This window comes from Homalodisca vitripennis, chromosome 2 (assembly GCF_021130785.1).
Source record: "Homalodisca vitripennis isolate AUS2020 chromosome 2, UT_GWSS_2.1, whole genome shotgun sequence".
NCBI classification, from domain to species: domain Eukaryota; kingdom Metazoa; phylum Arthropoda; class Insecta; order Hemiptera; family Cicadellidae; genus Homalodisca; species Homalodisca vitripennis.
The window spans coordinates 93,127,613-93,199,701 of NC_060208.1; the positions used below are offsets into that span (position 1 = coordinate 93,127,613).

Below are 72,089 nucleotides of genomic sequence, written 5' to 3' on the forward strand. Positions count from 1 at the left end.
ACAAACTGAACACCAAATCACTATCAATTGGAACAAGTAAATCTAAATTTGACAATAATGATCCAAAGTTTTTAACAAAATACCACCCAGGACTTTATAAAATTAACAATATACTTCGAGTAGCATACAGTTTATTGGACAGCTCTGCTTCAACTAAAAACATATTCAAATACATTCCAAAAATAAGATTTAGAAAACCACCAGTTTTGAAAGATATTTTAGTCCATCCAAAATTACCTAAGCACAAAGACCAAGAAAACATGACAGTTGGGTCACATCCTTGCAATAAACCCAGGTGTTTAGTTTGCAACATGTGCTCTACTTCAAAAACATTTACAAGTAGTTCTACACAAAAATCATACAGTATATTTGAAGACTTAACATGTGAATCAAAAAATATTGTTTACCAAATTCAGTGCAAGTTATGCCCTAAAGATTATATTGGTTCAACGATAAATTCTCTTAGAACAAGGATGACTGGGCACAGGTATGCATATAAACATAAAAAAACAGAGCAACCTGTAGTGGCACATGGCTTAATACATAATTTAAATTTTGAAGAAACATTTTCAGTAAAACCAATTAGAAAAATATCACAACATTTAAGTACACACAGTCTGAGAACCATGGAACAAGCCCATCAACTCGTCACAAAATCAAAATTTCCAAGTGGATTAAATTTAAGGTGACTTAGTCAACAAAGTGAATTTATAAAATTAAATCATATGTTCACCATTGTACATAATTCATTCTTATTTTTCATTTTCTGTGTTGATGTTTTATGTTTATTCTGTTCTTATAGCCCTATTTATATAATTTTTGTAATTTCCTGAAGACGGCTTAAGCCGAAATATAGAAAATGTTTATTACAATAATTGAAGAATTCTTATTGAAGATTAATATACATATATATATATATATATATATATTATATATATATATATATATATATATATGTTAATGCAAGTTAGTAAAATTATACATTAGTAATTTATTATTCATTAAAAAACACTGGATACATGGTACTAACAATTATTTTTATGCAGGTTAGGAGTTTATGTAGAATTCACATTGGAGATTACATTCTTAATCCCATACGCCCGAAGAGTGGGGTTGATTTCTTTCTTAAACTTTCTGAACTTTTCCGTTACTTTACCTAAACTACTTTTTCGCTTTCTGGAATTATTTATTCAAATGGAACTAGTAGTTGAACTGGCTAACAGCAATACCCCTAACCACGGCTTAGATCGAAATAAATCCCTTGGGTTAGTACCGATCAGTAAAACATAAATTCCAAAATGCCGATCAATAATGTTTGAGAGCTAAAAATATTTAAAAACTAACCTAACTATGTTCTTCTAAGTAGGATGGCAATGGCCGACAAATCACAGCTACTGTAGAAGTACATAAATAAAATGTAAATTCCCTTAAGATAAGATTGGTGTAACCGCTGAGCACATCAACCGTTATTCTATGTAAGCGATAAGATATAGAATACGGGAATTCCATATATAAATGAAATGAGAATGGGCAAAGAAACATTTATTGAACAGCTTTATAAGCGATTGCACATTTTTTGAGAGGTTTGAATGTTGAATGTAGCTCTAAGTCACATTCGTTTCATTACGGCGTCTTGGATCTGACGCTTTCACAGACTTCTTGGAAACTGTAGTCATTCTCGTCTGAAGATGTTTAAACATAGTCGACGACGACGAAGCTCAAAACGAACCATTATATCGTTTCCACATTAGAGACATTTGGTGTCTCATTAGAAGCACAATTGTGTGTACTACACTTTTGACACGATCTGTAAGGACGGTGGAGCAACGTAGTTTTCGAAATATAACATAAGTATGGGTGGTTGAATTTGAATGTACCATTCATTTTTTATGTATCCAACACAGAACATACAGTCAGTCATTGTAACACTTTACATTACACACTTAACGAACAAGCACGATAATGCACAAGCTAGTCGCACTTGATTACAATGACTATAACACTACGATTCGTAGACAGAGTGGAAAGGACAAACATTCTGTTCTTTCTAATATTAGACGTCTTTACTATTATATCTTAGACATATTGTAGCAGTAAGGTTCTTACCATTAGTCCACGGGTTATTTTCCCAAAGAGGTTACAAAATTTTGAAAATGGGCTTGGCATATTACCATAAAGTAATAAATTACACATTTTGACATTCTCTTTTTAGCTGATTTTAATTAGTTGTTATTCTATGGAGTTCAAATCTTAAACACTGTAACGTTTATTTTTACATTCATGGTTTTATTTACTTTTTAACAGCCTATGTAACTTGTGTTGCCACTCTTTAAAATTGTTTTCGGTGATTTCCTTCCACGAATCATGTTTATTGATGAATATAGAAATTTTTGGTACCGTAATCGCAAATATTGGCTAACATTCAAAATCCATGTATGAAAATGCAAAATGGATTTTTGTTTCAAAATGATACCTGGTACATGGTTTCTTTTTTTCTTGTACTCGTATATCGTATTTATTTTCGAGTGAAAATTTCAAAGAGCAGACCATCCATCCGTTTATCCCTCAGTACGAATACTCTTAGTAGAAAGTTCGAAAGACATTTTTTTCTCGGTGTAAGAAAAAAGGTATTGTTAAGTACATTATAAGTCAAAGAGAAATCCGTATACCTTTCTGTCTGAGTAAAGTATAAGCGAAAAATGTACTCAAATCCAACTCTAATCATTAATTCGGTTCGTTAATTGAATTTTAATGATGCAACGTTCTGATACGCTCAGACAATGGCATTACATGGCATACAAGTAAACGTACCTTGTAATATTGGTTTGCGAAACTAGTGTAGAGGCATACTTAAGAAAATGCTCATTATGAGGGTAGAGACTTGCAGATCTGGTAAGTTGTGCTTAAATAAAAATTAATGTTAGTCGCGAAATAATTAATTACTATTTGTAACATTTATTAATATATGTGATAGCGTGCCGTTGTTTATTAGTACTAAGTTCATTTAGTAGTATTTGTATTTACTTAAACATTAGGTTTTAACACTGAGTGAACGAAAGAGATCAGCTGTTGTACCTCAGATAATTATGCTAAATTTATCATGGTCGAACCACCCCTGTGCTTACTTACGCTGCTCAGCTTGGCCTGTGGAGTTGCATCTCTAGTACTAGAATCGTCGTTATCACTGATGAAACGATCAATATTTTATCAATGTCAGACCTGTCTTTGTGCCTTCTGCACAAATTCAATTATTATATAACTATCCTATCTAATTCTATATATTCTAACATTCTCCTTTTTTATTTTACCTATATTGTTACGCTTTGATTTGTCTCATGCGTGGTGAAGTAAATTATCTCCTACAAACCCATGCTCTCTTGAAACTCTCTCTGATCTCACGTAACCTGGTCCAAAGACTTCTATTTTAGTTATGCTCATAATAGAGAACTTATATTCGTGAGTGACTTTTGGCACATTCCATGGAAATTCTCTTATCTTTATATTGCTTTTAATTTTTCTATATTTTGAGACCCTGACTGGTTCTCCAACATTTAATAAAAAATCATTTTTAAACAACAAAATGGTGTTTTTGTTTTTAATTCTCCTGCTTACATGAGAGCTGTTATAATGTTATTCTGTATTGGAAGACAGGAGTTATTTACTTCACTAACAATTCCTAGGTATGGAGAAGCGGAAATGTGACTTAATTGTCCAAGCATTCAAGTCAAAAAATAAAATGCTAAATATGTAAAAGTAAATAAAATGGTGTTGTTTCTGATATCCCTTTCTAAATCCATAATCAAAGCTATTACATCTTAACCAACAATTGAGTTTTGAATAAATCTACTTATATGTTTTGAGTTTCAACAAGCAACGTCTGTGACAACGGTTTGTTTCAAAAAGCTTAGGATTTAAACATATGAGACAGTCACATGATTTACTTTATCGTAAACTCTTTCAGGCCCAAAACATTGTCTCCACATTTTAGTCATGTATAAGAATAGATTAAGAAGGGAACCTTACAGATCTGATAACATTTATTATTAGATTTGTGATTGTACTAGAAGCTCAATTCACCAGCTCTTAGGAAAGTATTTTAACAGTTGTGTCATAGAACAAATAGACAAGTCAGTGCATTTTTCAGTCAGTATTTTAAACTTATATCCTACTAAGGATATAAATGACATTATTCTTGGACATCATGCAATTTGACATCTGCAAGTCCGAGGCATTTTGTATGAGCTTCACTTTTGCCAGATCCAAAGATCATAGGTCATTTCATGATTATTGATCTTCTGTAAATTAAAAGGTTGAAGCTCCCGTGCATCTTTCTTCATAATTAAACCAAATTTTTAAATTAAGATAAACAATGCTAGGCACAATTTTAAATTAAATCAACTCGCCTGTCGTCAAAAGTAAGATATGATTATTAATTCTCAAACCTGATAATATCGAAGTGTAACTTTGACAGTCAACTTTACGTGCAAGGGAGTGCGGTGCAAGATTTCCTTAATGAGCCACATAAGTACATACAAATAATTACACTATCACTACTCTCTCTTTGAAATATTTAGCATATCTTACTCTGATATGGTAACAGTCACTGAAAAATCCCGATATGGAAAATACAGAAGAGAGATTATCGGGTTACAAGCAGATGTGCTATCTGCAAGCAATATTTCGAGATATGCCTGATGCAGGTATAATGTTCGTAAATTCGAGCCACTATCGTGCTAGTAATTGTATAGTTGCATATAAAATTTGAAACCTTGGGGATTTTTCTAGGTCTTATATGATTTGTTTACTTCTTAATTAACTCATGCTTTTGTCATTAAGGAAGGAATGAACACCTAAAAATATCATATTATGGTCCCTTTTTGCCATGCATGTATCGGGAAAAAATAAGAATTTTAAATGCATTTGTCTCTTTTTACACGCATAATACGAAATATAAAATTTGATTTATTTACGAAAAATCTTCCATTTCATTAAGCAATCTATAGTATAAAGAAATCGTGCCAGATACGTAATAATATCCAATATAGCGTGTCATACTTCGCAACAACCTTCAATATAAAAATGTTGGATATACTTCTTTAATTCAAATAAGAACTCTTATATGTGTACTTCCGTACTAAATAGAATCTAAAGTCTGTAAACATTAAAAAGGTTATCTTGATGTTATAAAACAAAAAACTCGTAAATAAGTATCTATATATTGTCTGGAGTGCCGTTAATAACAAATGTATGGAAACCTTATTTATAACATGTGTTATGAGTATGATTACAACAAACTGGTATATATAAAAATTACCTAATAATGGTTTACGATATATAGATTACTATTTCCAAGCGTGTTTATGATTTATTTAACGCTGCTATAGTACACTGTAACGTACTACAATATCATATGTATGATGTACACTGGAAAAAATATAAATTTAAAGCTTTAAAAATATAACATCATATGTTTGTTTCAATCCATTTACGATGATCAATCAATGGGAGATATAATTTATTTCATATTTTTATATCTCCCATCACCAACATATAATCAATCACGTTTAATAGGCGGAGCTTGTACACAAATAAAAACTCAGCTCATTTTATTAAAGAGTAATTGTAAGTTATCAGCATTACTGAAACTATTTCCCTTTATCTGAATTTCTTTTTGTAGCCAAAGTCGTACAAAAAAGGGCTAAACGCAACAGAATTAATGCAGTAAATGACCACTTTACTTAGTCTAAAATAAGTGTGTTGATTCCAGATAGGTAAAATGCATAGGTTACATTTACATACATCTTGGAAATATAGATTACTGGGATAGGTCCGTTTTCTTCTACAGGTAGGCCTAATTGCCTAACACGTCATTAATTTTAGTATGAAATAACAAAAGAAATAACCACAAAAAGCGCAAAATGTATTACTTTTGAATATATTATTTAAAACATTAATGATTCAGATTGACGTTTAGTTATTGTTTTATGACATAAACGTAAAGTCATGTGAGTATAGAATGGGTACCTTATGAGCTCTTTATAATTTTTGTTCTGGTTATAGTTCATTGGAAAAGTTAGAAAGTAATGTAGTTACCTGATCAGCTGAAGGAAGTATTGAAACTGACTCCATTTAAACCAAGTCATGACGAAATTTTTGATAAAGACACACAAATAATGACCATTGGATCTATGCTCACTATCATGTTTCCCAGAACCAAAAACAGCGATATCATTAATTGGTGAATAAGTTAAATAAGGCCAGTCTTAGATAGGTGACGGAAGTAAATTCTTTTGCTGATTTCTATTTTCAGAATGAAGTCATAAAACGATTTATGAATGAATTAAAGCTTGCACAACAGATAACAGCAGTCTGATAACTAATCTGATTCTAATATAAAGAGGTGAGTATTGATTGCTGCACGAGAGTTGTTTTCCGTAAGGTTATATTGACTGATTGCCCTGAACCTTTGATCCCTGTTTGTTTGATAAGTTATCCCTACGTTCTAAAAGTACAAAACTAGTATCACAGTAGCGGTCGACAACAACTTAACTCCCTATTCTACTCTTCTCTGATTCGTAAGTAATTTGCGTACTCCTCTGTATTCATGCATTAGTTCTTTTAACAAGTTGTTTAGAATTGCACAGTAAAAATATTATATACGTCCATATAATCTAAATTGAAAACGAAATAGATTGGTATAATCAATCAAACCACAGAAAATAGTTCACAGAACAGTACAAAGGTTTAAATATTATATGTTCCACCTCAAAACAAATTAGGGGTTCAATTATATTCTTCATTATAAACACTAAAACAATATTAAAAAAAAAATCTCATTTTACTCGTCAATTTCGACAAAGGGAGTTTTACCTTAAAAACGACAAAAGTTTAAACTTTAAACACAGATTTATTGTTAAATAACTTTTTTAACATTAAATTAAATTAAAATAAAATAATTAATTTCATGTTACAAGTCTATCATATAACGAATAATCAATCAATCAATAGTATCTTTATTTAGAATAAAATTAATATAATATAAGGTTACGTTGATAAGTTTAAAATCATAAAAATGTAAAGGAGGAAATCTGTTGAAATTAAAATTAACAGTCATTTTGTTACATAGATATTGCAGTGTACAATAATGAAAACATTAAAATGAAGTCTTATGAACAGTTAAAATAGTGGTTATATATAGTTAATATAATATGCATGAAATAATCCAATGGAATTGCCAGTTGTGACTAGAATTATGTCATCGGCAAACATTATTGGGAAGCTAATATTATTCGGGAATTTAAGTGGGTCAGCAGTAAACAATACAAACAGAACTATAACCGTAACAAACGCATGACATTTAAATTTTGTGACTTCTTTTTGCTTTACTGTTTATGAAGAGGGTAAACTTCAGATGTTTTTAGTTTGCTAGGGAAAATTCCCTGAGACAAAGGTATATATTACATGCAGGAGGGGCTGATATATTTTATCCATTCAAAACCTTGGCACTAAAATCATAAATCCTATAATTATGAAGAAGTTGAGTTTAGTAAAGTAATTGTACTAAAAATTTCATTGTATGAAGTGGGGTGCGTTCCATAAAAATCAAAGTTGTAAAACATTTAGGATTTTGACGAGTAGTTTTGAAGCGGAGTTTGCTCGGCTATATTCGTAAAGAAGACGTTTAAATTCTCAAAAAGCCTATCCGACTGTTCATGTATCATTAGCAATATTATTTATCTGCAATGCTGATTCTGAACTTTCTTGTTTTTAAAATATCTTACTGTTGTTCAATATTATTGGTTGATTTGTGTTTTGCTCATTTAACTTGAAAATGTTTTGGTTAAAGTAAGTCTCATAATTATAATGATCCTCATAAAATTTTTAAATTTTGTGTCCAGTTTGAATTGTTTTTCTTTTTGATTTTTCTGCTCCATTTGTTATTGAGAATATTTATAAGAAATGAATTAGAATTTCATTATATAAATTGCAATTATTAGTGCAAACATTACGAACTGCAGCCTGTTGACTAATTATTCGAGAAATTCTGAACTATGTTTTATTACAACTTGATTCATATAAACTTCTAAGAAACTAATCATGTGTAATTTTGGTCACTATCATTTCAATCAATGAATCTTTAGTTAATTTGAAATTTAAACAAAATGAAACACACACACACACACACACACACACACACACACACACATGTATATATATATATATATATTGTTACCCATTTTCGGCTTATAAAACGTTCTGTGTAGAAATTTATTAACATATAAATGTAAATAGATTTCGGTTTATTATATTTAAAGTGGTCTCTGAAAAATTGCCAAACCGTAGAAATAAGTTACATAATAACATGAATTAACTAACAAGTAACATAAATACATGACAAATAATAGTCAAAATGGGTATATCATAGTCTAACCCCAGCGACTGATTTTTATTCAGGGAAACAAACTATAAGCCGTATCACTGACAGACCTTAGGGATGATCCCTCAAAACTACGTATAATATTAAATGTGTAATGACGAATCACTTTCTCTTTCTAATCTTCTTCAGAAATTAAACACGTAAAATAAATGTTTTTACGTATTTATTTTTTGTCAATGTTCATAAGTAAATTTAATTGATTTATTGAGGGTTTGCAATCATATTTCATGCAGACTCAATTTATTCTGGCTATTTATGCTAATTATACAACAAATTAATTTAATTGCACCACTTTATAAGATGGTGCACTTTATGGTACAATATTTCTCTCTCAAATATTGATTAGGATATATTTGGTAACTGAGATAGTTCAATATCAGTTTCGTAGTAAATTGTTTTTTAAGTTTTAGTAAGTGGGATATGGGCATTATTATATACGTAAAGGAGATTGTGAAACATATTTAGGCCTAGGTTTTTGGATAATGTCTTGCATTAGGCTCATCAAGCTAACATAAAAGCTATGTTAGGATACGATGGAGCTAATAAGAAGCCACACGAAAGTAATGGGTTCTTGATAAGGAACATTTTACTCGTACTGCCGTAAAAGTAGGCGTATCATGCTCCATTTATGGAGGCTACGGTTAGGCTAATTAGTACAGACCTTGTCGGTTATCATATCGTAACATTGTAGCAGTAAAAATGACGTTGGCCGTTCTCATGGTTCAATTGTTATCCAATAAGGTAGCCCATAATGGATATTTCTTAATCAAGGTATGTTACTTTAATATAGTATTTGCTGAACTGTTTGACTGACTGTATCACTCTCTCACTAGATATTCAAAATTTAGCATTTTATTTGAATAACAAGACAGGTTATTTTCCTTCGTTTTATCCGAGATAATATATAAAGAACATAACAATTTTGAAATATTTTTATTCGTACAAACACATGTATTTATAACTCTTGAAATAGAGTCATGTGTTAGGAATAATAAGGAACTAAAACGGGAAAGCCTGATTGCTTAAAATATTGATTTTAAAGTAGATTTAAATATGGATTACTAGATTTAAGCATGGATTACAACAACTCGTTAGTTGATAAATAAATGTAGACACGGTGTATTTTTTAAAACAAAACGTATTTATTTTGTTTCTTCCATCAGACTAGTAATTTTTTTTAGTAAATAAATATCTATAAACATTTGAGTAGGACTCTGACTTTTGAACACTTTATTAAAATTAATTATTATCAAGACATATTTCTAACACGTAGCTCTATTTTAAGAGTTATAAATACATAAGAGGTCGTCTAAAAATCTTCAATTCGGATGCAATAAAATTTATTTAGTACTACAATAAGAGATGAGTTTAAGAAACTAATATACGTGTTGTGTTTCTAAAAAAATACCAAGGCAAAGTTCAGCATGACACACAGACACACAAACACACGCGCGCGCGCGCGCACGGACACACACACACACACACACATATATATATATATATATATATATATATATATATATATATATGTGTATGTATTATATTATGTATCATGCTGAACTATACATCAATCAATTAAGTTCTTGATTGCTAATCTACATTATGCAACTCGTGTAATGCATGGTACCATCAAATTAAGTATGGTAATTTAGTCGTTCATTCAGAATATCATACTCAAATATACAATTAAACGACCATTCATTCATAATCCATTTAATCCCCACTCCATTCATCATGCTGTTTACAATTTAGCGGTCTTTTAATCAAATGCCAAAAAATAGTCAGAAGTGTAAAATGTTAATAATGCTAGGACACTTTTCAGCCGAGTGTTGTAAGGTTTTTTATATGTATTGCCTATGCATTAAATAAGTTTTCTGATGGAACACAAATGTTATGTAGATCACAAACGTCTTGAATACCCATGAATTATCGGATGGTATAGATATGGTATTATCTACCGGGATATGGTATTAAATGCCACATATGTAGCGGCCGGTTGAGTAATTCCTTTTCTTGATGGAAGTTTTCTCATGAGTTTCGATTGATTTAAACGTCTTTACAGATTTTACTATCGCGATAAAGGTGGAAGATATGCAGTCTATGTTATCTCCATTTTTAAATATCAATTCATGTAATTAGATGTATGTTATCAGAAACGTCGTTATCAGTTTCAACTTGATTAATGAGAACGTACTGAATGTGAAAGTGTTATGATATTTTTTCATAACTGTGTTATTTATCTCCATCAAAAGGCTTAATATGATATTTTTCAAAAGGTTTTCAATTATATATTAAACATTTTATTCAATTAAAATCCTCTTGTTTCATTCCTCAATGAGTTATGATTAAAACTGCTTTTCTGTTTGACTTCCCAATCATTATTGAACATAACTGGTTACTTAGAAACTCTAAAGGTATTGCCCTTAAACATAGAAAAAATGTATATAATTTAGTTAAAAAATATTATTTATTTTAAAATATGCATACTACAATAAGTGCAATAACTTTCTTGGTATACTGCACATACGGTTTCATAAATGGATACGCTTTTTTTTACAGACACCTTTAAAAACAACAATTTATATACGAGTATATCAACTTAGTATGTATATAACTTATCAAAATAAGTATGAAAAGTTACATACAAATATTTAAAATATATATCTTTAGTGTAGAAAACACTTGACCAAGGCTATTTTATATTTTAATTTGTATTACTATCGTGAACAATAGAAATTACACTTTATTAAAGATCACTTACTCAACTACCATATTTGTTTGTATTTGTCTAGTCTGTATATTTATTCAGTTTGTAGATTATTTGTTGAATAATTTTATTTGAATACAAAGTATGTAATATTCATGATGTTTTCAGGAAAATAGGTCTACATATTCTACGTGGAATCAGTCGTTATATACAGATTCCCAACGTGCATATATTGGTTCAGAACCAAGTTTGAGATGTATGGAATATTATCTGCGTATCTCTTGATCACTACTATATCAAGGGTTAGCAGCATCAGTGACTTGCCCCACATCATCATTATCTTAGCAGACGATCTGGTAATTTGACATAACATTACTAATTACATAAACTCCTTTACTAAACACTGTGATTTTGATAGGTATTGTGTGTTATATGTGTGAATTGTGTATAATAATTACTGATATTATTGTTACCTATTGGTTGAAGTTACCTGTTTAAATCTAGGGGTGGAATGACGTGAGTTTCCATGGCTCTAATCAATTTTTAACACCCAACATTGATGCTCTGGCATACTCTGGATTGATACTGAAAGACTACTACACACAACCGATTTGCACACCTTCCAGGGCCGCTTTACTCTCTGGCAAACATCCAATACATAATGGTAAAGTTTGAAATCTATATATTTACTTCCTTTCTTAATCTCTAACATTAATAACTATGTGTAGAAGGTAATGTATTAAATTGGTTGTCTTAACAGATAGTGACGGGCCTTTTAAAAGTATGTATAAATCTTAATTAATAATTGATACTGCAATTACAAAAAAATGTCTTACAGTATTTTATATTAAGTTAATCTAAGAAGTAATAATGAAACATTACAAAAAACCTCTTCGGAAACATATATACTCATATTTTAAAATAATGAATATATGTATACGAGATTAAATTGCAATTTATAATCTTTTATCAGTTATCTATCCTCCTTCTTATACAAATTTATCCTATAATCTTCTTCGCTCATTTATTCAGAAATTTATTTTCCATATAAATGCAAAGAAAAATTATAGAAATGAATCTAACAAAGAAATAAATTTTTAGCAGAAATTATTTCGTTTGTATTTCAATAATCAGAACAATTAGGGAAGTTTTTATTTTACTATTCACCTATTTCGTTTATTATGTTTACGATTTTAAAGATTATTACGGAAGACAAATAGATAATCCTAGCTTAAAAATACTTATTTACAAATACCGATTTTGACCAAATTAAACATATATCAAATACCTAACTCTTTGGACTTAACTTATCCTCTAGTGTGAGATAAAATCATATATTGAAAAATAAAAAAATAAAAAACATTTGTTGGAAAAATCTAAAACAATAAACAAGAGTTTTGATTAAAATTTCTTTAAAATAAGAACATTTCAAATCAACCCCAATCATACCTTAGCTTAGCCGTTATATCTCCAGAATTATTACAGCTTTTTTGATTAAATTTAGTATGTAAAATAAGTAATTATTCAAGAAATTTTAAAATTATCACTGCAGTTCAATGAATTTGAAATAGTGTCATTTTAATAAATCCGTATTTAGATATATTTTTGAAATAACAATTAATACTTCTATCAGTGCCTGGAACATTTAAACAAAATACTTAAAAAAAATGAACAAACCTTTTTAAAACTTTACTGAATTTCCTTAGTATTATTCTTCATTACATAATGTGCTAATCACCTCTAACATTCTTGTTGTCATTTATGACATTCTCTTTAACACGTTTTACGTTTATTGTCGCTTTTACGTTCTGTTGTTACGTTTTAATTTTATCGTGTCCAACTGGAAAAAATTAGATCCTCTTATAAACATTTAGATATAAAAATATTTCGATCGATACCATAGGAATTAAAATAGTAACAAATCCAGAAAGATTGAACAAAAAAATGAACAAACATTTTTAAAACTTTACTGAATTTCCTTAGTATTATTCTTCATTACATAATGTGCTAATCACCTCTAACATTCTTGTTGTCATTTATGACATTCTCTTTAACACGTTTTACGTTTATTGTCGCTTTTACGTTCTGTTGTTACGTTTTAATTTTATCGTGTCCAACTGGAAAAAATTAGATCCTCTTATAAACATTTAGATATAAAAATATTTCGATCGATACCATAGGAATTAAAATAGTAACAAATCCAGAAAGATAAAGAATGTTATGGCAATAATGAAACGAATGCAGCAATCATGACCACAAACTCATATAATGTTTATTTTTCGAATAAAAAACGGGTAGGGTACGATAAGCGGACCCAGTTTTTTATATCGAAGAATGTAGTCTTCGATACCTAATATTCGCATCTCAAATCCTAGACTATCAATTGATATAAAAGTATCTATAGTCCTCAATAACAATTATATGTTTTAAATTAAAATATGAATTTAATATTTACAGTGATTAAACAAGTTATTATAACAAATACTAGGAAAACTGAAGACTACCATATTTGCTCCTCTCACAGTTACAGTTGTTTCTTTTCCACAAATTTCACATAATGGAGTTTTCGGTACAAGTCCAACATGTTGAAGCCACAAAAACAATATATTTTATTTATGTTTTATCATCTTTCAAAACAATGTCGTGTAGTTTTCTAAAGTTGACTGCCATTTTTAATAATTAAAATTACTGATGTAAAATTGAAGTATTGTTTTAGTGTTTACAGCTGTTGATATAGACTATTTAAGTTAATAACTCAAAATAATTAATCAGTATCGATTGATTATATCGATGGTTATGATGAAGTAATATCGTTTGCCAATTTCGATATAAAAAACCGGGTCCGCTTATCGTACCCTACCCTAAAAAACGATAAATCTGTAAAAAGATATAGAGAATCAGGAAAATTAGAATTTTAAATTGACCTCTATCTAAGATGTAACATTTGTTTAATTTTTACCCTTCTAAAAGTTTTTTTTAATAAATGGAAAACGTAATGAACCTATTATAAAGCCAAAAATTATATATTAAATGAATACAAAAATCTTAGAATTAATCAGAAAGGCAAAGGAAAAATTAAAAAATTTAAGAATTCTTATACAATCTCTTATATGATAAATATAAGTCTGAACGTGTAGAAATATATTTTAAAAAGATTTTACGCTCTGTAAATATTTCAAAGTTTCACATTCATTTACATTAGACATAGAGAATGAAGAAAATATGCTAGATATTGTAAAAAGTATTGTAAAACAGAACAATTAATTGATGTGGATTATAATCGGATAAAAAATATTTATGAAAAAAAATTTATAGATGTATATTTACTAGCTTAAAACATGGCTATGGACTAAGAAAAAGTTTTATTTAAAATTTTACTATAAAAAAAGTATTTCTATTAACGAATGTATATCATATTTTCTAATCTAAAAAAAACATATATAAATCGATTGAAACTCGTGAATATCGTCAATTTTGATTTACTAAACAGGGTTTTCTAAGAGGGTCAGTATAGAAATATTAAAAATATACTGTATTAATCAGAAATCTGGTTTCTATTCTCCAATTCTTAAATAATAAAAACTGATTATGCAGGCGATAAATTTAAGTTTCTAATAAAATAAATTGTAGGTTATTAAAGTGTACCACAACAGGTTTTCAAGTAAACACTATTTTAATAAATAAATCATTGATTCGAAGTAGATTTGATAAACTTTTTCAAAAGAATTTACATTGTTTCGAAGTAGATTTGAAACCATTTCCAATACATCTCACATTGATTCCACGCACATTTTACAACCTTGGATTTAATATTCATTCCAAGTAGATATATCAACATCCCAATAGTTTTTACATCGATTCCAAGCAGATTTTACATTCATTCCAAACAGATTGTTCAAGTTTTTCCTACGATTTGCTTAAGGTTTTTCAATGAAACTGCTCAGAAGCACACAGCAAAAGAGTTTTAGATTTACTGTCTATATCTGTAGATTTATGGTACTTTGGACAGAAGTTTATATTGGTAGACTGATGTCCCCAAAAGTGGTCCAGAGACCTCATATTTATATGTACTATCTACTCAAAAGCTTTACCTGTAATATGTTCCACTTAAGGAGGATTGTCATTAGTCGTGCCTCATTGGAAATGGAAATCATCTCAAGAAAGCTTTGAAACTATGATTTGCTAACAATCATGCCATTAAGCAATGTTAGCATCAGTGGAATATTATGCCATCAAAAGCGACATATACAATCTAGCTTAATTGTCAATTATGAAGTCTCGACAAGGCATTACGGCTATGCCATCTTAAGTCTTGTAGCTTTGTACTTTGAAAATAATGTTATATGTATACTCTTATAGTATTATTTGATCTTTTATTCAAATTTATTTCAAAATTATATATTTTATTACCTGAACGACAATAGTCATGTTGATATATTTCTGTGTATGTACCAGTTTGTTAATATTTGTGAAAATTACTTTTTATGTTTAGTTTTTAAAAGTTACATTTAAAGAAGAAAAGTTACATTACAAGAACTAGTTTTTAAAAGTACTTTTTTAAAGTATTCACATATTATTTACAAGTGTATCAATGATTCAATACTAAAAGTGTTATTAATGGAATTTCATAACTCCAAGTTAACACTATTTTTAAGTATTTAAGTTATAAGGTTAACATTTTAGAGATTCTATGTGGATGGAATAAAATTCTATATGGATTCTATAAACATGGAAATAATAGAGTACTCAATAATCTAGAAAAGAACAATAAGTGATGAAAAGAAAAGGTTGTTAGATCATTTAACAAGATTAGCCTACTTGCTAAATTGGATTTGATAAAAACATACGAGGTCACTTTAGAAATATATAAAAAAACGATACATTTAACCGTAGTTGTTAAATTAATTATAACTAATACAACGTACATAAATGGTGAGTTTAATACAATCCCATATCATAAAGAAAACGTCGCATGGAATATCAAATCTTCGGGTTTTTGTTGTCAGTTTATATGGTATAAAGCGTCGGACACAATAGATCTCCGGAGAATCCTATTTAATAAATTGGGGGGGAAATCTACAATAAATCCAGTTCCTTTCAAATTCATGTACTGTATTGTCGACTTATGAAATAAACCCAGTACATACAAGAAATTCATTGCAGACATAAGCAAATATAAACTATGAGTTACAAAAGAATCAGCAAATAAGTTTAATTCTAAAAATGCTTTTTTTACCCAGGAATGCAGCATGACGTCATATATGCACCGGAACCATGGGGTCTGCCGCTGACCGAGAAGTTGATGCCGGAATTCTTACAGGACTTAGGGTACACAACAAGAGCTGTGGGCAAATGGCATCTGGGGTTCTTTAAGGCAGACTACACTCCCTCCAGGAGAGGATTCGACTCGCACTACGGTGCCTGGCTAGGCCATCAGGACCACTACACTCACATGGCATTCGAGGTAAACACGTTCAGTTGGCAATCCAGACCATTCATATTGTTTAGAACATGTAAAGGATATGTTTCGTGTAAAGCGGGAAATTAAAACAAATCGTTTAATTTAACAAAGATTAGTACAATTACTTTTGGAGGGCCAGTCGAGGTCTTTATCTTCCCATAAATGTGAGGAGATAATTTAAGGATAGTGAATTTCATGGAATGGACCAAAGAAGTCGCTCATCAATAGAAGTTTTCTTTCCCGAACACAACCCTCGGTGCATGAGACCAAGAGAGTTTCGGAGGGGAGGGGGAAGCGTTCCAGCTTAAACACTGGCGGATTAGTCCACGTTCATGGAAGAGCATTCACTTTAGCACGCTTAAAGCGACACATAAAAGGGTGTACAAAGGAAAACAAAATAGGTAAAATAGTAAGAAGAATGGTGAGATAGAGTGGGTAAGATTGGATAGTTATTGCAGAAGGTAATGTGTGCAGAAGGCACAAAGTCACAGCGTAATGTAGGAGAAAAGTAAATAGTGTCGATGACCATGCCGATACGAGAGATGCAGCCATACTAGCCGAGTAGCGCAAAGCAGAGGGGTAAAAAAAATTAAAACTGTTATTTGAGCAGATAATCACTATCAATTGCTCATTGAATAAACTTAATATGTTTATTTAAATAAGAATACTACTAAATGTACTTAAAAGCAAACAGTATTAGTCAATAGTAAAATTGTAAACATTAAATGTTTATTCTATGTGCAGAAACATCCGGGTTTTGACTTCCACAGAGAATTGAATGTCTCTTGGGAAGCAAAAGGTAAGTATGCTGCTGATATCTTCACTGAAGAGGCGGAACACATAATCCAAGAACATGACGTCGAGTCACCGCTGTTCTTGTACCTCGCACACATCTCGCCTCACGCACCTCTCGAGGCACCACAAGATCTGATCAACCAGTTTAGATACATACCAGACAGGAAAAGACGCACATTTGCAGGTAAATTTGTATGTGATCCGAGGCAGCCACTTAATACATTTTATAATATTTACACAAATTCTCTATAACAAAATTAAAATTTAGCTAGTGAAAGTCTTGATCATCAACACTGACCTCAGCTTCTGTTTTTACTTGAAATCGAACACCTTCGATATGGTCCAGTGAGTGTACAACAATGGAACCCTGAATTAGATTAGTTATTATGCACACATATCGTCAATGCTGTTTACCGAAGGTTTTTGCCGACTGTCTCTATTAACAACATTTTATATTAAATCATATGTTTAGATACCACATGTTAAGCAAATTATATGTTTAGTTTGTATGCTTTCAGTTGTGCTTGATGCAATAAAAATACAGTATTCAAGTTTTGGTTCTGAAGACTGTGTATTTATAGCAGAGTAAATAGCGATGACTATGATCAAATCATTTAATTTAACCCAAATAATTAATCAAAGGAGATAATATCTGGAAATTAGACTAACTTCAAAAACTTCAAAACACTTTAAAGGAAGAAATTGCAATATACAATGTTGAGTGAGAAATAATAGAGACATAATTCAATACGGTGCCAATAATTATTTACATTTACATTACAACATAATAATGTTTTTACTGCAAAACAATGTTATAGATGCGGTGACGAATCACGTATAGCAAAAAATGCTTCTAGGTTCAGAGATATCAACTTGTGCAAGAGTAGAGGACATTTACCTCATATTTTCCTCTAAGGAGTAAAGATTGTAATACATACAATCCAAGCACAGAACGGAATAATGAATAAGATAATTGTAGGTTTTACTAAAGCTCGCCAAAAAGTGTCAGTCCTGTCTAACATTAAAGGATGTCCAATGTGTTATTTTATTAGAATTATATTAACATTTTAGTATAATACATTGTCTATTCAAATTCAAATTGTGAAAATTACAGCAATTATAGTTTTATAAGTCAGTAATGTTCCATTTAATGAATATATACCTCATTTTATGGGATATTATTTGTCAAATGTATAAATAATAATAATAAATTAAATATATATTAGTGAAATTATTAAAACAAATTTTATTTATTAATAGTATCAAATTAGAATTACTGGAGAGTGTATATAAGTTTCTTAGCGCATACATCTGTCACTGTCGTTATTTACAAGTCAGTTTAAATGTGCTTACAGCTATGGTGACAAAACTGGACGAATCCGTGGGCCGAGTGACCCAAGCTCTCAGGGACAAGAACATGTTAAACAACTCCATCATTCTGTTTTTATCCGACAATGGAGGAGCCACAAACGGTTTTAATGGCAATGTTGCTTCAAACTGGCCTCTTAGAGGGGTATGTATCTGAACGTTTTAGTAATAACTGGAAAACAATTAGATCGTATGTTGTAGTGTATACATGTTAAAAATCATCCTATCTAGTAGGGAGACTAAAAATTTGTATGTATCTATGTGTGTGTGTATGCCTGCACGATGTCAATTTGTCATTTAACCTATAAACTTGAAAGTATTCATGCTTCATTTCAGTATGAGGAAGACTGAGTTCCATAACGTTATATGTAACTGGATGAGCGTTAGTAAATATGATGATACTGGTCTTGCAGGTAACCATCATTGCAAAAAAAATAGCTGAATAAATAAATTAGTAAAAAACTCAGTTCACTCACAATAATTTTGAAAATTTAGTATATTAACACATTTGCTGTTACCGTGGCTTTGACGCGATTATCAAAATAGATGAATGTATCCATCTTAGGGAAGCATCTATAATGCATGTGATGGAGCACTTTGTATTTTTCAAACAATATATATATATTATATATATATATTATATATATATATATATATATTATTATATATAATAATAATTAATTAATATATATATATTAATATTATATATATAATGCTTTATATTTAAGCAAGCACTATATATTTAATGCTTTTTAAACTTTAATTTTAAACTAATGTTTCTACCTCTTAAGCGAATATCAACTTAAAGTATCACCATCTATATACTGTCAGTTAACTTTGGATTATGTTTCGTAAAAATATTAAAATTTAAACATTAATATCTCTATACCTTGTTTACTTTCATAACCAATTCAAAAAAGACAATTCAATGGGTTAATTGTAAACAGATTTCTGCTCTGACGAAAACGCAAAATATACTTTATTAACAGTACGATTCAGATGTGCTACTTCGTCATACAATTGTTATGGATGAAAGTTTTTTAAATGTGAGATTAGTTCAGATTCGTTGTTCCACTCGAAGAACAACTTCATCGTGTAGAATGAGTGGTAATTTAGCCGAAATTCATATACATAGATCATACATGGTTCTAAAACTCACCAATTATGTACACCGTATCTGACAAAAGCATACTTTTCTTTAAGTTGAGATTCAATTTGCACAAAGTCTTTCGATATCAATATATTCAGTACTTAAGAAATTAAAAAATCGTTAGCCAAGCTGGTTTACCGAGAACGGTATTGGCAGGGTTATTCTTTAACATCGAACGATAAATGTTTCTTTTTTCATAGTTTCCAGTTTTCCACACATAAGAATAAGCTTCAGACATTTTAGGTAATTTGTGCCAACTCCATGAAGATTGTGCATTTCACTATACTTTCTTTTAGTTCTTTTAATCTCTTTATTTCTTTAACCAATGATGAATGAATTTTTTCACGTGTCTCATTTTAGCCCTTTCAACACAATTAAATTTCCACTAAAACCATCGCGGTTGTCAATTGGTTTTAAGGACGATGTTTTTCAACAAAAACAGGTTGTGTGTTTAAACGATACAAACTGGCTCTGTTACTAGACTCGTGTAGCATATTTAAATGGATATGTTTAAATTAAAAAACGTACTAAAATTATTAATTGGAATATAAACTTTGAAACCCTCATATTTTTTATAGTAGTTTCGTTTGACAGCTTCCCAAGTTATAATGCACAATATGGTTGTATAACTTATCTCCTTCAACAAGATAATACCGTGCCAGTAATAGTAGTTATCTACTAATCGTTTCAAGAATAGATAACAGTAATAATCTCTTCTCTGAAAAGTTGTAAACTGTTTCCTTGTTTTCTAAACAACTAATTATAAGTATATTTTTAAGTAAATATTTTACTCGTATCTAATTACATGAATGTAGTTATCGGTTTGTTCGGCGAATTGAAGTATTAAGTGACTAGCCCATGAGGAAGGACAAAACCGTTAAATTTAGTTATAAGTTTTACTTAATTAATTATAGAAACATTTAAATACTGTGAATAGGCTAAACCTCATTTACATCAATCCTTGACACTACAGGGTAAGTGACTGTGTGAAGTTTTCTAGCTCGTTATTAAGAACCACAGTTTCTGCGTATTTTATGTAAAGGTAACGTACAATAACCTAGGGATTCCATCAATTATCCAAAAACAAATAATAAGTTAAAATTTTATTAGATAAAGCATAATTTTTATTTATATGAAACAAAATAAAAACAGTGATTTGAAAACCAAACAGAAAATATCATATTTAAAATATTTTTTTAATTAAACGAAATGAAATATATGTCATACCGTAGTTACAATTACCCTTTTATGCGGTATGTACCGGACAAGACGCTTTGATGAATTCAGTACTTAATGAAAAAAATACTCCATATTTTAGTCGAGTAAAAATTAGATGAATTCCTCTAAAAAACTATAATGGGTCAAATATGAAATAGCGTGCCAATGAGTGTTAGAGGGTCACAAAGTATTCCGAAAAGTTTAGTAAGCTATATTTACTCATGTAATGTAACGGTACTATATAGTCGTACAATAATCATTAACATTATATTTATTAAAAAGTTAAAAATGTTCACATAGTCACGTAGTGTGAAAATCCGTAGTTATGGAGCACATTAAAATTAATAGTGCTAAAAATATTGGCCCAAACTTTAAAGAAATAAGTTCAATTCATCGGTTTGTTTAGGATATAAGAACCAGAATTTTGAGTTACGTGCTGCTGGAAAACAATTATTAATTTAAGTATTTAGTTTTGTTATTAATACTCTAGCAATTGATAAAACAAAATATCTTGTTTATTTAATTCGCTAAACTATGAATAAATTTGGTCAAATATAGCAAGTTACAATTAACTTGAATTTTAGGAAATGTGGCTAAATTTAAACTTTAAAAAAATAAAGTTTATACAGTGTAACATATGCACATTCTTTGAAGCATTGGTTGTACTGGCATGACTATAGTTATGCCTATAGACCTATAGACTATAGGTTTATCTTATTATTTAATAATTTGAACAAACATATTTAAGGCATAAAAATTTTTTGGACAAAATAAATAAACTTTGTAAATTAAATGGCATTCAGTATTCATAATTGCTTGTAATTCACAAAAACGTGACTGGTCTGTCACTGTAACAGGGCAAAGACACGTTGTGGGAGGGAGGGGTGCGAGTAGTAGGAGCGGTGTGGAGTCCCTTGCTGTCAGGAACACCTAGGGTCCATCGAGGACTAATCAACTCCGAGGACTGGCTACCCACACTCCTCTCAGCTGCCGAAGGATTAAAGGACGAAGGTACTCATCAGCTATTTCATATTCAATGCCTAGTTTTTTTACATTGCCTTGTGAATAACCATTTACATAAAAGACGTAAATAGCATAACAATTAGTAGAAATATGGTATTAACTTAAGCATATAAATTAATATAGTTACATTAAAGTATACATATTTTCGAACGTAGAAAGGGGAAAAGAAACATATCGATTACTTTAGAAGTTAATAATTCGTTAACAGATGTTCAATATATAAGATACGTCATCGTCTTCAGTTTACACACACCCACACCCACAAACACACACACACACACACACACACACACACACACACACACACACACACACACACACACACTCACTCACTGATTTAAACAGTGACAACTTTAGACACTCAAATATTACTAGTTTTATTTACACTAATATATTTACGATTATAATATTATTCAGTAACGAGTAAATTTGACAACATTTACAGTTTTCTTTTTGTGTAAACACATTTCAATCAGTATTTTAGAAGCACGGTTACTTTTCAAGTAAAATTAAGGTTTTCTGAGAAATAAGACACCCTTATAATTAATTCGATTTTTAATTACTTTCATATTCACAAATAATATTGATTTCCTGTTAACGAAATATTTCCTTTCATCGATTTTGTGTAGGAAATTTCGGTTTTGTTACCTACATTTTTAGCGCAACTGACAACTAAGAAATCGTCAAACAAATTCAACTATACACTGAAACCAAGTGATCTCCAAGTGTATGTCTTAAAATTGTAAAAATGTATTATTTTGTAATTAATAAATCATTTAAATATGACTTTTATTGATTAATATATTATGTACAAAATTTTCAATACTATCCTATGTAAAAAATTTAAATCTCTGTGTATACAATCAATTGAGAACATTCAGTGTTATTTGCATATCTATATTATTTTAAATTTCATTATACTATCCATTATAGAACCAAAATAGACAATTAAAACAAAGAATGCTACACCCAAATGACTGGGTTCTCTTTGAAAATTTTATTTTATCATCATTTTATTTGTATGATAATCATTAATGATAGTTAAGAATTTATTAAAAATTCAACTGTATTATATTGTTTTGTAGCTTAGGGCGCGATATTGGTATTTTTTGGTTTTTATTATTATCAAAGCATTAAATACATCGTGTTATCAAATTTTATGTGTATAGTTTGTAACTAAAAGTAGATTTCAACGCAAACGGATGCAATTATCTTACTGAATAATGTAAAACGTCATATTATATCATAAATTATCCTACTAATATCTTTAATTTATTATTTACAATGTGGTTGATTAACTAATCTCCTTTGACACTATTACGTGGTACAGATATGTCATTATGAATTCTAAGATTGGTAATATTTGTATTCTGTTATCTGAAGTGTCCAAATGTGTTACAATGTTATACAGTTAAATACAATGATATCTTTATTAAATAAATATTCACTCAAATCTAATTATACGTGGTTTATCTAAGTTTGATTAGTCGACAATTCTGCAAGTTAAAAATAAAAATATATTTAGTATTTCCTTGAAAAGAATTTAGTTGACTGAGTTTTAACGAAACTTAACACCCGAGGGGCTGAAAATTTCAGTTTTACCTGTCAGCTCTTACGATATCTTGTAAACGATCTGGCCTATTGTAGCATTAGCAAAGCCTATCACTCAAAAGCCTTGAAAGATTTCATTGCTGTCTGTCTGCCTGTCCGGCCGAGATCTCGTACACAAAACTACCCACTGACTAGAAATTTTACATGAAGCTTCATTTCTATACGTGCAGCAATGAGTTAAATGATGGTACAAATCACTCTCTAGGAGTTGGCAGAGCATTAGCGGATATATTTACATGGGTCTTATTGATAACCACGATGGCAAAGAAAAAATATCAGAATAAATAAATTTGTAAGGAAACATATACAATCTTAAGAATTTTAAACATGTGAAATCTTTTTTCATATAACCAAACGAACAAATAAAAAAAATTGGGTAAGCTGTGTTAAAAATTGGTGTTAAAATCTTATTTCAGCGCACTCTTGCGTTGTAGTATACCCTCTCTAGTTCACCGGAACTTTTAATATTTGAACAATCATCTGAAACCTAACTTAATGTACAATCATTTGAATGTGATATGTTATGGAAAGAAATCACAAAAAATATTTCATACGAATAGATAGACTTTAGTTTTTCATGAACGTTAGTTTATACATAAACAAGAAAGTGTTATATGATGATCCAACTATGAAACATGGCTGACCGTAATTCTTTTGTAAATGTTATTTCTTTATTATTTTCTAGCTGCTTATCTGCCCGTCAGACATCTCGAGATATATGTGAGTTACATATTACAAATATTTAACCTGAACGAGGCCCGTTACGCGACACGTGGTTTGGGGTATTCAGACCTTTTTAATAACAACATTGGGATTTATTATAGGACGTGTGACAACATGGGATTTGGCTGGTCATTCACAAACATTTTCGAGTAGGTCTTTTGGGCAACAAGAACATCGTAGAATAAACAAATTCGTAAAATAGTTTGGTCAGTACTATACAGGGAAACCAGTACGTATTGAAAATTCAGAACATAATAGCTATAACACTCAAGCTCATTGTTGTCTTCGGTAGAACAATACTTAGAAAAAATGCAATAAATATAGAATTAATTTATGAATTTTCGGTAGTTTTTGTTTGCCATTCATAAGACAAAAGTTATTAATGAATAGATCTAAATAATATAATTTCTTTTTACAATTAGAATATTCCTAAGGACTGTAACGTCATCACAAAAAATACATGAAAGGAAATCAAATGGAATGCTGAAAACACATTTCAGCAACCTGAGTTTTTAATTTTGTCGAGCCTAACTGTGTGTAATAATATCACATATGCCCCATATGATTTCAAAGTAGTATACTGACCGATACGGGACGAAGAATTACAGGTACACAGAAATACAGGAACACATCAATTACACAGGTATGTTGTACGAGGTGTTCGAATTGTTATTATTTTATTTTGTCAATTACAAATGTGTAACAAGTAAACAGGAAATTTACCGTTTAAGCAATGATGCTTATGACCGATAGAGACTAAAATTTCAATATCTGTAAACATAATACTTGAATTATAGGTACATGTGCATCCATTGTGTTTTCTCTTTTGTTTTAGATAAGTATATTAAGTCAATATATTATTCAAAAACATTAGTAGTTAATAATTTAAGAGATAAAAATAGTAGAGAATTTTACAAAAATTGATCACTTTATTTAGGAAAATAACTCAAAAAATGTCGTTTAGAAAAAAAAAAATCTCCATGGTCCACCTGAAACAAGCAGCTTGAAGTGGTAGCTTAGTATGTATATTTAAATAAAGTCCTTAAACATATTTAAATATGTTTTTTACGCCAAGGATAGCTGTTAAAACATAAACCAATTCAAGGGAGTTACGGAGGACCTAACACAAGGAAACGAAATTCTTACTACACAATCTAAATTACGTCATAACATGTGTTGGTAGTTATATGATTCTACTCAGTTAGTGTATAATTCGTTTATTCTGCAATGTTTCCGTTATCATCATAGTTATCTATTAGACCAAAGAAAAAGGTTATTACAATTTTGTTGTTACCTTTAATGTCGGCTTTATACTTTGGCCAAACACATATTCTAAACAAAGAGAACTAATATACTGAGTTTCGAGTCTCTAAGACCTATGTATCAAGAGTTATTGCACAGACAGAATGATAATGACATGAACATTATCGGGTTCTGAGATTAGGAAACATAAAAAACGACAAGACATTGTGGTTTAGATAAAAAAAAATAAATGTCTGTAGTATGTACTACACACACTTATAAGCAAACTTGCAATCTATCTTAATATTCAATAAAAATATAAGTTTGGAATATACTGTACTAGCCGTTATTTTCCGTATAAAATTCTGTTTAATCTTATTAATCCAATAAGGTAGTATGATTTTAAAAACCTTTTTATGGATGATATATTAAAACCTCAGGAAACATCGTAAAAATACAAATAATTAAATCTATCATGATTTTAAAACACCTGTGTTCAATTTCACTAAATAAACTTTTGTAGCTATAATACATTTCCTTCCAATACTTCAATCTAGGAATGAAAGATTTTGGAAAAACTAGTCAAAATAACACCTGTTATAATCCACTTTTATGAAAGGGATTGCGTATATATGTGAACAGTTTGCCATCACGGTACATTTTCATGAACAACCCTTTGATATCGTATACTTTTAAAACCCTTGAGACTTAGGGCTGACAGTTCAAAACCTCAATAGACAGTAGTCAGACCGAATAATAACTAGAATAACGGTAGTATTAAGTAGTATTTAGTATTAAGCAAGTTTTCTGGAATATTAAAACAAATAAGACATATAAAACACCCTTATGAAACATTTTAATTTCTCTGTACAGCTTTGTATCTAAAAAACTATTCCCTTTCATAACATAAAAAAATGCATCTTGAATAACATATTAGAAAAATTCTGTTTTAATCAAGAGTGAATGCGAGAATCTCGTCAGCTTTATGCAGTGGTTTTGAATAATAACCACTTATGGTACTTATGGTAGGAGAACTCCTTAAAGACTAGTGAATTATAAAAATCTCTTAAATTTTGTTTTACCTAGCAGATGGAATACTTGCTATACAACCATTATGTATTTTTACGTTAACAAAGCCGCCATTTTGTTTGGCTCTCTAAAATATTTTAGAGAATTCAGAATAAATATTGTTTCAAATTAATCTTACGTAACATGCTTGGACTACACATTTGCGAACATCCAACACCTTCAAACCTCATAATGAAAGAGGCGATCAGTCAACGTATCTCAGACCTAAAACCAATTACGAATATTTATTGACCTCCCATGGAATCGAGCACTTGATCTCCCGCAGCATCGCCCCTACGCTACGGCGAAGATTCTTTTCACAGGGAACGAGAAAGGTGAGATCGATCTCTAAATGTTGCTGGTCTCCACTATCCGGAAGATGGTTCCTGATCTCCAGGCTTAGATTATGTCTGTGCATATGTAGGCTATAAATAATAGTGAGAACCAAGAAAGAAGACGCAAAGCAATGCGACGTCTTTGTTGCCCAACCTAATATATCAAATCGCATTAGTAAGACCTCTTGAGATAACACTGAATGCGGTTAGACAAAGAGCGTTGACAAGCCTATTGAGTATTTCAATAGATAACACTTTACAGCTCTCCACTATAATGGGTAGCGGTGAATTGTCAGTTTTCCTCATTGATACAAATACTCATATTGCTACTGTTACAGTACAAATAAATATGTGAAAATAAAACAAATATCTGAGATTAATATATTTTCAACTCTAAGAAAAGAACAGACTATATTATTCTTAAATTAATGAAATATTACTTAACCAGAATATTGTATGTTATTTAAAAAAAACGTAATTTAACTGTGTGGTATTATATAATGATTTACTAAGCATATTGATAAGAAGTTTAGATTATAATGTGGATAAAAACAGTACTAGTATAGGTATTGTGAATATACTACATGTTATTAACCCACAAGGAAAGGTACAATTTTAAGTAGCAATTTGGTCATAAATTAAGATTAATTACAGGCACAAAACGAATCAGAATAAAAGTATTTAAAAAAAAGTATTTGATTTGATATAAAGAGTATTTGATAGTGAAATGAATCTACATAGACATTCCATACCTGTTACTACAACTACTTAAAATTTTAATTAGAAATATTAAATATAACTATTTTATAAACACTATGTTCCTTCCTAAAAATACTAGTTCTTTTTAATTTACAAAATTTATGAATAGAAAAACAGTTTACAAATGAATCGTGTAGAATATTTTACTCAAAGAAATCCTGTTTTTTCACAATAGTAAAATCTAGCACGTTTGTTGTTTATAGATGAGCTGTGTTAAACAGTTCATTTTGTTAAATTCCTTTATTTTCTCTACAAATGAGCCTACTTTTGAATGTTGGTGAATATTGTGTTCAAAATAAAATCAATAACAAATTGACAATAACAAATTGTACAATTTACTAGAAAAGTAAAGCAGTAGAATTATTGCTCTTAAAACATTAAAACTTTACATTTTACCACATATATTAGATTTTATCACTAATTATCTCAAAAGTTACGGCACTAAATAAACAATATTTATATTATAGAGCAATTAATAATATAAATTGTACAACCTTTATGGACAGTAATTTTGCCTAGAATTATATTTAATTTGTATTTAGATACACTAAAGCTAAATTTCTGTACAGTCTATGTTTTCTTGTGCATACAGTGCAAAACATCTTCATACATATGAGTATTTTATTTTTATCCTTTAACCTAGAATACCTTGTAATATATTAATTTTTCTTTTTGAAAATACCTTGTACAAATCTTGGTGTTTACATTACTCACGTTGCCTTTATATTACTAAACGTTTTTATTACATTATATAATAAACTAATCTATATTGCACTTGTGTATTTCAGATGTGAACAAGTTCGATGGTTTTAGCCAATGGGATGCTCTAAACAAGCGGGGCACCGCACCATATGACACACTATTGCACAACATCGATGACAATCGTACGATACGAGCAATCAGGAAGGGGCCTTGGAAAATAGTAATAGGTAAATACGTTTTTCTTGATAATAACTTGACCTTTAGATTTAAAATAATACATATCCTATCAGAAGAACAATGGATTAAATTTTTTAGTTACTATGTGGAAGTCGTGGTGGCTGTTCTAAATAGATTTTGTATAAAATCCTTTCTCTTGTTAAAGATATTGTTGTCATTTTCATCTCTCTGTGATATTATGCATAATCTTTGACTTTTCCATATTCCCATCAGATATGGCTTAATTGTTATTTGATTGTTGTATTATTAACACAAATACAATTTGTTTCATTTTAGAGTTACAAACATATTAGATTTAGTTAAAGTGTATTGGGTGGAAAGAAAAAAAAAACAATATAGTATGAGCTAAAATAGGGTTTATTTTTGTTAAAAAAAAAGGTAAGACATTACGAGAAATCTGAGTAGACAAAAATTAGGTCGTTTCAACCTATCTCTATTGAGCCACATTACAGCATGTAGTGCATACTGAGTAGAATAAATGTTTTACCACGTTTAGTTGTTTTTTAATTCCAGTCAAAGCACAGGAAAATATCAAATTATAATTCTATGGATAGAATTAATTACTCGTACTATCGTTTTATCAAGGCTGCCTGGTTCATGCAACGTCATCCTAAAGCTGAAATCAATGCAGTTTGTAGTGATTAAAGGATGTGATATGAAAATACTCTTGTATTACTCAAATGCAAATTGAAGAAGTTATTTTTTCCTTTAATTAGTAGCAACAATTAATTAACTACAACGCATACAAAGTCCTTGACAAATGTGATCTATAAACACTCTGGAATCTTGGTGTGTTTACGAATTCCGAGGCAAGTGTTTCACGAAGATTGGTAGTCAGATTTTGGAGGAGTTTTCAAGCTCCACTATACGTGTCAGTACTAACAATGTACCAGCAGGAGGTAATTGTTCATAGACGGCCACTTAGTGAATCCGAGCCTTCAACAAAGTAACTTAATTTAGGATTGGAGTGTAATTTTATTTCTAAATCACCTGAAGAGTATTATTTTCTATACAGGTAGGACGTACGGTGGCCAGTATGATGGCCACTATGGCAAGTTGAGTGGGAAGGTGGCCTATGACCCGGAAGTAATAAGGGACAGCATGGTTGGTAGAGCAATACAGGACACTTCCAGCCCCCTTCCCAGTTCACAAATAATGTTGGACCTGAGAGCTCAGGCTACTGTCACTTGCACGCCCTCTTCCGGTAAGTATTCAAGAACATTGCTTTATCAGCTTTGTTTTCTTTCGAGCTATTAGGTGACTGGACAATTTGTAAATATATACTATGTGTATTTGATCTAAATTAAGAATATCTATAATTCTCTTTACAGGCACATTTATTCATACTGTATTACATTTATTTTCATTTGGAAATATACTTTGAGGTAAGTTACAAAAGAATAAAGCTCTCTTTTTACATCTAGTTTAAACATATAATGCTCACTATTTATATAATCATGTGCTGTGGAGTAATAATGATAGTTAAGTGAATCTCAATTATTTGGAAACTATTAAATAATTCTATTTCAGATGTAGCTCCTCATGTCATACAAGTTCGGGAAATCAATTCCATAGAACAAGGATTTAGATCGCAAAGAAAAGGTGAATAAATATATGCAAATGTATCACAAACTCCATACAAATTATATTCATTATATAAATACTAAACATACAATTAGCAGCTAAATTCCTTAGCTTAATTATGTTTTTTTAGTTTGTATACTAACGTTTATATACAAAAACATTACTGTACGTAGAAATATCACTTTTGGCGTAGGCTATTAAAACTTTATGGAGTAGTGTAGGAATGTAAATAAAAGCTTGACATAAAAATCATCCAGAAAATAAATACTTTGCTTTAGTTTGATAGAATTAGATTTAAAATCACTTATTACATGAAAAACACACCGTCTGAAAAACACATAATGCTTGTTGTAAAAGTGTATTTTATTTTGTTACAAGAACAGTATTAACGAATTTCCTGCCATTTGGATTTTCATCCGATTATAAAAAAAGAAGCATCTAATCTTTTACCATTAACGTAAACTTTTTTACACAACTGATCTATTGTAGCATCGATGTCGGTTTAAATTAAATTTGGGATTACACATTTGAAATGGCAATTGTGATACCAGAGGTTATGAATTTCTGAAACTTTGATCATACATACTTAGACGTAAGGTAAAAAAATCTGTCAAATTTGAAACTTACATTTTGAGTTTTGGATTTTGTTTGTAGAAAAACATAACATAAGTAAGGATAATACGCAATAACATGTTTAGCATGACCTAAAAAAATCATCTGATAAATTTGGGTTAGATAAAGCCTGCAAAATCTATTTATCTTCAAGCTTTAATGCTTCCCATTGTTTGTTATCTTTAGATACCTCTGAGTGTAAACCACACATAGCTCCTTGTCTTTTCAACATAGTGGAGGATCCGTGTGAATACCATAACCTGGCAGCTGAACGACCTGATGTGGTTAATGATTTGATTGAACTGCTGAAGAGCTACCATCCCGTACCAATCAACAACAAACCTGAAGACCCTCGCAGCTTCCCGTCCAACTGGAACAACACCTGGACCACTTGGATGGACTTTGTATAGTTCAAAAACAAGTTATGCAGCTTTTATCTGTGTATATTTAGAGATTAATATCATTATGAGGAACTCACTACTTATGTAATCTCAAAAACATCATGCAATATTGTATTATTTAACAGGTGTCTGACACCTGGTGGATGAACAAATAATTTGTTATTGGTATTAACTAAGGAACAGCTCTAACGACTAACTGCACAAACTAGCACAGTATTATGACTAGCTTTAAGAATGTATTTATCTAATTAAACTTATTTATAACTGTGGTTTCATTAGTTTTATCCCTGTCGTAAATCTGTTGCTGAATAATTGGTGTGCATTCAAAATGTGTTATTAGAAATATCTATAATATTTTATAGATTATGCTACAGTAATTCTAATTTACTTGTTTACTTAAATGATAATTGATTCCATAGTTCAAAACAAGTGTATTAGTCACATCTGTTTAATGTATGTTGAATTTTTTCATATTTATTGATTATATGGTATTTTAAGAATCATATTTACCTAAAAATATTTAGATTTCCCATTATCAATCTGGTTCTGGGAAAGCTTTAACAAAAATCTTGAATTTAATTAATTATAATATGTGGAGTATAATATAGACTACAATATAGTATAATATATAATATAGATGTAGATTGGATCATTATATGGACTTTATATCCTATACATTTTCTCAAATGCCAACAAATTTGTGTTTGTGAATACTTATCTTTAAAGTCTTACATGGGAAGTGGAAATATTACTTTCAATACCAGAAGTCACCAATGGAGTTTGAGAATATGCATCGCAGTACACATTTCTGTCTTTAAAAACTCTTTAAGTAACTTTTCAAGTTCCAATTTGTTATTTAAAGAAAGATAATATATAATGATATATATTATATATGTATATAAATAAATATATATATACATATTTTTTATTTATTCATGTATGTATATTTAAAATATTTCTATATATATTTTATATATATATATAATATATATTCATAAACAATTTTTAAATGCCACTATTACAGTCGTTGAAATGTCGCATAATGCATAAGCACTGACAGTTATTTCTTTGTTGTTTAGTGCTGACAATGCAAGAACCATGTGCCTAAGGACTACCTCTAAAGTTTGAGAAATTAAAAGTTCCATTAATTTTAAATGGTATGGTCAACTAAGGTAAATGAGAACACTATTACAAGTAAAAAGAAAATACTTTAAATAATTTCATACAAACATGACATAAAACCCACTATATTTACTAATTAAAGTACTGTAGATATTGAACACGGCATTATTTGGCCAACTGCCCGAAGAATTATTCAGTTATAACAGCAAAGATCCCTTTAGAAATTAGTCTCATCATACATTGTTTATAATGGATCGAGGATAAAAGATGTTGCGAAGGAGGGGAAGGATGATAAAAGGAGAAGAGAAAGACTCAGGTGGCTGAACACTGAGGATGGTAATAACGTTGGGATTATGCAGGGAAATTACTTCAGTTACTTGTTCATCCTGTGTTTATGTTCATTTTATACAACAAGCATTGTAGAGCAGCACATAACTGGCTTTATTGTTTCTGATTATAAGATTTATATATTAAATTCTAAGATTACAGTTAAAAAAAAATATATTTTTATACTATAAACTACCCGTATCTTCAGTTGAGTTCGAAGTGTCTTATAAGTCGAAATGGTAGCATTGGAACTCGTTATTTCCCAACAATAGTGAAATTAAATAAATAAATGACACAAATGTACTAACACATTTACGATTAAAATATTATTTAAGTTTCATTAGATTTTAGAAATAAAATTTATGAGGAAAAAATAACGAAGCTAACGTACTGAATAGTAAGAATCGATATTTTTAATGTACTTCATATTACTGTACTAATAGTAGCTTTTAATTTTATATATTATATTGAAATTAATATTCATACATAGTTTCGTCGGTTAATTTATATCGTTGAACTGAAGATTGAGTAATGGCTGGCATGTTAATATTTTATTTTCAGTTTTTTATTGGTATCTTCCCATGTCTATAGCATTTTATGTCCACCATTTTGAAAACATAAGTTACATATAGATATGAGTAAACGTGTGTTCTAAAATATATAGGTTAAGTTTAGCTGTTGAGTTTAAACAATGGTTAATATTCAGTATATACATATCTCAATATAAAAAACTACAATTACATCATCTGCAGTACAGTGTTCCTGCGGCTTACGGATGAGCAGAAGGTAATCAAGGAGATGTTCTCACAGTTAATTTATCATCCTGACTAAGCTCATGTCACATGGGAATTTTGACGTAGCTCTTCCAACAAACTCTATGACGGTTTATAAATATATATATACACTAAAACCTGATATGTTTTTGAAATTAGTTTTTTGAATCGATAAAACAATGTTTATCATCATTCTCATTATTAAGAGATAAAAAACTACATTTTGGAAGGAGATATATTATATTTATTCAAGTGAATAAAGTTTGTAACAATAGTGATTTGTATAGGTCAAATAGAAAATTTTCTTAGAGCATTATTGGCTGTTATGCGTACCTTCATCTACATATCAACAAAATATAATAAGGAGTTGAAGTAAGCTCTTCTTTCACGAAACAGAACTAAGCCATATTACTTGCTTGCAAACATTTGGATTTATAGGTATTTCCGCTCTCTAGATGTCCTGCACATAGATAGAAAGAAATCACACAAAATAGAAGTTGGAAAGAAAATTTAATTTCGTTCAGAATATTGTTGTATAAATAATTTAATAATTATAAGTCCATAATTAATTCGTCCTCACGTGTTTTGCCACATATCGGTATTTAAATGAAACAATTTAAAATATAATTTCTTTTTTACGAGAGTATTTAGTTCCTTTATAAATATATTTATTCTGCTATTTCCTCGTCGCTATCATTTTCACCCATTAGACTGATGTAAAAATATTCGGTAACGCTGAGGAAAATCTCATAGTGTACCAATGTACCGACATTGAACTCAGTGTTTCTCGTGTAGACATGAAGCTTCATGCCTTCATATTGTCACAGCCACGCGATGCTAGCTCGTTGAAGCTCAGGGAATTACACTTCAAGCACTTTGAGATAATAATCATTAGCCAGATATTTCTAAAATTATCTGGCGTTTAGAGTTAGTATATACTTCATATTTTAGACTTACGCAATTAATTCTTGCACTTAATAATAGCATGGATTGCACCAATTTTCCTGTACAGCGCTTTTATCATGCTAAATTTTGTTGGAACTCTGATTGATTGTTCAATATATAAGAAGAAGAAAATAACAAACTCTAAAAATTATTTAGACCATCGGATAAAAAGTTTTTGCTGACATTTATTTTTATGAGTGTTTTTGAAGTAGATGGAATGGAAAAGTCACTCTTTTACTTCCCATTTGTTCTTTTACTAGGGTAGCGCGTATTTATGGCCTCAAAATAGTGCATATATAAAATAACTCTCCCAAACAGTTGTTAGAAGGCAATAAACGGCAGATGGGCAACATTTTTGTCAAGGAAAAAAGACTTGATTGTAATGTTGCGTCAACCTCAAGAAAGTTTTGTGAAGCATATCGTCTCAGAGAGAAGGATAGATCATAAGTGTTTGGGAAAATTGTGAACGTATTACTGTCCCGCCGAAGTGAGCACTTTGCCAGTACTTTCTCACACACATTTTACAAACTTGTTAAAATTACAGTCATGGAGGCTACACTAACATATGGATCAAGTAGACCAAACAAGTTCAGAGTTATTGTTATAATTCAATTTTAAATCATTTTAAATAAATAAAAATATTTGTATTAATATTTCCTTAAAAATTCGAAATAAAGTTAAAAACACTTTAAGCGACATATTATAAATACAAAAGAAATGTACATCATGCAATATTTTTATACTTGAAAATTTCTTTACACATTTGTATTTCCTACAAAAGGGGCAGAAAACATTTAATTATATGTTTAATATATTGAAACATAGTAATTACAAATAGTTATATTTTAAGAATGTAGTAAAATTGAAGCACCACTATAAAACTCAGACGATAAATGATTTGATGAAAATGAAAACAAAACAGTTGCATATATTATAAATAAATTTTAAATAAATTGAAAACTTATCATATAATTTTTCAAAAAGTTTATACTTACATTTATTGTAAACAAAGTAGTATTATTAGCATTTTAGTTATGCTTTGCAACATTATTTTTTGGTTCGTAAGATTTTAAGATCTATGGACTGGAAATTTATAATGTGAATTGTCTTTTTATACGTTCTCGATGTAGTGCCAGCTATGAATGTATCTAATTTAGTTCTTTAAAATGTGTCTATAGCTAATGAAATCAATGCAACTTACTTTACAAATTGTATTAAACTTCATTAAGACACTTATAGAAAAAACGAACTTTATGTCAAAGTTGACATGACAATTATTTTAAAATAAAAATAAAAATTTAGCAGATCTGGAAAAATAAAATCCAAATAGGCTATATTGGGTCATGATACTTCATAAACTACAAATACATATTTTTATATTTTTATCCTTACACTAAATATATTAAAATTTAAAAATCATATCAATATTACCAAATAACGGTTATATTCAACCTCATTTGATATAAGTGTTCGTATTACTTTATGTTCGAAAATGCTTGATAGAGTTTAATTTGATTTGATGTCAGACTTCAGGGCTTAGCCCCATCTCTATTAAAAGACTCAAGAACAACTTCTGAACTCATACAAACAATTGTGAAATTCAGCATACGCATATACATTAAGTCAGAGCTAGGCCTGTCATTTAAGAAATCATTTACCTTTCTGACTAATCCTGAGCTGCATCTACGGCCTTGACAGATTTTATAGTAACATTAAAATCTCTAGATACCAATGATATCGAATTTCGAAATGCTATTGCACTTTTATAAACGTTATTTTTCTCATAAATATTTTTTACCAGTGGTAATCTAAAATATTATAGTCTTGATGAACATGTTTGCGTCGCACACTTCTATTTCAAAACCACTCGAAATAATTAACTCTCAATAGTCTTAATAGAAAAATGTTTTAAATCATATGTTTTTGACAAACATTTATGCATACCTTAAAAAGTTGGATGAATTTATATGGTAGAGCAGTTGTACTAACAAATTTCAGCAAGGTGAGGTCATTAGGTACCGAGAACGACAGCAAGATTTGTTCACTCAATTTGAACAACAAACTCAGTTCTGCATCGTTTAATTTCTCAGTTCAGTGACCTGACGCTCTTCGCAATCCGATTAACTTGTTCTTTGTTGGTCTCAAAAGACAATTGTCGAGCTCAGATTTACATTTATCATTTACACTGATATTACATTTGTTAGTTTATTAGTCCTGTTTTATTGTTTCAAAGTTAAAATAAACCTATGATCTCTTTAACTATCTGATCACCTTAATTTCCCTATAGAGTTATGTTAAAAATACCTGCTCTTTAGTTAGACACACCTTCCAAAAACCTTGATATCATCAGCCATGCTATGTCATCAAAATGCTATCATATTTAGAGTTTGTAGAAATGGTGAAACTGAGCAAACTTACAACTACTTTAACATAGTCTTGCAGGAACATCTTTGCTATTTGTTTAGGAATTTGTTTCAGAGAACTCTAGACGTTAATCACACCGTCTCTGAGTTGTTACCATTTACAATTCAAAGAGTCTTATTCAAGTATAAACCTTTTTCACTTTTTAATAAAGGCCCCATGCATTACATTTAATAAAAGTAATTCCAAACTTAACACTTTTTAGTGGTCAATACATGCTCTAAATCGACACGGCTCACTTTTTTTGCTGCACGCCATCACATTCAATACACATCTACACACATATTTCTCTATAATTAAAAAAAAAACAAACACAACAAAACGAAATATGTACATGTAGGGAATGCAATAATTCAGTAAGTGTATGAACAAACTTGAGAATCAAAACGTAATTAACTAATTAACGTACAACAAAGAATAAATTACTGAAAGTTAAAACAGTTGAATTCTTATAAAATAAAACAGCTTTATCAAAAACATTTGACGAAACAGATTAAGTACTAATTTACCAAGAAAAAAATACACCAAAAAATTTCCAAATGTATCCGTAACTTTTATTAAGACGAATATAACTCCAGATTCCAGAAATGAGTCTGTGAGAGAGTCGGTTTCCAGACGCTGCGCTAAGATGAAGGTGAACTGGAGCTGAACTTCTGAATATGTAATACAGCTGAATGAGTACTTCCTATTAAACTCCTTCTTTGAATAAAATTGAGCCAGACGCCTCCTGCAATATTGAAACCATTTAATAAAACCTATATAACCCCTATTTGGGAAACAATTTCTTTGTTAGCGAATTAGATATAATTTTAGGGAAAAAATGATTAGTCAAAATTATGTGATGATAAGATTGATAAATATGAAGAACTGTTGTGATGTATTTATCTGATATGACTTCCTCCGCGTGTTTCTTCTCAGATCCTTTCCATTCCATGTATGTTATCTTTTTATATAGACATTCTTTGAAAAACTTTATCGAGCTTTTGTTATATGATGCTCTTTTTACAGCATTATAATAGACATTTAATTACATCTACGTAATTTTTGGACTCTGTTGTTCCTATGAAACGTGAAAAAATAGATAATACTTTATAGTTAATACTTTTATTCCGTTTACTATAAAGTGACAATTAATTACTTGCAGAGAGAACTCATTACAAATAACATAATAATCAAAATATCATAAAATCGCCATATTCTTCGGCTACTTCTCTTGATACACAATAAAAAGTGTCTGTATTGTTTAACAAAACTTTACACTATTTTATAGGGTTTATTGGCGTTCCTAGAGTGCATTGATAGATATTTTCGAACTCATTTACTACAAGTCAAAGTCAAAGTTCATGATCATCCCTTTGATTTTGAACTCGTTTCATGCATGCGTTCCCGTGACAATGTTTAACTTCAGCTTCACTGTCCTAGTTTTGGAGTACTAAATATTGGTCATGCTCAGGAGGAAGAGCTGAGCAGGGCTGAAGTTCACAAGACCAGACAGTTCTAGCTCGGCAAGTAACAGTCGGCGAGTATCTTCTGGTACTACTTCCAAGCTAGCTTGAGCCTTTAGTTGTTAGCGTTGCTCTCCCCTGGGAACTATGAGTCCCTTATACCACCTCTTTAATCTAATACAATAAAACCAGCTTAGTGAAAATGTATTAGGAGTAAATTTCTTGGTAAGATATCGGTTAATAATCATGAATATTTTCAAAATGTAATAAGAATCAATACGACAAAAATCTTAAAAGTTAAGCTAGACAAGAGGAAAGGGAATGCAACAAACTGCTTTAAAAAAACAATAGCCCACAAGATTAATTGAGCAACATATATAAACATTATACGCGGTTAAACAATCTATGATAATCGCACGGTCTTGTATAAGAAACGTCAAGGGAAAAGCATAAAAAAGCTAATAGAGGAAGTTTGGAGTAACAAGAACTCAATCTCTTCATGGAAGATCAAAAATAAACATATATATATATATATATATATTTATATATATATATATATATAATATATTTATATATATATATATATAATATTTATATATATTTATATATATATATATATATGTCGGATAACTATAGAAGAGATCAAATATATACTACTGAGCAGAGTAAAATTTTAAGTAAGTTATTGTGGGCTTTTTTAAATTTATTGTAGGATATTTAGTTACAGATATGGCACACTGTATTTTACTAAGCAATTATTTGGTGTGGTATAACATGAAAAAAATAAAACATGTTCTTAACGTAAGCTTAGGTACTATTACTGGACATGCAACTACAGTTTAAATTTATTTAATATGTGGACAGTTCATGGAAATTGGAGGAGAGCAAAATTCTATTTTTATCCAGAAACAAAGTTGTATCTAGTTAACAAAATATTTTTGTAAAATAAACACAATTGAATAATATTCTTTCATATTAAACATGTATGAGCATTTTTCTAGTAGCATATATTATTTACTTAAAATACATTATTAATAAATAATTCTCAAACACGGTTTTATGGCACTTTTATAAGGAGAAAGTACTGGGAATGTAGACAGAAGCTGTATTGATACTCTTACAAATTTATTAAAGGTAATTCAAAATTTATTTGGGCTATCATAAAACAGAGTGTAAATTATTACACAACATGAATAGCAACATTGCTTTAGAATGACAACTTCTTCACTTACCTTGAACTACGTTTTACTACAGAGAATACAGCAATGACATTAAACAGGTAGCTATTCTACTCAACATCTGTGAATTTAGAAAATGGTAATTTATATATTTGTGGCTAATTCTTTAAATTGTTTCAAAGCACTTTAATCGAGTAGATTGCAGTTTGATTCTAATGCCAGAACTTCTTAATAGCTACACAGTTTTTTCCAATAGTGTCTACTTTACATGCACCACCCGATGGACTTGGAATAGATCTTCCGTATATAACTAAATATTATCTTGAAATATTTCAAGGCAATAAAAAGCTAACACCTTTAGCCAACTGAACACGTCAAATCACTATCAGACGGTAAGCAACAGTAAATAGATAATTGGGCACACAGTAAGAAAACCCTCCTTATTCTTTCAATTTACCACATTTCTCCTCTCGTTTCTATGTATAGCATATCCTTAAAAGTTATTATCTAGATGACTCTCTCAGTTCAACCCTACAAACATTTTGGCGAAAATGCCTAATTTGGTCATTATTTTAGTATTAAAACTCGAAAAACTCAAAGATCGACTCTACTACATTTGGTATATAGCACAACACTATTGTTTTTATTATAAGTATAAATTACTAGATAAATGGTGATTTTAACTGTCACAGTTTTTTGGTAAGCATTATCGACGTAGTTTTGAATCCACAGGATTAATAAGTCCTGCATTAAACAGCTATACACTAAATGTAATACGATTACATTAGCAATTTTTAATTAAATACTGCATATATTAGTCTTCGGCTAATTGTTTTAGTTTTCAGCCATTTTTCGAATTTCGTCTAACTTAAACTAACTTCGTTTAAATGTCCATATTTAGAGTTTGCTTTCTACTGAAATTTTTTTTAGGTTTCCAAATTTTTACTGAACTACTTTATTTACTTAAAATTGGTCACCAGATTTTCAAATCAAGTAAATAACAAATCTTTCTAGATCCTGCATTCTACCCATATTCATCCCTTGGTCAAATTTAAATTTTCCCAAAAATCTGTTGAATTTCAATTTTAAAAAGTGTTATGCCTGATTAAACTATTTTATGACTATGAGTTACTGTTACCGTCGCCATAGTCTGCGTGGTGTCATTGAATGTGTTGTACTGGTCAATCATGTGGGTGAACATCTCCAAGCTCCTGTTTTCCTACCAAGATTCTAAATTCTCCAAGAGATTGTACTGACTGCTCTAAAAATCAATGATCTTGGTGATGACAAAATCTTTCTCATGCTAATATACTTTTGGAATATATTAGTAAAATAGACATCTAATATGGGAAATTTGCTGCACATATTTTTAAGACTCTCCTTTATAGAACATTTGTCCTTAAACACTGCATTTAGGACTATTAGGTTTCCAAATCGTTCCTATAATGCTACAATACTATTTATTACACTTAAAACTGAATCATACTTTTATACCAACTAAATCAATAATCGCAAATTATCATAAGGTACGAGAACACCACAGTTCAAGTCGCGTAACAGGCTTTTGTGTAGCAAGATGTAAAATCAATAGCTACATGGGTGAAAAATGATTATAGCTGTTCTCAGTTTAAAAAAGTTTATTTAATCTGTGATTTTATTATTGCCCCCATGGTTTCTCATATGACCAATTAAACATTTTTCACCAACGCTCAGCCAAATACCACGGAGTGACATAGACTATCATTGAAATCTGCGTGGCCTATGTAGAAATGAGCTTCATAAAAAATTCCCTAGGTCAATTAGTTTTTTATATATCGTTAAGAAAACAGACAGATAGGAAGAAATTAATTAATTCTCTTCAGTGCCTTGAGTGATAGGGTTTCGATAATTACAAAGACAATTATTATTATGACCAATAAGTAGTTTATTTATAAATGGCATCAGTCCGCTTAAAACGAAATTAATATCTATATAAAGGCGTACATCTCTATATCTATAATGTCGTTGCAAATGTTACAATATTTCATTCCAGGTACAATATGTGTCTGTGCTTATTGATAACTATTAATAATAACTATTGATAACTGTTTCTGCTTATTTATACTACAGGGAATATGGTTGATATTTGAAATATTTATATAGTTAATTTTATTAATTAGGCTACGGAATTAAAGAATGATGAGTGTGCCTTAGGTATAATCGATTGTTCTATTAGATTGTACTGTAATAAGGTGTAATGCATAAATAATACATCATTGTATTAGTACTAATTACTCGTAGTGTTTTAGTAATTACAAGAAAAACATTATTAAGGACAAGAGTGGGGATGATTTAATGAATATGCTGTGGCCTTACGAGCTGTACTGTGGCTCATAAGTAATGATATAAGGGTGTAATGACCGGAGCAGAGCAAGGGTGTGAAAGAGGATGCTTCCCCTCCCCATGGAAACCTTAACAGGTTGCGCGCGCAACTTTACAAGTGTTTAACGCCTGTAGACGGAACATAGAAGAGTTACCAGTGACAATTTGTACATTACTTTTTAAGCTGAAACTATATAAACACTACCAAATATTTATGAACATGTATATGTTTCGAACAACAGTACTTAATGTTCAATCTCGAAAATCATTCAGTAAATAATAATACTGGAAGGCATTCATTACGAAGTTATTTTACGGAAACTGATAAGAATATAGTTGAGAAATTAACTAAACAAGTTCAATTAAGACTCTGTATTTAAGATTTTCAAAACACAATTTTCTGTCATTGAAAAGAACTCATCAGTAAAAGTGACTCATGGTTGTACTCACTAATGCAGTAAGTTTTTACTTACATTATTCATTGCGATAACCACCATTTATAAAGAACTATTTATTTATACTTTAAAAGACAAATACTGTAATATTTAACATGAAAGGTCCTAGTTTAATTTATATAGCTCGTTCTAGTGTTTGTTACCACATGTGCTTTAGCTTTTAAGTGTCAATATCTCTTTTAAAATTATAATTTATTACTTTGCGCTTTTTTCCAACGAAGAGGAGTTATATTACTCAATTTAAAAAGCCTTAATGAAAGATATAATGATGTCGTGATGCATCGGTTTTAGCATAGATTATGATGTAGCTGTCATAGTTTGGCTAATATGATACGCTCCTCGTCAGCCACCCTTGGCATGTGTCCATTCCTATGATCATTTGTGCTGCAAAACAGGCATTTTTATTATTGCACTCCCATGTTTGTTCTTTATTTTACATATCTTCTACTCCAACTATCCTCATTTTTATTAATTTTTAGTTCAATGTTCAATACTTTAATGAATACTTTAGTGAGAATGAATCTCAGTTACTACCGCGTAAGAGAACTTTGCTAAGGTTACGTGACTTGGGATTCTCTTGCTGCCATTCTCCAACTGTCCATAGCCAACACCTTTTCACTAGTGAATGTCGTTGCAATGCGTTCCTAATACCTTGAATCCCACAACAAAATAAATAATAATATATGTGGAATAAATAATCGCTGTTACCAATTCATGTACTAATTTGAACCGCAACTAAACATGTTCTAAATTTAATTGAATCTATACGAATAATTAAATTTTGAAGCCTAAAACAATGCGTCTTCTTACCCTATATTATTATTTCTATCAACAATTTTCAATACAGTTTATAACTTTATAAAATGCTTCATAGATGCTATAACCCCGTTGATTGTTTTCCTAAGGTCTCTTTAGCTTTCAAAACTCAAGAGATTGATTATGAACGTTAGTGAAGAGATAACACACACAAATCTGAAACAAAATGTTTGGTTGTTCGAATAATTAAACTAGTTAAGACTAGTAAGTTGATAATTTTCAACACTCACATCTTTTATAAAGTATTGACGCACTATGACAGATTTATAAATGTCGTATTAATTTTATAAGAGGAAAAAATACTAATCAGCAAAGGGTAAACTAATTTGGATTATGGAAATAAGTATCAGCAGTCAATATAATTGCAAATTGCTCTAAGCGAATACAGATTTTGTGGATTCACTTTATTTACTCTCACTCCTGCTTTTGCATATTAAACAGCAACCTTTCCAAACTTAAATGCGTATATTCAAAACCAGAAAAAGTAATTATAATACATGCCATTTTAAAATATTTCGTAAATAGCGTTTTATACAATTACTCCATTTACAATCTTTATTTCTTAAATAGAATTGATGAACATCATATAAATGATACATGCATAAATGTATACATACAAAATAATTAATAACAACCAACAAAAGATATCAAAACTATGTAATAAATTGGACCCAAATATTTCGGTAGCAGTATTAACTAATAAATATTGTTTTCTTAAACGTATTTTATAGACTTATTTGCAAGATAAACGTTATAAATACTAGTTTCTAATATTGAGGTTGAACTCAATACTAGTTCAACCAAGATGCACGTAGCCATTCATTAAGTATGGACGTCTATTCTTATTTACATAAATGTCTGCTTTCTATTTTGTTTTTTATATTTTCTTAAAGGAATGAATCTGAATGTTCATCGAAGCAGAAAGCCGTAAAAGTTATTACGAAGCGTAAATGATTCAAATACTTCGAGAACCACCGAATGTTTCAGAAAAACTTTTCCAATAAAAAAAGTACTTTAAAAGTACTCGATGAATATAAATGAAATCAAACATCCGTAGCAATGCACAGTTTCAAAGTTCCCCGGTAAAGTTCAGTTTGAGTTTATTTTATAAAATATTAACCTCTTAGCCTGTTTCAGATATTAGTTCAAACTCTATCAGATAGATTTCATAGAAACCTACCTATTGCGATCACATTCATATCGTAATTTCCTGGAAACTTTTTGAATTCTCTGGTCATGACCCCCTGAACTCAAAAACCACACAGGCCTATTCCGAAAATCTAAATGTATAGCTGTATATGGGATTAAAACTCAAACTTGTGAGGACGATAATTGCAGTAGATCTGTGATAGTTCCAGACTTGGAGGCAATATTTACACATAGCTTAGATGAGTTTGTTAGCTAGTCTTAACAAAATAGTTGGAATATGCTGTCATTCGTATTTGAACACAATGTTTAGTCCAACGTTCCACGTTTGGACCCAAATTGCATATTGTTTTTACACCAATGCATTACAATAAAAACTTATTCTTTCATTTCATGGTAGGGGAACATTTTGAACACTTACTTTGATCACAGGTACTTAAAAATTGGTGTTTACTTGTAATACTTAATAATTTACATTGTTCAATTGTTTTTAAAATTCAAATAGCTATAACTACTGAATGAATCCACCTTTGTAAGTCCAGTTTGCGGCATTGTACTCTGCTAAGTAAGACCTTTAATTCGATACCAAACTTGACCTATGCTGCTATTTAAGAATTTTGTCTGACTCCTTGTGGACCGTCCCCCAAAGGGATTATCTGGTCGGTAATTGGGCTGATATGTGCGTTACTACTATCACCAGTAAGCACGTGTGAACTTTGGTATTTTTTTAAATTGTGGTTTAAAAATTAAAAAAGAGGTTCCAGACTTAATTGATATATAATATATTTATATATATTAAATAATATTTATCATTAAATGAGTATAACAAAATTTCTTTAGATTATAAAGTTAGTAATTGATTTTGAACACACACACACACACACACACACACACACACACACACACATATATATATATATATACAATATTGATGTGTTTCAAAAATATATTTAAAATGTCGCTGCATATGTTGAACATCAGTAATGTTTGAAGATAAGGGGAAATGTTTCATGACTAAATACATCAAACATAGGAAATGAAACTCTTCATTAGCTAGCTGAGAAATATTTTACTGATATTTCCTTTTATTTAACTTCATCAAGGTTTATAAAAAGTACTTTTTAATGACAAAACTTTTTTGCCACACTTGTTGGTAAATGTTTGAATAGTTTTTTCAACATGAAATATTCCCTGCTATGAGTGGAGAGTTTGGGTCTAGAAATTTCATGTGATATTAACACCTGAAAAACTATTTTTTCCAAAAAATATAAAGCTATTTATGAATCAACCATCTTCACTAATTTTGTAACACTTAGTTCTTTTTAATATATTTTTAAGTGACAGCTTGTTAACAAAATATCTATATAATGTACACGAAATCAGTATTCAATAATTTATGAAATTTTAGGAGTTACAACTTAGTAATAACTTTCGATTTTTTACCATGATTGTAGATTATTATTGCGGGTGAATACAATTTGAATCTGTAAAACTTGTTCTTAATTTTATTTTAATTAACATTATTTAAATGTAAATATAGGCATAATTATTTGTTAAAACATATTTAAAAATACAAATTTATTTATTTATTTATTTATTCAAACAATTTTACATGACAGCTACAGAAACATGTTCCAAAACATCTATCTTAACTAAGTTAACAATATATAGACATAAATAGTAATGTACAAGTTATAATGAAAATAATATTCTGACAGTCACGTTAAAAAATAACCAAAAGCATATTTTTATCTAAACTTAAACTAATTCTATGAATAACTCTAAACTCAATTAGTTAAACTAAACAGGAATATCAATATAACTAATCTAAATCAAAAAGGTTGCTACATTTCATTAAAAATACACTTAACTTATCATTAAAAACATCTAGATCGGAAGCATAACAATTTAATAATCTCAATATTTTGTATAAAGGAAAGTTAAAATGTGACAGTGTTTTACACCTTGGTAACGAAAACCAATTAAATGTTCTTACACTTCGTCCAGGTACATATAAATGAATGTTCTCTAATAAAAACCTGCTATCGATAGAACCATTTAAAACTTTGTGTGTTAAGGATGCTAATGAAAGTTTTCTTCTCAGAGACAGTTTAGGGGCAGCAAAAATGTTTCTCAAATCGGAAGTAGGAAAATCAAAGGTACATGAACGAGAAAATCTTTTGAAATATAAATATCTTAGAAATTTGTTCTGGAGAATTTCTATTTTATCACAATCAGACTTGGTTATTGAATCCCACACTACCGCACAGTATTCCAATTTGCTTCTGATTAAAGTTTGGTTTAACCTTATTATGGCTTCTGTATCTTGGAAAGACCTAGTATTTCTTTTAACAAACCCTAACAGCTTATAAGATTCAGCTATCAAGCTATATACGTGATCATTAAAAGTAAGAGTGGAATCAAAGATTATGTTTAATAAGTTAAGATTATTAATCATTCATACTCGGTTAAACACTGGTGGTAGAGTATATTGTATACTCAATCAGGTCGCTTGAAAATGTGGACTTTTAACCAAATAGAATAAAGTGAATTAACTAAGTCTCTATTCGCTTGCAGCAATTTGCGATTAAATTGACCGCCGATACTCATTTCCATAATCCAAATTAGTTTACTCTATACTGATTAGTAGTACATTTTTATAATATACATATTCATGGTACATTAAAACCCATCTTGAATTAAAACATTATTTGAATAATAATATTGTTAAAAGTCATATTTAGAAAAAAATGTATTTATATCAACGATATGACACAATTTATATCTTGCAGTTTTTGAATTAGTTATGTATCTTGTAAAATCAAAAGGGGCAAATCTTGATTAACATTTTTAGAGAATAAAGTAGGGTACAACATCCGGAATTTTGGATAGGTCGTCTTGATACATCAGAATTAATTTCTAAAAGTCACCACAAAGGCTCGGGAATCCTATCTGTTAGTTTAATGCCTGTCAAATGAATAACCGAAATAAACTCAGATACTGGTGCATGCAAAAGTATAACAGCAGTAGTAGTGACATAACACAATTTGGACTCGCAAAAGAATTATGAGCTACTAACTAAAATCTGAACCTTCCTAGATTTAGGACGTTCAAAACACAATTTATTTGTGAATTCCATAAGTAGGTATTAATAATATGTAATTTTTCCTTAAATCTGATCATAATACGTTTATAAATATTTTTAATACAGTATCTGAAGAGACATAAGATCTACAGAACTACTTTTAAGTATAAAATATTAGGTCCCACTAGCCACAAACAACGAATAAATTACAGGAATTCTCTTCGGTCAGAGATAAAAATATTTGTAATGTTTGAGAGGCACGAAGTATCGAAATATGAGCTTGACATTACACTAGTTCTGTGTAGAGGAGGCTCAGCGTGTCTGAAAGGGAAACTAAAATAAACGTAACTATCAGAACTTTATAAAGTTCTGAGTTTGGGGGATAAGGCCATATGATCACAGGGGTTTGTTTCATATTCAGCATTGTTTCAAGGATATGCTACGGATATTCTTGCGTAATACTTTCATTAATGTAAGGTAACAACATAAAAATGTATGCTTATTTAGTCAAAACAAATACCAGTAGGTTAACAATGACCAAACATATACTGAAATATAGCTCGTATATCATTATTTTATAGGATTTTGTTGCATAAATTATTATCACAATCTATTACACTGATCGGGAAGATAAGATACCCGAGAAGGATTAATATGCAGCAACCTCACATGACATCGAGTGGTATGCACGACTCTTTGTTTTAAGAAACATTCAATCAGAGAACTCGAAATGGTAACATTCATTGAGCTCAACAGTAATATTCAAATATTCAACGACCTCAACCTCAAAACAAATCCTACTAAATCAACATTCATTCATTTTGGTCTGCGACAAAGTCAGTCAGATTACAGTCCAACAGTCATGCTGGATGAAACTGATATCGACGAGGTCTACTCAACGAAATTCCTTGGAATACATCTAGATCCGGGGTTGACATGGGATTTCCATGTAGACAGTGTTTGCTCAAAGTTATGCTCAGGAATCTATTGAACAACTATCCAAATATTGCCCAGCCCGGGTGCTGATGACGGCATATTATGGAGTAATCTACCCATACCTCTCCTACGGATTGGTTTTGTGGGGAGGTTGCACAAACACAAACATTTCCAGATTGTTTTCACTTTAAAAAAATCAGTCAGAATAATTACAAAATTGCAGTAGAGAGAGTCGTGTAGGCCATCTTTTAAAAATTTGCAGCTGATGACCCTATCCTGCCTCTATATTTTAGAAGTGTGTCTCTTTTTTAAGTACAACTGCGAAAATTTAAGAGGTATTAATGTACACTCTTTTGAAACCAGTGGCAGGGATAATTTCCTCACTGCGAGACACAGGACGGTAGTTCATGAACGCTTGCCTTCACAGGCAGGCGCTCAATTTGTCAACAGACTGCCAAATTCCATTAAAAGTGCAAATAGGCCCAAGGCATTTAAAGCTCGTCTGAAATCAGAATTAGTCCGTGCAGCATTTTACGATACAGACGAGTTTTTAACACACGATTGGGAGACCGCTGAATTGGCTGACTGACACTGCGGCTAGAGTCCAAATTCTAATGAACGAGATTAAGAATGTAAAGTATTGTATGTATGAATGAGTCCTATTGTCGTGAATGAATGGTAAAGTTTAGTTAACATATAAGACTGACAATTGCCATAGAATTTTGTACATTCTTTACGCAATAAAATATTTATTATTATTATGCAGCTATATCAAATACGTCATGTGCTTTACCTTTAAAGCACTATAACACAGCTCTCAAGTGCCTCATGCCACATACAGAGCATTGCGTGTAAACCCAAACACTCAGCTGGATGAGAACCGGTAGCATTAGAGTTAAAGAGGATCATATCGGCGCGTTTTTCCACAGAACGGTGTATAGAAGTGCCCTTTTCATTACATTCCCGGAATCGATAAGCTCTCTCAATACCCTTGCATACTTGGTTTATTGAGTAAAAGGCTGTTATCGTTCATGTTTATTGCCGTAATAACTGAGTTAATTTATTATATCATAAAAACTATTCTGTTTATTTTAAACCTCTTATACCTATCTATTATTAGTGAAAGTACTTTAATACGTCATAATTTATTAAAGCTTATCATTACTGTAGGCTCTACACTCTGTAGGAACAGCGGTGTTTTAACATAAGAGACTCTTGTTACACGAACTTAAACTTTTTTTAACCTCCTCAAAGTTTGCAGACCTTATGTACTATCTAGTTGATTTTTAAGTCATCCATGTACCAAAAGTGAACCCACTTGTAGTAAAAGAAAGATGTTTATGTAAGTTATAAAATTTAAGAATATATTTATTTTTTTAATAAGTCTACTGCTGATGATGTTTTTTTCAATGGGACACTGACGACATCGCAGCCATCCTGTTCACGTTCCTATCTACATTGAGTACGGTTGCCACGTCTCATGAGCCCTTTCTCCACGCCACCTCGCCCGTTTCTCCGTAGAACCTTTGGTGTCAAGTCATTTAAGGTTCAATAATTTATGTAATTCATATATCCCACTGATTAAAAATAAGTCTACTTTTAGGTTGAATTGAAGGCTATCACTCGTGGAGTTGGAAAAATTTAGTTTGTGTCTGTCTGTCTATCGGAACGATATCTTGAAAACGAACGGACCTATAGGCTGAACTGTGCATGAAGCTTTATGTCTAAATAAGGAACACTGAATTATATTATGGTTAATGACGTTCCGTCAGAATTGGCTGAGTGTAAGCGAATATTTTTACATTGGGGTTAATCAAGATAGCAACGAGAAACTATCAGGATAATAAATAATTAGTAATCATATTCAATACACTCTAAAGAGAAACAAATACATCATTTTATAGCGAATCGGTGTGTAGACATGTATTATTTATGATATGAAACCCAGTTAATGGAAAAAAATATCTGAATAAATCAGATAATGTATAAAACAGAATATGTCGAGAGAGATTTCATATGGAGACTTTAAAATCTGCATGGAACTATGTTTATAGAAGAATGAGTTGTATGAGAAATACTTTTTGTCACTATGCTTTAAATAGTCATGAAGGTACCAATACAAATGTAAAATACACAATTTTTTATTTAATGAGCGAATTTCCTTCACATAAATTTGGTAATTATTTATATTAGAGTACAATCTGTTGGTCATAAAAAATACGAACATGGAAAATGGGGTATTACATGGAAAGTAAATAAATGGAAGAAAAAGATTTCAAATTGTAGGAGAAGACGGTTTAATTTATGTAAAATATTTTTTAATCTCTAGCAATGGAGCTCCTGTTCAGAATCAATCCTGAAGAAATTAAGAACATTTCATAGACTAATCTCTAGTTAATTTATTTGATAACTCATAGTAATCAAATACTAAATGCTATATGAATAAATAACTAAGATAATGGTATTTTCAGGTGACGCAACAAATATCAGGAGTAAACTTTCGTGAACAAAACTAAGAATATGTACAATACCCCGTATTTTCATGACGTCATGTAATATTAGAACTAAAGCTCACAATCAATGAACATTACTATTCAGGTCACGTGCCTGCAATTCCTCACTAATAGACCGTTCACTAGCTTTCTGTTTGCAAACATTATACATTAGTTTAGAGTTCTACATACCATTAAATTTGTTCATGTAATATTAGAACTAAAGCTCACAATCAATGAACATAACTATTCATGTCACGTGCCGGTAATTCCTCACTAATCGACCGTTCACTAGCTTTCTGTTTGCAAACATTATACATTAGTTTAGAGTTCTACATACCATTAAATTTGTTCATGTAATATTAGAACTAAAGCTCACAATCAATGAACATAACTATTCAGGTCACGTGCCGGTAATTCCTCACTAATCGACCGTTCACTAGCTTTCTGTTTGCAAACATTATACATTAGTTTAGAGTTCTACATACCATTAAATTTGTTTTGAATTAAATATATGGCATGAATTATATATTTTTATCAGGCCCTACTCATGGAATATTTACTAGGATTAACTTTAGTGTTGGTCAAATAATACTTATTACTTGTTTTTTGGTATGAAAAAAAAACCTATCAGTTAATATCATAGGTTCCTAAATCTCTTTATACAAAATATTTGACAAACAGAAATGTTCTATTTATTGAGGTGCAATTGAAATAATAATAACTTCCCACCTTCCACCTTACCTGAGAATCACAACCCAATACAAGATAGGATAAGTCTCACTGCTCGTCGCCTGACAGCCTTCGCTGGGACTGTAGTGTTTCTCTGTAATCACATGTGTTAGTATTTCACTGGTTACAGTGTTATATGATTCTACTCACTCTATTTACAAATTTATTTTTGTGAAAATTGTCAATAATATCAGATCAAGTGTTTTAATTTTATATTCAATTTATTATTAATTGTTTATACTTTTAAATACCCTAATAAGTGTTTTTTATATTTTTATTCAAGTGTATTTCAATGAGATTGTACACTTGTTTTAACGAATTTATGAAAAGTAATTTTTTACTGTACAAAAATACTATTGCAATCAAGAGTATTCCAACATATACCTAACATATAAGTTCCATAATTGCTATTGTGTTATGCCAAAATATTCTATGCTTTTCACTGCGCTTTATTGAGTATTTTCTGTATTTGTAATTTGTTACTATCAAAATATATTAATTTAGCATATTTTTAAACTAAATGTTTTCTATAATCCAAAAAAGTTATCCAACTATAATCCAAAATGTTAGTGACAACTAATTTTTTTTGGATAATCCACAAAATTTTAATGTGGATTGAGAATAGTATATTCAACATACCAAATGACATTTAACCTACAATATTCGTATCAAAAAGGTTTAAAACCATGTTACAGAAATGTATAAATATATTTGGTATTATTTTCTAATAATTGATGAAAGGAAATTCACAATTATCCAATAATTCTATTTTTATACACGAGGCCTTTCATCGTCAGGTGTTTGATGTTGAAAGCCCTCGTGTACAAAAATAAAATTATTGGATAATATTGTGACTTTTCTTTCATCAATTATTAGAAATTAGTGTATTTCCAACAATAAGAGCTCCTCCTTCAATGAAATAATTGGTATTGTTTAAGAAATATTTTATAACCAAACAAATGAACTCACATTGTAAACGTTGGTGTTTCAAAAATATCAGAGCATTATATTGTAATATAAGTGTCCATACAGTAAAATATGATATACGTGATCACACGCATCGCACATTTAATTCTAAACTATGTGAATTTTGGCAGTGTAAATTTTCATCCAAATGATATACATTATAATGTTCTTAACTTTGAACAAAAGGCACGGTTTCTGGTTTGAGTCAACAAGGAACAAGTAAATCGGATTACTATGATTACTGCTGGACCGTTGAAGTGAATAATTTTATTTACACCGCTAGGCATAATGTTTGACGTGAACATTCAATAGTATTGAATTATTATTTTCTTTCACTTATATGATATTTATATTAAACTTAACTCTCGCTTATATTACATTCCTCATATTACAAAGTGGAAAAATTCCTGTTTCAAAATTATCACAAACTGTTTTGATAGATTTTGCCAGACTTGGATCTTTCAACCAAAAATGTCCTTCCGTGATAGACTCTGCTAGTACGCTTCTATTCTACTAATCTGGGTGAGGCCATGGAAGGAAGCTTCTAGTTCATCTATTAATTCGTTTACTTTTGTATTTTTGGAATCATTTTGCCTTTGAACTTTGAGAACAGTAGGTACTTGAGTATATATCCTTTAATGCACACTTGTCTTTCCAACATTTATCCATTACCGGGATGCGTTACAATAAGTATGGGGAAAAAGGCAAACAATTTTTTAATAAAAAATGTACCTATAAAAAATTTAAGGAGAATGAAAATCTGTTCACAGACAATTATTGATCATGGAGAATACAGTCCTAAATAGAATCTAAAATGTCTCCCAGTTGTCTTTGGGTTTCTCAATTTTCTACACAATGCTTTTGTTGTCTTGTAACCAGTACGATTATAGAAGATTGCTCAGTCTTTTTTCAAAAAAAATTGTATAATTTGGAGAATTTTTTATGATTTTAGTTGGGTTTATTTAGGTGGGTCTTGCAGGTAGAATGTTTCCAGATTGGTTTTAAAACTGCCTTGTCAAAATACAGTTCTAAGTAAAAACGCAAAATGTTACCTTTTAATACTATTTTAAATATTTTACTTCTCAACAGTAGCATTACAACTTATTCCTTACTTTGATCACCAAATTGGTTATATACACATAACACAGCTATGGTGGGAAGGGGTGATTTAATGCGGATGTTGAGTTTAGCTCCAGTTCACCTTTCTCTTATGTGCAGCATCTAAAATCTGAGGTTACGGTCGCCGACGGAGGTATCGGGTATAGGGTCGGCGGAAACATACTCAGCGAAATCCTCGCAAGGCTCATTGAGTTTCGCTATAAAAGTGACGTATTCCAGTTCCAACACGGAGGGCTCTTCCGTACGGGAGGGAGGGGGGTGAGTGTTGTTGTCCTTGACGTGCTCTAGGATTTCCCAAGCCTCGACGTTGAGAAGATCGGAACCGAGGAGTTCCTCACATTGGCAAAGGTAGCCGTCAATGCACCCAACTAGCTCATTCGGACGGCTTCCTCCATGTGAACTTTCCACAATATTGTGTTTAGTTGCCGCGGCTCAATTGGTTACCATCGGGAGAGTCTCTCTGAGATCCACGTGAGGAACACCCCACAGTCCACATTGTTTTGTTGTTCAGGGCAACGGGAAGTGGTGTCCTGAAGGAGCCATGATTGTGGGGACCACTCTAAATTACGAAACTGGGTGTATCTCCCTAAGTCGTGGAGCACTCTTTCCCTTGCTGAGAAGTGAGTATCGCCCAGCGAATCGAAAGTTGAGATCCGTTCAGCGTGGGGATAAAAGTTGATAAGCACCCAGTGACCTATACCTGCAGGAAAGTGGAGGGGGTCAAGACAAGTTCGGTGTGAAAAGAGTTAACCGTCCTAAACCTCCTAGCTGCTCTATTAAAATGACCATCCTCGAGGTCTTTCATATAAAAGGTATCTAAACCTAGGACGGTCTGGAACTCATGCAGACCTTCTTGATTCCGTCACTCAATGAGGCGGTGATACTCCTTGATGACAGCCTTCAACCAGACTTCAGACACTCCATTAATACTTCTGCCACCAGAGTAGTAGGTCTCATCTTCCAATCTGTCAAAAAAAAGGCATATCTGTGTAAACCCAAGCAATCACGCAGGAGGATAGGGTAATAAGAGGAAACTATGGGCACTCTATAGGGCAATACAAAGATCTAGTGTGTCTCCAAGCAAAAGTATGTCTACAGATCCTTCGTATGGGCTTGGCCTACGTCTTTTCTGTGGAGATCTCGAAGTTCCAATATATTCCATATCCTACTTTTTAAGTAGGATGAACGGTTTTTCAAACTTTGGTGCCAACTTCAGCCGCTGAGGAATGTGTGTGGCTTCGTCTCAAAACTCATTGGTCCACAACAAAATTGTTATCCTTCTTCTTAGGTTAGAGCAATATGTATGGTGACTATGTGCTGTTTTCATATTTACCTTACACTTTTCCCTTAATTTAAACATGATGTTCATTCGAAATTCGTGTATATCGGTGTCACTAGGTGTAAAGCCACCTTGAGCGGTATTCCCTAATAGCTGGCAGTAAATACAGTTTGGAGTTTTAAATTTTCTGTCGAAATTGAGCATAGCCGGAGTAAATTTTGTTAATTCGCTACAACACGTACCGTACTCAAAGCAAATATAAACTCGTTTAAATGTTTATCCCAACTACGATGATCATTTTGCATGTACTGAGAAATCGTAGTTTTTAATACACATTTCGTTTGTTTTGTTGGGTTACTTTGAGGAATATAGGGAGTGCTTGTTTTATGAATTATTTCCCAATCCTTTTAAGTTTTTGGAATATTTTGGAGAGGTATTGCGTTCCGCTATCTGTCAGCACTACTTCTGCAGCACCACTTCGCATCAATATAAGGTCTTCGAAATTTTCTGCCACCTTTTTAGCAGTTGCAGATGCTTCTACGGTCTTAGAATGTCCATCGAATCTCAAATTCCATTTCCAAACTTGATAACAGATATGAGAGATATCCAGATGTAGGCCTGCCTGTCATGTTACAGCCACTGTATAATCCAAAATTCGGGTTACAAGACTCATCATCACCTGTAAGTGATCTTGCTGTCAGCATTCTCAACGGGTGAGGTGTTGTTATGACTTGCGTGTTTGTTGGAGCTATGGCATTTACATATTTTTCGCACATGAAGAGGGCTAATATTTCCTGTACTATTCTAAAACTAGCTGTGAGAGGGAGGTTTAACATTTCTCGAATGCTAACTTCCTCATGTTGTATATGATCATAAACATGAGAAGCACTAATCCCTGGTGCTGAGCACACTACATTGGTCGCAATGTTTCGTTCGTATGACAATAATTCTGTCCTTTGTAGAATATCTATTTTAACGTTTTCGATTCCATATTGTCTTGAATAAAAGTGTAACGAACGTCGCAACTGACCCAGAAAGTATCAGTCGTGAAATGGGATAAAGTATTCCAGGAGTCGGGAGAAGGTAGTTAGAATGTTGAAACCAAAGGCTCAGATTGAGAGCAGAGTCAACCTAAGTGGACTCAATTCGAACGCTCGGTATCATCACAGCTCAAGCTCCCAGTAGGGTATGAGGAGGAGTATGGACAAGGGGAAGTAGGAAAAAAAGCGTTGGGAAAGAGTCTAGCGAAAAGAACTAAGGTTCCGCTCGGATTTCTCTAGCGAGGAAAAGAGAAAGAGGCGCTCGGATTGCTCTAGCGCAGGGCAAAATGTTCCACTTGGATTGCACTAGCGGACGACGGGATAGAGGCGCTCGGATTTCTCTAGCGTAGGACGAAAGGTTCTGCTTGGTTTCTCTAGCGGGGAAAGAGAAAGAGGCGCTCAAATTGTTCTAGGGCAAGGTGAAAGGTTCCGCTTGGATTGCTCTAGCGGGGAAAGAGAAAGAGGCGCTCGGATTGCTCTAGGGCAAGGTGATGGGTTCTGCTTGGATTTCTCTAGCAGGGAAAGTGAAAGAGGCGTTCGGTTTGCTCTAGCGCAGAGCGAATGGTTCCGCTTGGATTCCTCTAGCGGGTGAGGGGATAGCGGAGCTCGGATTGATCTAGCGCGGGACGAAAGGTTCCGCTTGGATTTCTCTATCGGGGACAGAGAAAGAGGCACTCCGATTGCTCTAGCGAAGGGTTATTTTCTTACCTGATAGTCGCGAAGCGTGGTCGGTCTCAGAGGAACGAAGAGCTTCCAGTGGTGGTCTCCCAGGAACGAATGAGGTGTACCTGTGGTGAACTCCCAGGAACGAATGAGAGGTCTACCTGTGGTGAACTCCCTTATATAGCAGCCGTGTTGGGCTTGCGTTTAAGCCCCAATATTTTCAGTCTGCTCCTAGCTGTGGTGCTGGCAACGTCTCTCCGTAGTGCTATATTGCCTGCCTGTTCCAACCTGTTAGAAATGGCGGCACTGTGTTAGTTTTTATTGCAGGGATGGGGTCGTTAGGATCCGTCGGCAGAGGGAAAAATGTGCCGACTTGTGTAAAGCGGCGCTGCAGGACGTATGTGATGTAGGAATTAGGTGGGCGTGTAAGGGTCATTAGGAGAGGGTAAGGTTTTTGGGGAAAGAACCAAATATAAGGTGGTTGGCTAACAGGTAGTTTCATCGGTTTCGGAGGGCAGGGTCAAGTGACGGAGGGGCCGGATAGAACGAGGGAAAATAGGACAGGGCTTATTACAATCTCGGAAAGCGAAGGACAAAGGAATTGTAAGAGGAAGCGTGTACAGGACGACGCCAACTACCTGAAGGCGACGCCCAAAGCGGATTAGTTAGTAGGACACGAGGAGAGGAAATGTGTAATAGTAAGCGGAAACATGGATAACCACTAGGGTGCGAGCGAAGGTCAGAGTAAAAGAGGTACGTGGAACTAGGACACGACGCAGGGGTAATTAGGACGACGCTGGTTGTTTACGGATAGGAGGGGAGTAGAAGATGTGTATTAGGTGAAGCGGAAATATGTATTTATTGTCGGAAAGGAAATGAAAGCTGTAGAGCTAGACGTAGGACCGTGGGAGGAAACGCTAAGATAAGATAGGCTAGGAACAACGGGACGTTGGTAATAGCGGAAGGCGGAAAATAAAAAGGTCAAGGGCAACAAGGGAACCCAAACCTCGGCAAACAGGGTTTCTATTAGAAAAGGTGAGGATTAAGGACGGGGACGAATAAGGGTCGTTACAAAAGGTTCAGGAGCTGTTTTTCCAGACCTAAGAAAAGTCACAAATCACTTTCGTAGTTCAATCACATTACCATCCGGGATCAGATTACAGATTACATATCCAACTGTTACAACTATAGGGGGGCTAATTTTTGGCACTGTACTAACAGAAATCTGTGGTGTCGTAATCCGAGTTGAAGTCGTAGTGGTTATATTTGTAGTTGTCTTTCGTCTGTTTGCGCCCCCTTGTCCATCATTTCCGTTTACGTAGGCTACATAAAGAATACAATATTATAAGGGCGGAGAAATAAGTTCAGCAAGTACATGATTGTTTATGTCCCAAATGTCAGAAAAATGCATTGTAATATTTTAACAATTTTTATTTGAAATTTCGTAAATTAACGTAAATTACAATGCCAGTTGTTCTGGCACCACTTTGCGATGATATTTTCGGGGCAAGCGAAATTATTCCCAACTAGCTAGATAACTGAACAAGCTGGGTTAGCAAATTCCAGGATTCGATAATTTATTTTAACTATTATTTATTGTTATGAGCCGCATCTGATAGCCTTCCAACAAGATATTGGACATCAATTGCTACAAACTTTTGAAAAAGTAGAAAATAAAAATAATCTTGCTCAGTAAAATAAAAATTTCTTGTTTTTGGAAAGTTATTGTTCTAGCGATTTCGAATTTAGAAAACAAATTTTAATCCTAGAATTTCAAACACTAAACCAGTAGGCTATAGGCCTACTGTAGTGATAATTAATACGTCCGTCAGTGAGTAATTACTCAATAATCGGAATAGTCTCCACTAATAACGTGGTTAAGAATTCGTATACAGCAATAATTGTAAGAGCCCAGGTCGGAATGATTAATCGGTTATATGATGATATATAGTTGAAGCAAAATACAAAATTAAAGCAACAATATAAATAGCAGTAGAGTATGGAAAACAAAAGCAATATTAAAATAACACCAATAGTAAATATAAAGTCCTAGAAATTAAAGAATACACCAGTATCACAGTGCAACTACTATATAGATAGTTTAAAAAATATTTTTTAGACATGCACCAACTAGAATATTTATAATTTAAAAATAGAAGAAACTGTATTTATTCTGTAGTAAAGTGTAAGACTCCAAAATATAATACCAAGTCTTCAAAAATTATTTGTTAGGCATATAATTTAGGAAAAAAGCAAATTATTCACACAACATGCGGGCTTACTGTATCATATGCAAGCTAAGATACTGGTAAGTTATTTGAACCATGCACTAAGGCTGTTATGCTAAATTACTGTAAATACCAGGGCTCTACGAGTATTGAAAAATTTCAAATTCTCCTAAAAAAATAAGCTAAAATATCGTTAAGTAAATATTTTTGAAGGAGAATATCGGAGTAAGGGTGCCAGAAAAGAAAGGATTGCGAGTCCTGAAATATTTAAAGGAGAAAAATAAGGATAATTACTTACAAAATTATAAATAATTAGTAATAAGAAAGATTTGATTGAAATTCAATAAGAAAAAAATATTTACTTGTAGGTTAGAGATTAGCAAAGAAAATTAATAATAGTTAGAGAATAGAATTCCATATACTTAATTTATAAAAAATAATATCGATTGAGTATAAGGTTTACTTCATAAGGAAAGGTTTGTCAGGAAAAAAGTATTTGTAAAGTCGTAAGAAAAGGATGCCAGTAAAATATCATGAAAAACAGTGGTAAGGCGAGTCCCGAGTGTTGTCTGTTTTTCGGGTAGGAGATAACTGGTAAGAAAGAGATTCTCGTGAAAGGAAACTCGTTAAGAATGAGGTGCCAAAACAATTGGCAGGAAAAGAAAGTAGTAAAAATGGTGAGTCCTGAAAAATTTAGAAGAAAAAATTGTAACACAGTTTATTTAAGTTTTAATTGAAATGAAAAAAATATCCGAGTAATTGGGATTCAAAATTTAAGTTAGATAGGACAAAAATAATCGGAATAATTAGTGTTAAATTAAATTGAAAGTAAAATTTATTCTATTTAAACTTATTGATTCCCTTAAATAACAAATAAAATATTAAGAATACATTTAAAATCAAATAATTCTCTTAATAACCATAAAAATATTAATAATAGACTATGTTTCAGATAAATTAATTCTCTTAAATGACTCATAAAATATTAAACTCTGTTTTAAATAAAATTTTGAAGATGTTGATGATGGAGATAAATATTTCAGTAGGAAACAGTCCCATACCTGATGCTGTAGATGATGCTCCGGTGTGATCATCCTTAAGCATGGATGATCATAACCGGAAGCGGACCCTCCTCTTAATGCAGTAACGTGTATGATAACATCTAGTTCAGTAGGTGTCTAAAGTGGTAACAGTAAGTCTCGCCCGTAATCTGCATCGTCATAGTCAATGCACCCCCGGTGACACCAGAAATGAACCCTTGTTATTATTTTACATGAAAATTCATTATTTACAGCCCAACACAGTTTAATATTACAACCGTATTTATTTAATTTTGATAAGCTAAGATATTTTGACCGAATAGGTAACAAATTACACCTTAAATCAGTCTTAAAGAACGACAATTACTTTTAAAATTACATTTAATGGCTATTGTTACATATTTTTGCTTTATCTACCTCTACAGCGAAGTAATTTAATCGGATCGTTTGTAAATCAAGCCTCTCTAATCTCGATTATTTTAAATTGGTTTATTATATTTATAAATTGCTTTAACTAACATCTTGCATTAGTACGCACCAGCATTTGAATTTCGATCTAAAAATCACAATGCAGTCGATATGAACAATGTGACCGAACAAAAGAGTGCAAATTCAATCATATGTGAAGCCGTATTTATTGTACTGGTAGTGTTGTATTGAGAAAATGAATGGTGAGACCAGTACTGTAGTAATCAGGTATCTCAGTCTGTAACACAGCTGTCTGTACATTGTTGGTTTATCTGTACACTAAAAAAAGCCAACACCAAGTATTAAATTATGTCCCCTTATATTTCAGTATTTGTTTTCTACAGGTAAAAGTCAGTCTCCATCCAAAATAACTATTTCGTCCTTATTCAACCTGTTAATATAATGTTCTAAAGAATTAAAAAAGTTGAACGTCGCAGTTAAACGTACGGTAGAGAGCTAGGAGAACAAGTTGTATAACGAAAATTAAAGTAGTTTAATGCAACAAACGACACTCAACGAAATCTTGTATGCAGTAACTACCAGTTATTGAAGAAAATAACAATATCGGCTTTCTTACGCTGCTTATCTGCTTATCAGTAAGTACAAAGTCAAAGTCGTTAGTGCCCCACCTCTCTTCACAACCCCATGAAACAACACTCAATCAGTATTATTATATCTAGCAAGGGATGGTCCTTTAAGCAAATCAAGAGTTCATGAAAGTTTTTTATGCTTCTAATATTGCAAATAAACAATTTCAGTCTATCAACAAAATTACTATTTAGGAAAAAACTTTCTTTCTATTTAAACTATAGTTTAGTTCTAACTAATCGTTGTGGAAAACAAAGAGTTGACATCATTCTCAGCCATTTATGCCAGTCAAGCTACAATCACCCGACCAATGTATATAAAATAAGAAAAACTATTTTAAAACTAAATCTATAAACATATCTTATAATCCTTACTCCACAACTAACTCTTAAACATTACCAATATGTATTACTTCCTCTTACTTCCTTCCATAACACATCCGTATTATTGCAATATAATTACACTGCATACTTCTAATATTGGCAGATAATTAAGAAAACTACCTAGTATATTACAATTTGAAGCTTTTCGATTTTTAAACAAGACGGTTTTACAAGTCATTACAAATTAGAAGAATGTGAGTTCTGGAAATTTATTTATACCTAAAAATAGTTACTGGTCAAATAATGAAGATAAATAAGTAGACGAAAAAGTCAAATCAAATAAAAACCTTTGAAAATATAAATTATTTCAATCAAATTCCTAAGCATTTTCTATTCCTAGGGGTTTATTTATTTTTTTAAACAATTTTCCTGCTATTTTATTACTTCTGTCACATTTAGAATGATAAATTTCTTCTATAAACACAATTAACGGAGTAAACTACGGCTCATTTACTTTTCCAGTTCAGTTACTCTACATTATCGGACTGAACCCATTTGATGTTTAGAAACGATTATTGGTGGAACAGTATTTCTTTCTTTTGTATGTTAGTTGCAGAAATAGATGTTTTTTGTTATTTATAATCTAACTATTGCTTTACTAAGTAGTATTATTAAGTTATATTATTATTACATGTCAACATTGCATAAGCACTTCTTATATTTTTAATACAACGTATAAAATTCTAAAGTGTTATATGAAACTGTGACTCCATTTTACCCAAAATGGTGTAAAAGAGTAGTAATTATTTTTAACTCCTAATTGTACATTCTAAATACGGTTTACTACTATTTCTGTAAAAATCTGGAAATATCGTAGTCAATTATTAGAAATCAGCCATATTTTATAATCACTAAGTGGATGTTATTTCTTCTAATAATTACTGTACTTCTTAAGTTATTAAGTTACTTAAAGGCGTATTTCTCCATTGGAGAGCAAACTCCATATAATATGTAATATAGTTTTGATTATGAAACATTTATAAAGAAAATTTTAAAAATAATTTTTAAATAGTTTACAAAGTTAACGTGAAGCAGGATCTCACATTACATTCCCATAAAATTAATGTTTTATAAATATATGTTTTTTTTTATTATTTATTACCATAATAAGTGATGTCTGTTTTATTTAGAGAAATTTTGGATAACGTATTATGAGGGAACAATTTTGTAATAGTCACAAATGGTGGCACTTCGAACATACTACTGCGGTTACGTGTGCAATAATTCAGTGCTTAACAGAATACAGTATTTTTTATATGGAATTTATATCTTGAAGCAGTTTTTAATTTTATGTAATAACAATTTATTGCATATAATTTCATTTTCAAACTATACGTATGGTCCGGGAGCAAACGTGTAATATTACTTTTAAGGGGTGCAAAAATAAAAATGTTGTAGTTTTAGTACAATGCTATAGGTAGTAAAACATTGCTAAATACATGTCAACCAACTGAAATATTACTACAGAAATCATTACAAAATGTGAGTTGTCATTTAACATCCCACTGCGAGCCTGGGGGTGTTAGGTAATTAAAGGGTAGAACGAGACGCGGAGTTGAATAGGCCTTGGATTCTTTAAGCCGACTCAGCTCAGACGTTTAACACTCCCTGTTTACTTTTGTAAGATTGTACAAAATTGGAAGTTAATTACTGCATTTCCATTCCAAAGTGTTTTTGTTTAAAAATTCAAAAGTCTAGACTTAATATATTCAATAACATTTCAGTAAGGGTTTATAGACAAATACTAGCTTCTTGAATCACTGTTGAGATGACTGATGCTGACCCATATACCTATCTAGTTTTCCATAACATACATTAACTATTATAGTCCTACTGCCTCATTCAGAAGAAGTAGGTAAAATTCGTGACGATTGAGATATTAATATTTAATTTTCAATGGACTTGCATGTACTTGCATATAAAACAGCCATTCTTGATACAAACAAATTGTGTAAAACAAACATTTTAGTAAATTGCATAAGCACTCCCCAACACATTCTTATTTATTCTTTCTCCGGCTTTATAAATAACGGAGTTATGCATTTTATAACTTTGAATGGCTGCCAATTATAGACGACAGGGCAAATGAAGATGCCAATAAACCTAATCGATGTATTATAAGATCAAGACGTATTGTACCAAGTTAAACTTGTTTCATCAATCACATCGTCATTTTTGGTGATAGATACATTTTTATTGAGATTTACATGTAACCGATATAGAAGCAAACCGTTATAGAGGCAAATATTATTTTAATCACAACAATTAATTCAAAACATATTTTTGCTTCCTCTAGGTTCATTAAAAACAGAGTTATGGATTTCTTTTGCAGTTTTCGGGTTGCTATATTGAATCAAAATGACGTAATAAGCAGGCCAACAAACTTACCGAAGATATTTAATAACATGTCACTTTTAGTTCCAAGGCTGGATATTTTTGGGCTTTTTTGGGACAGATATCGTCTCCAAAAACGGAGTTGTATTTTATACTTTGAACGTAGGTTTGTTTTGGGTTCTAAGAGTCATGTTTGGTAAAGTTATATAAAGCGTTTTCTTAATAATTACTACCATGATGATTCTGTATACAAAATGTACCTATTAAAAGTGTTCCATATACTTTTTAAACCAATATTTTAATTAAGTTTGGACCATCCTATTTATGTGTTACCATTTTGAATTTTAATACTTAGCAGATTTACTTAGTTTGACAAAAACTTGGTGATACTTAAGGTTTAAAAATTTAAGGAATCTCCTTTTAATAATTATGGATAGTTTACATTTTAAAGGTGATTAAATACCAAATCAATTTATAATAAGAAATTATCTACTTACTTAGCTTACAATAGGTAACTGGTCTTCATAAGTGAAATACCAATTTGCATCATTGTATTGATTTACATGAAATGGTGAATCCATTTCTTTCTTATGCGTAAAACATTATTTGCCAGTGCAATTTCCAAGACGTTATAACCACATTACTTGGTGATGTAAGTCAAGATGTTAGATTCTACGATGAAGATAAACTGTCTCGTTTAAAGCGGTGTATTGCATAAAACATCACCGACCTCTGAGACTGGAGTCCATCCACATTAGATGTATCACTCCAATTTGTATGATTTAGGACGCTCTATACCATTTGGTAAGGTAATGGTTCATATTGTATTTCATATCTAAAGTTACGTCTAATCAACAGTCTTATATATGTATTACAGTTACTTTAGGTTTTACATATACTGTATACATTTACTTATTTTTGTCATATAAACCGGTAAATAACACTGTATATTGTATTTTACTCGTACAGTGACTTTTCTGTTTATCTTCCAGACATTTCAGCAGATCTAAAATTAGGCAACGTTTCTACAGAAAAGTCCCTCTTTGGCCGTTATCATTAAAATCACGAAGAAGGGGCTTTGGAGGATAATTGTGCTTGCCCTAACATCATATATGGATATGGTAAGTATAATAATTACTAATGCATAATATATTTGTAAGAAACTAAGTATGATAAAAGAAATTTAGGTTTGTGTAAATTACTACTTGGTTGGTTTACATTAAAATGTAAAATCGTAGGGTAATATTTTTCATATTTTCTCATCTTGAAATCTGAGCTCTAATATCGATTAATGTTACATGTAATGTTATATCTACTATGTTACGTTATATTAACTGGTTAGTTATAGAAAGAGAAGCTCGAAGATAAGGTGATCTCTCTTTTTTGCTCTTATTGGTCGGAGGAAACACCCGACTTCCGTTTGTCTGGCGATGTACTTCTTGCGAGGCACTCGTGTGTAGGTTTCCTAAAACTCGTTATAGTTTATGTCACTGAGTGTCTTAGCTCTTCTACATCTCACTGTGCGATTCACACTATATTGTGCCCCTCTCACTGATTCAACTGTTGTTTAATCTTGTTGTAGTTAGGAGTTTCTATAAACGATACTTGTTGTGTATTTTTCGGGCGCTGCAAACACGTCTTCCCTCCATGAAGCCGTCAAATATGAACTGTAAATTCTCTATGCATCTAATTTGCTGGAGTCATTATTCGCAAAAGTATCTCCAATAGTTTTTTTTTACATTTCACGTAGACTTTTCTTTGTTGCAGTAAATATACAATAAACCATTGAACGTAAAGGCCTTAAACTTTTTAGATTCATAAAGATAATAAATTGATTCGTAACGCGTTGTTAAAAATACTTCTACAGTAAAGTTATACCACATTCTGATCTTAGTCCAATAAAGTCCACATTAATTACACTCAGGCACAGCAAAGCTTGTTTGTTCGTTCCTCGTATTATTTTACAAGTTAAGATTACACCACACTACCTATAGCGTAACATGCTTCACTAGAGTATCACGCAAAATGTCAAACCTACGTAGCTCATTTCATTGTCTATATTACCTGTGCATAAATATACAATTACAAAAATCACACATAAAACAAATATTTACATGTTCCCGGCAAGCAGAAGTGAATTTGTGTCAATAACGGTCAGCGTAATTCCATTGTTGGCCATACAGAATCATAAAAATCATTCTGGTCTATGAATAAATTAAGTTTTGTGTAAAATTTAAAGTTTACATATCAGTTTTATTATTACCAGCAACCTAGTGAAAGTACTACATCGTAAGATGGCATTGAAGTGAAATATTGTCGATGACTATTAACATTCACTCCAGTGTAGTATATTTTCTGTTTACTCTAAAAACTCACTCTCAAATTTATCACAGTTCAAAATCTCGTATAATTTGTTGATTAGTTATTCGTAACACAGTTTGTTTAGAAATTTATTTATCTAGCTGTTCCGTGTTTCTATGATGGGTACCTATAAGACCCATATAAAAAAGTCATTAACGCTCTGCAAAATACCATGGAGTGACATGCCACACCATAAAACTCAGTGTTTCCACATATAAAAATGAGGCTTTACGCAAATTTCAAGTATGTAGCTCAGTTCATTTTTAAGATATAGTCTAGGCATACAGACAGATAGACAGATGGAATGTAGAAATGAAATTTTTCCAGCCCTACGAGTTACTTTCTACTACCGGTTGAGCGTAGGTGAACGTTTTAATTTTGGTTATTTCAAAATTTAAGGTTTGTTCATTTATGATGGTTTTCAAGTATATCTTTCAAATATTTCAAGTATGGTTTTATACTTAGTTACATGTGACCATACAAGCGCGGTCTAGCGAATTGTAAGCTTGAATTATTTATCGAGCTCTTAAGCCAAAGGATAAGTAACCCGAACCTAAAAGTTAAAAGCTAAAAATAGCACGATTTCAATTACATTTATTATTATTTTACGTCCCTGCATATTTCTCATTTCACTTTTGTTACACGTGTTTAAGCAAGTATCAATCAAATAACCACCAGAAATTTTTCACAAATACAGTAAATGCATTAAATAAATTCTAAAAGAAATATGTATACATAATTTTATAAATTACCTCAGAGATACTAGGGAATACGCCGTCCTTTATAAAGGGTGTATCAAAAAGAATCATCCGATTTGGCATGTCTATATTTCGAACAGTAGTAAACATATACAATTACTAATTTTGTTGGCTGAAATGGAAACTCAAATAGTTTTGTTTTCATAATTTTTCAAAGGTGTTTAATATGTCCACCTTTAGATATGGCATATGTCTATGCGATATTGAATATTCATCCCACACTGCAGCGAGCATGTCCTGAGTTACTGATTCCACTGCTGTTGTAATGTGATTCCTCAGCTCATCCATTGTTGTTGGTAGCGGAGGCACATATACAGAGTCTTTGATGAAACCCCACAAGAAAAAACCACATACAGTAAGGTCCGGGTACCTTGGAGGCCAGAAATGTAAGGATGCGTCATTTTGTCCAGTGCGGCCGATCCACCGGTCACGAATTCTTTGATTTAAAAATTGTCGGCCTGCCAGATGCTAACGTGTCGGTGCCCCGTCCTGTTGGTTAATGAAGTCGTTCGAATCAGTCTCCAATTGGGGGAAAAGTTAATTCTCAAGCATATCGAGATATGTCAATCCTTTAACAGTGTTCTCAGCAAATAAAAATGGACCGTACACCTTTTCCCGTGAAACCGCACAAAACAAATTAAATTTTGGAGAGTCTCTTTCATGATGCACAATTTCAAGTGGTTTTTCTGTGCCCCATATTCTAACGTTATGGCGGTTTACCTTTCCATTTAAATGAAATGTTGCCTCGTCGCTAAACACTATGCGCGATACAAAATGTTCATCGTCCATAATCTTATCAAGAACGAACTTACAAAACTCCACGCGTCGTTCTTTAGTATCTCTACCCTCACAAAGAGCTTGCAGTATCTGAAGTTTGTATCCTTTCAAGCGTAATCGTCGACGCAACACACGCCAGACGGACATAGGAGGCATGTTGAGCTGTCGAGCAGCGCGGCGAACAGATTTCTGAGGGCTGCGTGTGAAACATTGGCGGACGCGCTCCACGTCTTCATTGGGCACTCTGGGACGGCCCAGATAACTGATAATTGATAAAGGCCCGGTGACTTGCCTTTACACATACAACCTGTTTCTTGAAATTGTGCATACCATCGTCTAATGCTCGGTGATGTAGAAGGATCAACACCATACTTATTAAGAAAGTCACGCTGAACAGTTATTACAGACTGACACTGCGAAAAACGTAGAACACAAAACGCTTTTTGTTGTGCAGACGCCATTTTCACTAAAAATGAAGTAGGCGTTCACTCAAGCGCGCTGCTGCTACCTAGCGGGAACCATGTAAAACTTTCTACATGTTAAACCATGTTTCTCTTTCTTTAAAGAGTATCTGTTTAAAAGATACTCTTTTCAACAGTACGTTGTTGGCGCATTTAGCTCAACAAACAGTATAGTTATGATTTTATTAAATCGGATGATTCTTTTTGATTCACCCTGTACATCACTTAAGTCTGTCATATAAAATTATGATAGGAGAGATTCCAGAAAGTAACACTGTTCAAATAAAAATAGCTTAATCCACAGGCACTTGGGAAATATTTATAATTGTAGCAGAATTCCTGCAAGGAGCCATTGAGGCATGACGAGAAACAGCGAGATGGAATATGTTGCAGTGATATAATTGTATTACTATTGGATTATGGATTAAAGGAAATATTTCAGTATAAACGTATTGAATACGTCAAGCTATTTGGTTATTATCAATCTAATACCCTATTATGAATTCTTATAAACTCCTACAAACTAACATATCTACTAAATAGAATAAAAAAATATTACCTTATACCGCTGAACGTCGTCATCTGCCTTCGTAATTACAGTAAAGAATACACTTAGTCTCTAAAAATTTAAAAATAATGCAAATAACATAATAAAAATAAATTGACTTACTACCAAAATGAAGGTGAAAAATAATTTTCAATTTACAAAATGAAAGTTATTCAAAGCCAGTACAACACAACTTTCTAAGATTGCGCTGAATTTTAAGTATACTAATCATTACTTACGTTTAATGTCATAATAAAAATTGGTTACGTAAAAGTTTTGAAGACAATAGTTGTCTTAGACCATGGTCTTATGGATTAAATTATTTAACTTGGATTATGTTAAACTACTTCGCTGTTAAGGCAGATTAAATACATGTATTTATAATTCATGCTTTAATTGAGTATAGTTGATATCAACTATAGAATGTATAAATTATGACAATGCAAAGTTCGGATTTTGACATTTTTTTCGTTGCTTATGAAATATTATTCATTTGATTTTGAAGCCCTGCAATAATCGGTAAGGTTTTATAATGTATAAATATAGAACTAAATGTCTAATATATGTGTGTCTTAAAAATTAATTTGGTATTGGCTTTGAGTAACTTTCATTTTGTAAAATTAAAATTATTTTTTACTTATTAGTTCCTTTATTTTATTACAAAGATTTAGTACAATATGGAACTGAATAAGATTTCCGGTTAAATCTTAACATTACGATAAATTAATGCATTTAACCCCTTGAATCTCTATTCATTGTGAAATTAATGTATATTCCTTTTTGCCAGTAGGGACAGAAGGGACTTCCAGAGACGTTTGTGTAGATTAATGCCTTTGTAAAGGGAATTCATATGTCTGCAGAACAGTACGGACCAGGATATGAGTCCCCTAAATTGGCACTGTAATTTATATCTCAGTTTGAACACATTGACTACCAAAATACTTCACTCCCGTGGTTCTACTTTTGTTGACAGTATAAAAGGCACTCCAGGTTAGTATTAGTTTTCACTAAGGAACGGAGAAGAGAGAGGGACATTAAAACATGAAAGGAAATTAAAAACAAAATATTCTAACAATTATAAGGATAATAGTAATTTACTGTTTTCATTTCACTTTCAGAGTAGCTACAGCCTAAAATTTCTCCGTAATTTCCGGATATCAGAAAATGAAAAAAATTTTGGTTCACCCTAAAAATTATTGATTTGGTAAAAGCCTTTTACAAGTTCTTTCCGCCTGGTATGCGGAACAAATTTCTTTGAAATACTCCTTAATATCCTTGGTATATAAACGTACACGGGTAGTATGTCAAGTACAGTTATGTCACACATGTGTTAAACGTAACCAATGGTCAATGTTAGTTGCTTACATTACAAAACATATAATGTCACATAGTATTCAAGTAACTCAGAAAAATGTTAAAACTAACGGCTCTGAACTTTTCTACGTTATGAATTATATTTAATCCGTAAGAAATATAAATTAAAGTACTATCGCAGTATTTCTGCATTATACAGAGTATTTACGAACTCTCTGGAATTATATTACGAATGTGCTCTTCGCGTCTTGAATAACAAATAATTTAATATTAATATGGGTCGGAAATCCCTAATTTCTGTCTGTCTGTACGTATGTGTTTTTTTTAATTATGATTTTTTTATTTCAGTAACAATTAAATATATAAAGCTCAAATTAGGCACAACAATCTATTAAATCAGGATAAAAATCGATATTATAGTACCATATAATGTTTCAAGATAGATGACGGTAGAAGTTTATAAAGTTAAATACCGCAAAAACTAGTAAGACCATGAACGTTTTTAAAGAATAATTTAAAAGTCAGAAAATGTTTTGAACTAGATCATAAACATTGGTATGTAATAATGCATATATAAGATTTGAACTGTTGTAATGCATGGGTAATGATGCCGTAAACATGTAAAACAATGACAAGTTTGATGTGCATTATTATAACAGCTAAAAAGATACATCCACATTATCTCAGGCTGATTTTGGTTTTCTGTGTTCAAATTTTATATTAAGGATTCAAAACTTTTGCGAATCTTTGAATTTCATTATTAAACGGTTTTGATAAACGGGTTTAAACTTTAATAATTTCAACCACCTGCCATCTTGAAGCGTGGTATGATAATATAATATGACACCTTTTCTGGATTTGAGACCACAAGAAAGATAATTTTACCAAAGTTTTGTTTTTATCCTTCTTGGTTTTTTTGAAATAATACAATAAAATAAAATGCATAAATGCATATAGATAGTAAAATATGCATTTTTAACCTATGTTTATGTAAAAGTTTTTATTTGTCTTGATTTTAAGAACAAATTATGAAAATATCCCCGGAGAGTTTGCAAACACTCAGTATATATTAAATGAATAAAACATGTTCCAATATTAATTTTATTGTTGCGCAAGGCCCTTTGGAATAAAATTTCATCATCAGGCACTTCAAAACTTAATTGATTACGTGTTTATTTCTTTTCATAAAAGGGAAATAGTACGAGTTTAAAAATCCTATTTGAATGATGTTAATAAACCATATCTTCACAATATTTAAGTGGCAAGATACGAACATGTTTGTATGATTTTATTTGGGCTATGTATTACAAACTTATTCCTTGTTTGAAAGGTATACTTAAATCGAGATGTAAATTACATAGAAAGGCGCCTTTTGTGTGGAGCATGAATTGTGTGCCAAGTCTCTCGAATAAATTAATACTACAGAGAAGAAAGAAGTGTAGAGGCTGCATTGTGACGTCATTAGGTTAATGATCTTGTTAGAGACGCCAAGCCGCGATAGAGACTTGTCCGATACAAACTATAGCTAACTCTCGGCACTTTTATTGGACTTACTCGTGACATAAATTATACTAAAGTTTTAAAGATGAACTAATGTATCGCTTTATATATATATAAAATTGTATAAATGGCAATTGCCTTATTTAATTTCAATAAACATTGATATATATATATATTAGTTCATATATATATATATATCAGTTTAGGTATTGTTCAATAACAGTACCTAAACTGGGCCTGAATTTTACGGACGTTGTATTGTCGCAATGGCTATTAAACTAACGTCCTTGTAGTAATTTAATATAATTTTTTCATAACTACATGGCATATGAAGTAATTCGTTCCTTATAACAGACGTTTTTGGTTCGAATTTTCAGTTTTTTAGCCACTAACAAAGAAAGGCTTGTAAAATGTGTGATACAATAAATTGCCTACCACTGGATTGGCTGGATTTGTTTCAAAGTTAAAGAAAGACAGCCTAAATTTTACAATGCAATATGTATAAAAAAATTATTGCAAATAAAAATAACACTTTATTTTTCATCAGAAACATTCCTTCATCAAAGAAACGTTTCATACGTTCAAATATTATTATG

The 72,089-nt window shown here is 31.3% G+C and overlaps 1 protein-coding gene across 4 annotated transcripts; it reads left to right on the forward strand.

The window, feature by feature from the left end:
- The first annotated feature begins 2,814 nt into the window (after positions 1–2,814).
- LOC124354356 (arylsulfatase B-like) lies at positions 2,815–31,702 on the forward strand. 4 transcript variants are annotated; one of them, XM_046804741.1, is made up of 11 exons: positions 2,815–2,892; positions 11,313–11,500; positions 11,649–11,808; positions 16,385–16,608; positions 17,350–17,584; positions 18,756–18,913; positions 21,994–22,147; positions 28,686–28,826; positions 29,852–30,040; positions 30,367–30,438; positions 31,219–31,702. In XM_046804741.1, the coding sequence occupies exons 2-11, from the start codon at positions 11,399–11,401 to the stop codon at positions 31,440–31,442; spliced, it is 1,659 nt and encodes a 552-aa protein (XP_046660697.1). In that variant the 5' UTR covers positions 2,815–2,892; positions 11,313–11,398; the 3' UTR covers positions 31,443–31,702. The 4 variants fall into 4 exon arrangements, with proteins under 4 accessions (XP_046660697.1, XP_046660696.1, XP_046660695.1 ...); XM_046804740.1 differs by lacking the exon at positions 2,815–2,892 and adding an exon at positions 6,378–6,400; XM_046804739.1 differs by lacking the exon at positions 2,815–2,892 and adding an exon at positions 6,426–6,575.
- Positions 31,703–72,089: the final 40,387 nt, after the last annotated feature.

Coding starts and splice junctions, on each gene's coding strand:
- LOC124354356 (XM_046804741.1), top strand. CDS start 11,399: ATGTATGGAATATTATCTGCGTATCTCTTGATCACTACTATATCAAGG. Junction 11,809..16,384: donor CAAACATCCAATACATAATG/GTAAAGTTTGAA, acceptor TTTTTTACCCAG/GAATGCAGCATGACGTCATA. Junction 28,827..29,851: donor GCCTTGGAAAATAGTAATAG/GTAAATACGTTT, acceptor TTTTCTATACAG/GTAGGACGTACGGTGGCCAG.